Source organism: Nuphar pumila, chromosome 6, assembly GCF_984573655.1.
Source record: "Nuphar pumila chromosome 6, dmNupPumi1.hap1.1, whole genome shotgun sequence".
NCBI lineage: Eukaryota > Viridiplantae > Streptophyta > Magnoliopsida > Nymphaeales > Nymphaeaceae > Nuphar > Nuphar pumila.
This window is the reverse complement of record NC_143254.1, coordinates 114,419,407-114,491,495: the sequence shown is the minus strand read 5'-3', so window position 1 is coordinate 114,491,495 and position 72,089 is coordinate 114,419,407. Positions and strand designations below refer to the sequence as shown.

Sequence of the window (72,089 nt, the reverse complement as noted above, 5' to 3'; positions counted from 1 at the left end):
TGTAAACAAGGTGGTTTGGAGACCATACGGCAACAAGAAGGATAACAATAAAGAGGTGGTTGTCCATGCTATGGCAGCGGCATGGAGAGATATTTGGTTGCACAACATGAATGAGGTTGAGTGCCAATATGCGAGCCTGAGTGGTTAGGTAACTTGAAAATTATTCTCAGCCTATTCCAAAACCACTTGCGTTCTGCTTACACCATATTCGCAGACAAAGTTCGAAATTGGATAACTAAAGGTGATATCATCCAGGTCCTCTAGGAAGAAGGTTTCCAAACAGGGTACATGGACACATATAGGAAGCAATCTCATGGAATTATATTCCATGATGACAAAGTTGTTAGGAGGATATTCCATGATGACAACCCTATTAAGAGGATTGTCAAACCCTCCACTCCAAAGAAGCCTCGCCAGCAAAAAACACTGTAAGATTTTGAATATTTAGTCAGTTAGTGTTTATATATTTATTCAGTATGTTAATTGAGTGTTTTATTCCTAGACTCCCAAACGCTCGAAGATTTCCAAATGCCAGAAGATTTCGAAGCTTTGTGGAGAATTTAATTTGTTCAAATCAAAGATGAAGGGAATCCTTATTGAATTGAGGCATGTGTGAATGGATATGAGGATGACTCTGATGATGGCTATGAATACCACTCAGAAGACTCGGAAGATGACTGAAAAGGCACCACTCGCTACGTGTTCTAGAGTGAAAAACAAATAAAATAACATTATTGTTTATTTTGTACTTTATGAATATAAACATTTCCATAACTGTTGTGTAGGTATCCATAACTGTTGTGTAGGTATGGTTTTTGAGAATTCCATACAAGGTAGTGATGGAAGCCCTGATAACTGAACCATGGGGGCCTTTTTATATTGATAAATACGGCGAGGGGGACTGATTATGAGGCTGTGGAACCGATGATGCAGCTCTCTATTGCTCAAGGTTTGCTGCCTTCCTGGGTTGAATCTTATGTTGGGCTAAGTGGTGTTAATGAGGACAGGAATTGTTGGAAAGGGGATAGTTCTAAGTTTGTCTCAAGGAGGTTTCTGTGGAATGAGTTAAGATCCAAGGGTTGTGTAGAATCTTGGCAGAAATATATTTGGGTAGCTATTTGTTTACTTAGAGCTAAATGGACTGTACTAGCATTACTTTTATAGCAAGTTCCTTCATCTCCGTTGATGAGATCAATATCCACTCTCGACTGAGATGGCTCATTTTGTGGCTTCGTGCGTCTTGATGTAGTATTTTTTGTGCTTTTCTTCCACAATCATCTCTTCATGGGGATCATCAAATTGTCTTTTCGTTCTTTCTCTTAGCCTTGCAGAATAGCAAATCAAATTCAACATTTTTGTCTAATTTTTTCTTTTTCAAATATATCACCTATTTTCATCCCATGTAGTGGACTTTGAACTAGTGCTGTATGTGTTCTAAGTCTAGTTTCTTGTACCTTTGGCCTCACTGCACTATGGTTTTCTAGACCCATTTCAAATAGGCAAAAGCTTGCGCATTAGTGTTTCCCTACTGTAAGTAATGCATGAATGACTGACTCCCAGTACGCATAATCATTGATACGATGCTACTATTGCAGTTTCCTGGGAAAAGGACAAACCAAAATAGTCTTTCAAAAGTAAATGAACTGAGCCATTTGAAATAGTAAAATGGAACAATGAAATATAGACAATTTAGTAACAACGTAAATGGAGATTTGGCCTACTGACTGAATAGCTATTTCAATAGCAGTTTACAATATAAACTAATAGAGGTGGAGTGTCGCTGTTCATAAGCGACTGTCACCAAGGTAGTTTATGTCTCAATTTGGTGTACTCTCGATTGGTATTGTACATCCACCATCAGTTTTGCTAGTTGTACTGCTACAATGCAATTTGAGTGGCACTAGTTGTTGGTCCAAAGTAGTGTTATTGAGAGGATCTCACTGTCTTCGCTTGAGGAGTTATAGGATTTATTTTGCAATCTGCTAAAAAGGAGTGCGTGCTCTATTGTACACCAATTTTTAATTAATAACATTTCAATATTAATTAAACAATAAAACATGTTTGATTGGTTAAACAAAACAAAAGGTTATGCAATCACCTGCAAAATCAACTTGAAAGAAACGTTCTGTTTTCTACAAACAACATATGTAACACATACAGAACACCAACGTTGACAGCAGTTTGCAAGGGAGTCGTTCGAGCCACAAAGCGAGATGGGTTAGCAAATTGCAAGGGAGCCGTTGGAGCTGTGGTCTGCAACTTGTAAGGGAGTCGTTCGAGCAGCAAAGGCGAGATGGGCCCGCTAATTGGATGAGAGTCGTTCGAGCTGTGGTTCCACAGCTTGCAAGGGAGTCGTTTGAGAAGATTGAGAGAAGGTCTGAGAGAGAAGTGGCGCCAGTAAAGAGGGAAATGAGAGGAAATGAACGGAGGTCGAAAAGAGGTGCATTGCCCTTCTGTTTTTTTTTTTTTTTTGAAGTTAACGATGCTCTGCCGATAGCCTTAGTCAGCCTATACCAGGGCCCCACAAAAGCACGTGGTAGGATGGGTTTCATCATACATTCAATCCTAGCCATTCAGGGGAACCATTTAGCCATTGATTCGATGGTTAGGATTGAATGTACGATGGAACTCATCCTATTTCAAACAAAGCAGGTTATGTGTTCCCCCCCCCAAACAGGGCAGTTAGCTACATCTCATGTTCGGGGGTCCCAAAGAGCACCACGTATGTAAGCATGTGCATCTCGTATCCTCATGTTTGTCAGCATTAATTAGCGTTGGAGTTTGATGCGATTGCAAAGACTTAAGTACCCTTTCCTCCATTGGTGCAAAAAAAATGACGATTCTTGAAAAGGAGTGATTGTAAAGACTTAAGTGTCCCGAAGATGATTATTTAAGACCCAGACTCTGCACTGCAGGATTATCCGAGAAAGAAATCTCTCCTGGAGGAGGCCATGAACATCAACCTTCTCACTCTCTCTCTCTCCCTTTTATTTCTGCTTCTGTGCACATCCATTAGAAGATCATACATTGCTCCATCAAGCACCGACTGACCTGCACATTGACTGTTGTGGGGCCTGATTCAAAGTTTTTACCCTTACAGAAGGAGGGTTTGGGGCTCATCCCAGCGTGGGTAGCATCATTCAACTCTCACTCTCTCTCTCTCCCTTCTATTTCTGCTTCTGTGCACATCCATTAGAAGATCATACATTGCTCCATCAAGCACCGACTGACCTGCACATTGACTGTTGTGGAGCCTGATTCAGAGTTTTTACTCTTACAGGAGGAGGGTTTGGGGGCTCATCCCAGCGTGGGTAGCATCATTCAACTAAATGAGTTGTAAATCCTGATTCAGAGTTTTTACCCTTACAGGAGAGGGGTCTGGGGGCTCCTCCCAGCGTGGGTAGCATCATTCAACTTGAAGAGTTGTGGAGTCTGATTTAGAGTTTTTACCCTCTCACTCTCTCTCTCCCTTCTATTTCTGCTTCTGTGCACATCCATCAGAAGATCCTACATTGCTCCATCAAGCACCGACTGACCTGCACATTGACTGTTGTGGGTCCTTACTGATGAGCTGCCTCTAAATTTATTCGACTTTGGGTCCTTACTGCACTTGAAGTTGAGTCGTTGTATTTTTTGTTGTTTGGTGGGTGGTGAGGCCCTCATCTACTCTCTCAAGACTCTTAGCTTGGGCAATCTTTCTTTTGATGATTGTGGTTGTAATGTATTGTTGAAGTTAAAATAGAGAATGAAATGACAATAGAAATCATTGAAAATTTACAGAAATAAACTAGACTCAATAACGAAGACACCACTTTTTACGGATTTGAAATATGACCTCCGATTAGGGAGATATGGCCCTGACAAGTTGGTCCTAATTCGGGTAGCGATTTACAGCGATTTGCTTACTGAATAACACTACAAATCGCTATAGTGATTTGCGGAAGACACTACAAATCGCTATAGCGATTTGCGGAAGAATCTACAAATCGCTATAGCGATTTGCGTAAGAATCTACAAATCGCTATAGCGATTTACGGAAGACACTACAAATCGCTATAGCGATTTACGATTTGTAGTATCTTCCGCAAATCGCTATAGCGATTTGTAGTGTCTTCTGCAAATCACTATAGCGTTTCGTTGGAGACCCGAAAATACTACAAATTGCTGTAGGAAAGCCCGATAATAATACAAATCATTGTTGGAAGGCCCAAAAAAAAATTGGTTCGGAGGGCGCTGCCCCCCGAGCCCCCCGCCAGAGGTGGCCCCCCTGGATCCCCGCCCGCTGACCGCGCAGCGGGATCCGCGCCGGGGGGGAGCCCCCGGACCCCCCTCCTGTAAGGGCAAAAACTCTAAATCAGGCACATAAGTAGAGAGAGAGTGAGAGGGTTGGTGTTCATGGCCTTCTCCAGGAAGAACTCTTTGTTTCTCTTGATTTCTTCTCTAGAGAGAGAGAGGGTTTTACAGTGTTTTACGGAGAAGGAAGAAGAAGAAGATGGCGATGGAGCAATGTAGGATCGTCTGTTGGATGTGCACAGAAGTAGAGAGAGAAGGGAGAGAGAGTGAGAGGGTTGATATTCATGGCCTTCTCCAAGAAGAACTCTTTGTTTCCCTTGATTTCTTCTCTAGAGAGAGAGAGAGTTTTACAGTGTTTTACGGAGAAAGAAGAAGAAGACTTTGAAGAGTCAACATTATCCTTGACTTTCTGGATAAAGGACATGTTTGTCTTTTTTTTTAACAGAAAAAGAAGAAGACTTTGAAGAGTCAACATCATCCTCGACTTTCTGGATGGAGGACATGTTTGTCATTTTTTTGAACTCTTTGTTTTTTCTTTTTTGAATGAAGGGCATTTTTGTCATTTTCTCAAACCATCACTTTATGAGAAGAATAGCAAGAAAGAGTACTTAAGTCTTTGCAACAACACCAGAGTCCGATGCAAAGTTATGTCAACATACACGGGAATACAAGCCCCATGTGCTTGTATACGTGGTGCTCATTCAAAGCCCCGAACACAGACGTGGGATTCAGTGAATCATCGGGGGCGAACATACACCACCCTCGATGGGATCAACACCTAACCAAAAGAAATATATATATACTTTGTCTGAATACCTAATCAAAAGTAACATATGTAAAAAAAGTAAAAAAAAAAAATCTTGCAAAGCATAGTGCAGTTCAACCATATGTTGGGGTCACCCTCACCCATGTGTGAAACTGACACCATGCCGTCCGTGGGGACCCCTATAACCAGGCTCGCTTTGTCCATCAACCAACATGGCTAACCCCTTCCATGTTCCCTTCTTCCACCAGTACACTGCCTTTCAGATTTACCACGTACTACTTCCCAACCTTGCTATTCATGCAACTCCAATCAACCGAAAGAAAACCAAAAATTACTAGAGATGAAAAAGAAAGGGAAACGAAAAGACCTGTATCGCACACCACACCTGGTTAGGTGAGTCAGTTTAAAGTGGTTTCAAGTTGAAGGACATCAACAATTTAATATTCAGAGTAGATGTCTATTTCCGCAAGGTCGAAGCAGCAGGTGGGCAAGTGACAGCCTCGAGGTTCTATGCCATCCGGTGTGGCACTACACCCGTAATCGGTTTCCGCATGCAATATACGAAAAAAAAAAATCAAGTATGATAAATAAATCTAGCATTTGCTACTACTAATAAAGGGGCCAAAAACTTGGTGCTCATCTTCTCAACAACATCAAATTAAGCAATGGATGAAAGATAAAAATAAAAAGTAATGGAGATTGGTGGCTTTTTTCTTTTTTGTATTTCCTTTTTTGATCCAAAAATTTCAACACTTGCTGTGTTTGTGCCAACAGAGAAGCATGACGATGCACCTGCGAACAATGTAGAACCTCGATCTCTGCTCTTTTGCCACGGCCAAGCACCCCGTCACAGACCGCGACTCGGCTCGCTCCCACCGGCTCCGAGGCCTCCTCTGCCGTGAGATGCAGTGCCCCATCGATCGATATATAATACACTGCACCAGCCAATCCAACCGATCGATCTAACCCTGCAACTCCAAATGGTCTTCCTCTTCTTCTTCCTTCATAGAAAAACGATCGATTGATTAAATGGGAGAAGGAGAAAAATGAGGCGAATTAGGAAGGATCTCGTAAGAGTCTGTGGGTGTTAATCCTTCTTTCTTCAAAGGGACACATGCACCGCCCTTCCTTCCTTCGTTGTTGTTCTTCTTCTTCTTTCTCTTCTCTTTTGAAAGAAGAAGGGAGGAGAGGAGGAGATCCTCCTACGTGGCCTTTACTAACTTGGGGTTGGGTTGATTAAGAACTCCCCAAGACTGCGGGATCAGGTCTAACGAAAAGCGTTCAAAGTTCCTTGGAATCGTACATCGCTAAAAATGAACGGCATCTGACAACGCCCAAGATACGAGGTCTCTCCACTCGGATGGGCCCCACAAATCTTTCCGATGCCATTCATTCTCTAGATGAAGGGACAAGTCGCTGTTTGTTCAACGAAGCAATGTTGTAAAGGGCCTTGTTTCTGTTTGAAATCTGGCGCTGGGATGAGCGTTTATACCATATTGACAAATACCGCGAGATTTATGAAAATCTGGCGAAAATATCGCGAGAAATTGCCTCAAAGTTTGAAACGGCAATTTCTTGCGAGATTTTCAAAATGTCATGAGATTTATGAAAAAAACATAAATACCATGATTTAAACGTGATATTTATGTTTTAAACGGCTATTTATTGCAAGAAAAATCATGTATTTTTATTTTTAAATAATTTTTATTAATATTTTCTTATAAAAAATAAATTTTATATTTTTATTGCCAAGATTTTGCCAAAAAAATATGAGATTTATGATTTTTTTTTCAATTTCTCACGAGTTTTTTGAAAAATGAGAAATTGCCGATAAAAACTTTTGTCACTATGGTTTATACATCTCAAGGTAAAATCTTGGTCAAATTACCTTGGTGCTCTTGTTTGGAATCTTGACGTGGGATGGGTGTTTATGCATTTGAGATGGGAAGTGAGGCCCTTTCTTCTTTGTATTTACACTCAATCATGGATTTGGCAGTTTCCACTTCTTGGAGGGCTTGTTTGAAATCGGTAGTTGGGATGAGCGTGTTTATGGAGTTTATGCATTTGAAGAAGAAAAGGCCTTACTTCCCATTCCAAATGCAAAGGTAGTTTGACCAAGATTTTACCTAAAGACCACCAAATGCATAAACGCCCATCCTAACGCCGAGATTCCAAACAGGCCCCAAATGCATAAACTCCATAAACGCTCATCCCATATACATATTCCAAACATACCCTAAAATCAAATGGACAGCCTATTGGAATAGAATCGGCTCGAAACTCCACCAATTAATTGAAAATCGATCTGAATCGGTTTTCTTTCTTTCTTTCTTTCTTTTAGATGATCATTTTTTCTGATTTTTTGTATTTTTAAAAATCATTTTTTAAATACGATTCAAGCCGATTTTATGAATCTTTTTTGAAAAACGATTCGGTTCCAAAAGCGACTCTTACAACAAACATTGTTTCAAAGTAGGAAGAGTTTTGTTTCGGCTCTTGGGTGTCATGTTGGCGATGAATGGTATCCAAAAGTTTCTTGAACTCTTTTCCGTTCAGGACGCTTTATCGGACCTTATATCCATACTTGACTTTCTCTTTGCTGTTCAGTTTCACCTCAGCGTTTTACATGATCCTCTCTCCTTGCATATGAGTGCCAATTGTTGCGTTGCGAGCCCCCAATGTCTGCAATTTCTCTGTTAAGACCCACCCTCAACTAGGATCACTACATTGGGAAATAAAACTAGTCCTTTCATACGTGGACTTCTCCGATACGAAGTAATTGTAAAATTTATTAATTATTTTTAATAATAAATTTCTTTTATAAATTAAAATGTAACATAAAGAAATAAAAATGATTACAATGTTTTGAGCATTACAAAAAGTAAATATAAAAAACCAATTTTGGTGCCTTGTACCAATGAATCCATTGAAGTTTATTTAATGGTACAGTTTTTATGCATACCTGCTAAGGGTCATGTTGTAACGATGATGGAAGCGTATAGGTAATCCATATTATATGACAAAAATGATGTATTTTTTTTTTAAATTTCTATAAATTTCAAAAATCCTCACCATATCCAAAATCACAATTGTCTAACTTTAAAAGAACCACTTTAACCTTCACATACCGGACCTCTTGAGGTTCATGCAATATATCGATACGCTCCTCAGGTATCACACCATCTCACCAAAAGGTAGATTTGCATGATTATTTTTTGCGGATCTCAAAAAGTTTGCATAACTATATTTGTAAAATTCTTGTAACTTAAACATGTCAAAACTTTACAAATATTTCACTAAAATTTGCATATATAGTATGAAGTTCGCATAACCGTATATGTGATTTTCTTAGTGGTTAAAATTTCGCAAACTAACTTTGCATACACAGTGCAAAGTTCTCCCAACCAAATCTCTAAAATTCATGTAACTGAAATCTCACAAAAATTGTGAGATCTGCATGAAAATAATTTATTTATACAACTTCATTTCATTCATTAAAAAGTGAATCACCTCATACATATATTTATTTCATTCATTAAAAAATGAACATGTGCAAAGAAATATATTCATTTTAGTCAATTCTAAAATGAATTTGCTCATACATATATTCACTACATTAATTAAAAAATGAACATGTTATAAATATTCATAGTATATAGCTCCACATTAGAGGAGTTTGATCTTTGGCTTCTTTGTTCATAGACCCTCTCTTCTCTCAAACAAATGATTGAAACAAAATTGTCTTCTCTGCAATCCAACTCTTGAGCCTACAAATCCTCTGAACCCTACAATCTGATTCGAAGCATGCACTTGCTCCTCCAAAGGCTCATTTTCTACCTCCCCGGCATTCTCCTGCACACTCTCTACAATCGAGATCTTCTCCATCGATTGAGGACCATCGACATCATTCACAACCTCTTATCTGTTAGAAAAGTTTTAAAATATAACTATAAAATCTTGGTGATTTATTGTTTCCCACCAAAAGTGCTTTGAAAATGTTTAGTCTCATATCTAAGAGAGAGAAGTTTTTCTTGTGGTTTAATTAGAGGGTTTGTTCTCTATTCTTTACTTTTGTAATCCTTGAAGTCTTTAGGTGGCTTGCATACGTTGTTGTGCATTGTGCAACAACGGACGTGCCATTTGCGCACACACACGTGTGTGCGCAAGGGCGCTTGAGGCGCAATGTGGCATTTTGATGGCGCACTTTGCACTTCACACCTTCGCAGTGACGGGAGGTGCAAATGTCCGTTTTGACTTTTCGGTTTTGAGTTGTCTGGACATTTGAAAGGCTTTTAATTGCATTTATATAGAGTTTATGGTTCATTGTGGCTGTTGGATGGTTTTGAAGGCCTTTAATCAACAGTCAAAGGTGGGTGACCGTTCAGGAACCTTTTCATCCTAATTTCAAATCGTCAGATTTATGGTCATTAATCTCATTTATCGCAAAACATTTTGGCCTTTTTAAAAGTCTATAAATCTCTTCATTTTTCATCTTTTGAGGCATCCAATTTTTTGACTCTTCAGTTTTCTCCTTTCTTTCTTCCCGGTTTGGCTTGCAGAGTTCAAGTGTGGGAGAGGTCATCTGTTCTTGCGAAGCGGTGACTCTTTTGAGGTTCAAGCCTAGTTGTATCATGGGAACTCAGTCGTAACAAACCCATTTTTGAATCTTCGAAATTCCCGGAGTGGGGCGATTGAAGTTCTAAAGATAGTGGTCTTAAGAACGTGCCTTTAGGCTTGAGATCTCCATTTCCTTAAATCCTTATTTGTCACCTGTTTGCAGTAATAATTTTAGAACTTCAGTATGGCCTCTGGTTCGACATCCAACTCAATCAATTTGCTTAGTCGTGACTTTGAAAAACTTGATCGATTTGATGGGTCAAACTTCAAGCGGTGGCAATCAAAGGTCTCCTTCTTGTTGCCCGAGCTGCATATCGACTATGTCCTCAAAAAGGCCTATCCCACTGTTGTTGCTGGAGAAGTTGAGACATAAGAATAGAAGAAAGAGCGAGAAAAGTAACATACTAACAACTATCGATGCAAAGGGCATATCCTGGACACTTTAGTCGATTCTATCTTTGACTTATATTCACCATTGGAGTCGGTTAGAGAGTTGTGGAATGCTCTCTACATCAAGTACAATGCAAAAGATGCTGGTAACAAAAGGTTTATTATAGATCAGTATGTTAATTTTTCTATTGTTGATGATAAGCTTATACTTGCTCCAATTCATGAGATGCAAATATTGGCCTATAAGATCAAAGGAGAAGGTATGTATCTTGATGATGACTTCCAAGTTGCTGTCATCATTGAGAAACTACCAGATTCCTGGAAAAAATATAGGAATCACCTAAAACATAAAAATGAGAAAATCACTTTAGATGGTCTTTTTAAGGACATCCGAATTGAGAAGGAGACTCATCTTCGTGACAAAAAGAATTCGAGTCCTAAAGAGGGTTATCCTAAAGTGAATTTTGTTAGTAACAAGGGTGACAAAATCATAAAAATCCAGAAAATCAAAAAGAATTTTGTGAAAGAGAAAAAGTCAACTGATAAAAAGAAAATTAGTTGCTATATTTGTAGCAAGTTTGACCATTTTGCTAGAGAGTGCAGAGAAAGAAAGAGGACTGGTCCTAAGCCAAATGAGTCAGAGGAGAGGCTTGTTGTTGTAATCTCCGAAACCTTCATGGTGGCAGCAAATAAGGACTGATACTTGGATACTGGAAGCACTGTTCATGTGGCAAACAACAAAAACTTGTTCAAATCATATAAAGTAGTGGGGGAGGGATATAATATCTTTATGGGAAACTTTTTCTCAACTAAAGTGATGGGAAAAGGGAGTGTAAAAATTAAGTTCACCTCCGGGAAAATCCTAACACTTGAGAATGTCTACTATGCTCCAGAAGTTTGAAAAAATTTAATCTCTGCAGATCTACTGTCACAAAATGGTTTCAAGATTGTTATTGAGTCTGGGATTATAACTGTGACCAAAGGGAAAATTTTTGTAGGAAAAAGGTTTGCCACTGGTGGTATGTTCAAGATGAGCATAAATGAAGCCATTACTTCTATTTTTATGGTTAACTTCTATTTTCTTTGACATTCACGATTAGGACATATAAATTCTCATTGCATTCATAATACGAATAACTTTGGTCATCTTCCTTATCATGTTAGAATAGAACATAATCATAAGTCTGAGACATGCATTCAAACCAAGCTAACTAGACTCCTGTTTCCTAGTGTAAAAAAGAATTATAAATTGCTTGAATTAGTGCATTTTGATGTGTGTACAATGGATAATGTTTTGAGTCATGGCGGCAATAGGTACTTTATTACCTTTATAGATGACTACTCAAAATTCTGTTATGTTTATTTGATGAAACATAAATCTGAAGTATTTTCAAAATTTCTCATTTATTTTGCTGAAGTATAAAATAGGTTTAAAACAAAGATTGTACATTTAAGAACAGATAGAGGAGGTAAATACTTAGGTGAAGAATTTGATAAATTCTGTGAAGATAATGGTATTATCCATCAAACATATGCTCCTAAAACTCCTTAACAAAATGGAGTAGCAGAAAGAAAAAATAAAACACTTGTAAAAATGATGAATGTTATGCTTCTTAATACGGGTTTGCATTCCAACTTATGGGGAGAGGCTATACTTTCTGCTTGTTATATTCTTAACCGAGTTCCTTATTTCAAATATGAAAAATCATCTTATGAATTGTGTTTTGGTAAGAAACCTAATCTTAGTTATTTTCATCTTTGGGATTGTTTAGCATATGTTAAAATTCTAGAAAATAAAAGAAAGAAGGTTGGACCTAAAGCATTTAAATGTGCATTTGTTGGATATGCTGAATATAGTAAAACATATAGATTTTTGGACATTATTAATGATGTTATTGTAGAATCTAGAGATGCATCTTTCATAGAACATAAAAATGCATTTGATTCTCTTCTTGATGGCAATCATATTATAGTAGATGAACATCCTGTTAATGACATGATTGAATATTCTAATGATTGTACTGCTGAATAAGAAACTGAAGTTAGGCACAGTAAACACATTAGAAAACCAACTAATTTTGGTTCTGTCTATTATACCTTTCTAATTGAAAATGATCATGTGTCTTTTCGAGAGGCGATGTCTTCTCAAGATGCTGCCTTTTGGAGAGAAGCTATAAATGATAAAATTGAATCAATTATGTCTAATAATATTTGGAAAATAGTTGATTTACCTGTTGGTTGCAAAACTATTCACTGCAAGTGGATTTTCAAAAAGAAATAAAAAGTTGATGGTACAATCGATAAATTTAAAGCTCGTTTGGTTGCAAAAGAATTTAAACAAAAAGAAGGTATTGCTTTTTTTTATACTTTTGCTCCTGTAATCAGGATTTATACTATTAGAATTCTAATTGCCATGGTTGCCATATATAAGCTTCAAATCCATCAAATGGACGTGAAAACAACATTTTTGAATGGAGAATTAAATGAAGAGATATATATGGAGCAACCTGAAGAGTTTGTAGTGCTAGGGCAAGAGTGCAAAGTTTGCAAACTTGAGAAATCATTATATGGATTAAAGCAAGCCCCTAAGCAGTGGCATGAAAAATTTGATAGTTCTTTGATAAATAATGGTTTTAAAATACATGATGCTGATAAGTGTGTCTACATTAAAGTAGATTGTAACTCAATTATTATTATCTGTTTATATGTTGATGATATGCTTATTTTAGGTTTTAATAGTGAATGCATAAATCAAATACAAAGATTTTTATCTTCCATGTTTTGTATGAAAGATTTGGGTGTTGCAGATGTTATTTTAGGAATCAAAATTGTAAGAAATGATAACGGCTTTGCATTATGTCAATCACATTATATTGAGAAAATTCTTATAAAGTATGGATATATTAATAGTTCACTGGTATACACGTCATATGATCCAAATATGAAATTGACTCCAAATGTTGGTGCAAGTGTTCAACAATTAAAATATGTCAGTGTTGTAGGTAGTCTTATGTATGCAATGAATTGCACAAGGCTTTATATAGCCTATGCAATGAGTAAGGTGTGTAGATATATTAATAATCCTGGTTATCAACATTGGAATGCAGTGAACATGATTCTTAAATATCTTAAGCATACTTTAAACTACAAAATCCACTATATCGAGTTTCCTGTTATTATTGAAGAGTATAGTGATGCAAGTTGGAATACCAATTTTAAAGATTCGAAGTCTACGAGTGGTTGGGTTTTTACCCTTGGTGGAGGAGCAGTTGCATGGGGTCTAAGAAATAGACCTATATAACTCATTCTACAATGGAATCTGAGTTTATTGCTTTGGCATCTGCTTGTAGAGAAGCTGAATGACTTAAGAATATGCTAGTGGATATTCCACTAGGTGAGAAGCCTATACCTGCTATTTCAATATTTTGTGATAGCCAATCAGCTATATGTAAAGCAGGTAATATGAAATACAATAGGAAGTCTAGACATATTAGTCTAAGACACAGTTTTATAAGACAAATGATTGATGACAATATTATATCATTGAAATATGTGAAGTCATGTCAAAATTTGGCAAACCCATTTACGAAAGGCCTTTCGAGAAATGTCATAAATAAAACATTGAGGGGAATGAGAATTAAGCCAATTAAGTAGATACCCAACCTAGAGCGTTGGAGATCCCACATGCCTAGGTTCAATGGGAAACGAATGAGTGAATGACAAATATTGAGCATATTTATATGAGCTCATTATTGATGTTTGCTCATGAGCTGTAACTAATGTGAGGGTTAAGTTAATAGCTCTTAATGAGTTTGTAGGCCTTAAGGCTAGGGTGTGTGTTACAGTACACCTAAACAAACTCACCTATGTGAGTGTAGAAGTGTGAACCACTTCTTATGAGATTTGACAATTCTCTAAAGCACTCATGAATCTAGGGAAGCACAAGGCTCAAAATGTGCCAACATGAAATCCACACAATTAAACTTTTGGAAACCTATGTATGATTGAAAACTCGTTAATAATATAAGGAGCTAAGTTCAAGGTAAGTCCACTTAGCACCTTGGTTAATTTAGATTTTCTTTCAATAAGTGGGGGTTCAAGTCATGTAGACACTCTCACTGATGCATAAGTTTCTATGCAAGCCAAGTACATTTTAAAACTAGTGGGGGATTGTTAGAAAAGTTTTAAAATATAATTATAAAATTTTAGTGATTTATTGTTTCCCACAAAAGTGCTTTGAAAATGTTTAGTCCCATATCTAAGAGAGAGAAATTTTTCTGGTGGTTTAAATAGAGGGTTTGTTCTCTATTCTTTGTTTTGGTAATCCTTGAAGTCTTTAGGTGGCTTGCGGTCGTTGCTGCGCATCGTGCAACAATGGATGCGCCGTTTGCACACATGCGCGTGCGCGCTCAAGGACGCTTGAGGGGTAATATGGCATTTTGATGGTGCACTTTGCACTTCGCACGTTCGCAATGGCTTGAGGTGCATATGAGATGCAAATGTTGACTTTTCGGTTTTGAGTTGTCTGGCCATTTGAAAGGCTTTTAATTGCATTTATATAGAGTTTATGGTGCATTGTGGCTGTTGGACGGTTTTGAAGGCATTTAATCAACAATCAAAGGTGGGTGATCGTTCAAGGACCTTTTCATCCTAATTTCAAATCGTCAGATTTATGGCCATTAATCTCATTTATCGCAAAACATTTTGGCCTTTCTAAAAGTCTATAAATCTCTTCGTTTTTCATCTTTTGAGGCATCCGAATTTCTGACTCTCCAATTTTCTGCTTTCTTTCTTCCCGGTTTGGCTTGCAGAGTTCAAGTGTAGGAGAGGTCATCTGTTCTTGCGAAGCAGTGACTCTTTTGAGGTTCAAGCCTAGTTGTATCATGGGGACTCAGTCGTAACAAACCCCTTTTCGCATCTTCAAAATTTTCGGAGTGGGGCAATTGAAGTTCTAAAGATAGCGATCTTAAGAACGTGCCTATAGGCTTGAGATCTGCATTTCCTTAAATCCTTATTCGTCACCTGTTTGCAGTAACATTATCTTCTCTAAAATCTTTTCCTCTTTAATCATGACATCATCATCTTGTTGTTTCAGTCGTTAATGATATGCTTATCATCATTTTTTAAATATAAAAACAAACCTTAAAATGTAAACCGTCACTTTTTAAATATCGAAGCATCACATTTAATGCTAGTAGAGACATTTGCAAAAATATGATAATGTTTGCATTTAAGTCTTCAAAAAAATTGTGAATCTAAGTTACTTAATGGATGTGATCTATGTGTTGTTTTTAGATGTTGTTTTTAGTGGGAACCAACATTTGAATTGCTAGAATCTGAAAAAAAAACACAATGCAAGGGTCGATTCCTACTAAACCAACCATGTTGAACACATCTATGAGATTAGATCGAGTCAAAACAACTTGCATTGTGACTTTCCAATGAGATTGTAGTACCTACAATCGACTGTAATATATATATATATATATATATATATATATATATATATATATATATATATATATATATATATTTAAAGAGTGCAATTAAGGTACATGTATTCTCAAATTTGTACTGATCTGGAAGTGAAGCGGCATCCACTTGTTAAAATTGTTAGAAACTACAGTATATCAGTTCTTGGAATGTCTTGGACTTGCATATTGAACCTGACAGAATTTGGCAATACATCAAAATGATGCATTTCTCATTGGCAATAGTTGTTCGATTCTCTGATTTGCACAGACTTACTAGAAAAAACAATTATTTTCTTCTACGATGAGCCAAAGCCAGAAGTTTCTGACTAAATTAGTCTAGCTGGTTACTTATCATGTGTTCTTGGCCAAACTTTTGGCAACCAAGAACCATCTATTTCCCTTGATAACAATCCTCAAACATTCATTTTGTGATGGAAGATATTGTATGCTGTGAAACTCCTGGCACTCCTTTTTGGTGGTTACACTTCCAGCTTCATCTGTCTATCAGATATATATGGTTTCTGTTCTTTAATGCCTTGTGAGAATTTTTATGCTCTAAAAAGCTGGGAATCCTGGCAAAGGCTAAAATCGTTTCTGCATACAATCTGGATAGTTGTAGACAAATCCCTGGCAGCTCTTAACAAGGGAAACAAATTTGTCCCTGGGTCCCAACCTAGTTAAAATTGGAGTCTTGGTTGAATGGGAATTAGAGGTGCTTGTATTTCACATTTTGTCTAAGCATGTTAGTAGAGTGAAGCTCAGGGAGAAAAAAAAAGACTTCATAATGAGCAGACGAATTTTAAAAAGGGATATAAATGTCCCGGGCCGAGTTTGGAATGGGGCATGAGCAGTGTAGAGCTCTACTGAGTGGAAAATGCATCGAGCGTAAGAACACGCGGTATGCGTCAGCTTGATCGGTGACGTGCGGTGGTAGCATGACATGCGATAGGCAACGATATCGTCGTTAGTGCATCGTTGTATGATGGTACAGACGCGAAGCGTTGTTTGGCTAAGCAGTGTCAGCGGACCAGAGGGTGTTGCTTTTGGAAAGTTGCTTAAGAACCTCTCAACTTGCGGATTTCCCACGCGAGACGATTGGACGCATGGGGGTGCGTGTGGGTTAGGAGTAATTCCCCCAGGAGTCACACTAGGTGATTCCAACCGAGTAAAGATACTCGGGGCTAGGCAAGAGAGAGCCTATGAGCCAGCGAATGAGTTTGAGTGGTGCTTTTTGCTATGGCATGAAATCATCAACTGGTCTTCGAACTGGGGGTCGCTAGACCTTGTTCCTTCAGTGGCGAGGTTTCAATTGGCTTGCACATGGAGTTGTGATGTGCTCCATGGCATTCCAAGCTAAGGCAGGTTGGTGCCCTTCTCGGAAGTGCTTAGTTTGTATGAGACGACTATGCACAAAGTGACATTGAGAACATAGAACGCATTTGAAGATGCGCTTGAAGAGCTTTTGCTAGGCAGCTGTGCGCGGGGTAGCGTACAGGGTCAATATTCTGATTCAGCACATTGAAGGTGTTGGTGAGTGGCTTGTGGCCGTTAGTATGACCATATTGACTAGTCTAGCGTGTTACAGGTTGCGAGCTATTCTATGCCCGTGGCAAAAATGGCTATGAGATAGCGATTAGAAGGCTTGTGGCGATAAGGAGGACCGTTGCGCCGCATGGGCTTATGGTGCAAAAATTAGTCCGTAACAATAAATGCATTTGCAAAAAATGACATGGAAAGGATAACAATTTTCTGCTGATAAAGCAGTTTTTGTTGGATGGAGAAAAGATGATTTTGTATCAGTAAAACATCTTTATGAAATAATGAGAAAAATAATTTTTTAGGGGGAAATGCTTTGGGAACTGCAAAATTTCAGTGCTTTGTCTATATGGATTGTAAAGTACTGTTTGTTTTAAGAATTTTCACAGACTTCCAAATGTCAAAAAGGAAAAGTAACATCGTGTTCTTCTGGAGTTCCAAGTACTTTCATTACCCAATACTGTGGAAACTGTTATACCGTAAGCTAGAAAGTAGCGCTATCATAATCGAAGGGGTCTGGGGTTTGCATCGCGCAGGTGTTATTCCCGGGCTAGATTGGAAAAAAAAATACATGACCTCTGTAAAGGTGTTGATGCTGCCGACAATAGGTTACTGTGGGTTCTGCATGTATTTTAAGGGTGTGTTTGATTGCTTGTCCAAAAGGTCATGTACAGAACAGTACAACATGACAGATAGAACACATTTTTTTTTGACAGACAAAGCTGGGGTTAGGCAGACCCCTACCAGTTATACAACGACATACCATTTGGATTTGAACTTGCCAGAAGCCCCCTTTGGTTCTGTAACAACTTTTCTTTGTTCAGGGTTTGTTTCCACTCAAATAGAAAATCATAGTTTTTCTATTTAAAAATAAATAAAGTGCAAGTAAATAAAACATAAATAAACCCTAAACTGCAAGAAAATAAATTATAAATAAACCAAAAGACCTTAAGCTACAAAAAAATCATAAATAAATAATAAAATTAAATATAAAAAACCTTAATCAAAGAAAATAAAAAACTAATTAAATTTTTTTATTCAAAGCCCTAATCAAAGCAATTTATTATTTTTTATATTTAATTCAAACAACCCTAATTTGAAACCATAATTCAAAAATCCTAATACAAACCTTAATTGGAAAATCCCTAATTCAAACCCTAATTGGAGAGACAGAGAGAAGAAAAAGAAGAATAAGGGGAAGAAAGAGAGAAATGAAGATGAAGAAGATACCATCGGGGCTCCGCTTGTCTGGCAGTAGTAGTTAGTGCACGTCACTTTGTGTTGAAATGTTGCAAGTTCAAATCCCAGTGGTATGATTGTATAATTATTAGGGGTCTGCCTAACCTTGACTTTCTCTCTTGAAAAAAAATATGGATGAGAGAGAGAGAGCATGCCACACAGGGTGGGTGAGAGAGAGTGAGAGTGGTGTTGTCATCCGGCCGCCTTCCCACAAGGGTGGGTGAGAGAGAGAGCAAGGGTGGGCAAATGAGGGGGAGTCGGGGTGTGACACCCAAAAATTTTGCTCATTTTTTTTAAATCATAGCTGAAGATTTTAAATTTTAAAAGCTCTTTTTTTTAACTATAGGTCTCAAATAGGGATCACAAATATTAAACACTTTGTACACTCAGGCAAAAACACATTTTTCTTTCATTCAACAACAACAACAACAACAACTACGCCTTCATCCCAAAACAATTGGGGTCAGCGATATGAACCAAAAAAGAAATTCATTTTGGGTCTTCCACATGAATCCTTTTCCTCCAATCATTTCTATCCAACGCCATGTCCTCGGTGAGGTTCAAAGCATTCATATCCTTTCCTATCATCTCCATCCAAGTCTTCCTAGGCCTACCCTGACCTCTTTTAACTAATATATTTTCCCATTTCTCCAACCTACTAACTGGAGCATCATTAGGCCTTCGCCGAATATGTCCAAACCACCGTAAACATTTTTCTTTCATTCATCCCCAAAAAATTTACACTTCATTATTTATACAATCAAGGTTCAAAAACCAAAACATTTCCGAGAGGCAATCCTAGGTTTGGCCTTCAGTATCCATGAGTCTCCTCTGTCTGTTGCATCCTCTTCCGCCTGCCATTGGGTGCCTGAAACACATCAATTAAAAGAGTAAGACAATTCATGTCTCAGTATGGTCCCATCACTCAAAACAATCACTAGATAGTACTGTAATATAAGTATGATTGAAAAACCCATTTGGCAAAAACCCAAGTTTTAAAACACTAAGAGCTGACCCTTCACTCATAGGTGTTGACCTTCAGGTGTACTCAGACCCTAGGAAAAACTCAAAGGTCTCGTCGACCCTCAACAAGGTAAAACCAACTCCAACTGAACTTGGGAACATCCAGAAGTCGCCGCTATAGATATGTTTATAACGACGAGATGTGTGCAGGGGCAGGCCCGATCCGGCTCGTCGTTATTGATGCCGTAGTAGAGTAATAACAGTGCAATATTTTTGTCGCCGCTATTACCTATCAATTAGTGGGGACAAAACTCTTGCCGTTATTGCTTGATCAATTGCGGCGAGTATTCTTCTCACCTTAAAAGGGTTGCCGCTATTGTCCTCATCCTATTATAGTTATTATTTGTTGTCCTCACAGGTTTAGAACCCATAGTAAAAAACTGCCATATTTTTATTTTTTTGATGTTTTTTTGCACATTGAGTTAGTAAGAAGCCAATAATTAGATCATCTTATTCCAACATGTGCACGGGAGAAAAAATGCCTTTAATGGTGGTTGTGCACAATAAAGAGCAGAGGGTCTTCAATGGCGGCCAATCACTACTACGAAAGCATCTTTTTTGGATGCACTTGTGAGATAAGATAGTTCTCCTCCTTGGTTGCTAAGACTCTTAAGGATGTCTTATCCTCAATGAATATCTCCTTTGCCATGACTTGGACCGAAAACTCAACATTCGTGGCCATCATTGAGTTTGCTGCAGAGATCTTGAAACTGAGCTGTCCCCAAAGGCGTAATAAAAATGTCAGCTATTTGATATTTAGATGAGTTATATTTTATACAGCTCTTTCTTATAAATTTTATCCTTGACAAAATGCAAATCAATCTCCATATGTTTACACCGATTGTGATAAACCGGATGGTAAGCAAGATACCAAGCTCCGATATGGCTACACCGTATAACTGAAATGCCATCAAGAGTGATCCACAACTCCTGAGTAAGGAACTTCATCCACAACTTCAGATGTATTAGCCAGAGCTATATATTCTGCCTCGATACTGACTTTGAGACAGTTGATTGCTTTTTGAAACTCAGGATATAAGATTGTGACCATAATAGAGTATACTCCTATTGATTTGTGATCATTGGGCACCCAATCAACATTTATATACACAAAAATGTTTTTGAAATTTGAAGGTTTAATAACCATCTCATATCATATGATAGAGTATTCTTCAAGTCCTGAAATATCCTTTTTACAGCTGACCAATGCACATTAGTGAAAGCATGAATTGACAAACACTACAGATTGCAAAGAAAATATTAGGACGGGTCATGGTGGCATATTGAAGTGTATCCACAATACTATATGACATAGGGTTGAATCATCAAAATTTATTTTGCTCATAGCAGAGAAAGGTGGAGATAAAGCCATGGGTGAGTTGACTGGGGGAGCTCCATCCACAGACACTGACCAACAAATCAAATATGTATTTTCTTTGAGATGATGAGTCTCTGACTAGTGAACTTTGTTTCTATCTCGAAAAAGAAGTGAAATGGTCCAAGATCATTCATAGTAAATTTTGACCTCATTTTTCTAAATGAGAGAATTTATAAAAGGCCAATAATTATAAATAACTATGATATCATCCACATATATCAAAATATATACAGTTTTATGAGCTGATCTATAAACAAATAATGAAGTATTTTCAATATTATTTCTCATGCTTTTCAGTAAAATTGTAATTTTTACTATTAATATTAAGGTGGTCGGGTACCTAGCCCGTTTTGGATCGGGTTCGAGCTACAAAATGCAACCCGGGCACATGTGAAAAAATACACAAGGCTCGATAAGCTCAACCCGTTAACTAGGTCGGGCCTGGACCGAGCCTAACCTGAACTTGATTATAAGGCTCTGTTTGGGGTCCTATGTTGGAGGGAGTTACAAAGAGTCGGGCTCAGAAAAACAATTCCAAATTTCAAAAATCAATTTTTTAAAGTTCAAATTTTCCTGAGAAATCACTTTCCAATGCAAATTTCTGATTTCCAATGAAATTCAATGATTTTCTCAAGAATTCAATTTTAAAGTACTTTTTCAATCAATTTTCAAGCATATTTCAATTTTCCAAAGCAAACATCATATTTTCACAAACTTGCATTATTTTCAAAATTTCATAGCACAAGCCTGATTCTTTGTGCATTCTAGGAAAAAAAGAACATAATTTAGCTATTTGAGTCGAGTTAAAGCACATAATTGGTTCTTGGTTCAATTACCCCTAGTAAAGGCGCCAGGAACGGTTGAACCTCGTACCGACAGACGGATCCCATTCCACGGAATTTTTCCGCAAATTTTCAAAACGGAGGCGAGTTAATTTTCAAAAACCATTTTCAAAACTTTGGTCGAGTTTGACTCGCGAAATTTGTTTCTCTCTCACAAGGGAGGGGAAAAATTTTGCGATGATAACAGATGACAGTTTGCAGAACCATGCTGATGTTCCCATATGTGGATGATTCTGTAGCAAAAGTGACACTACCTTTTATCATAAATCTAACAACTCAGTAAGCTGGCAAAGGCAGAAGGTAACTTTGTTGATAATATTGCAAATTTTCTTCTTCAATTGGAAGGAATCGATCTTACAATACTCAGGAGAAGTGTTTTCTTTCCCCTCAATTTGAGCTAAATTGCAAAAACTATGGCTGAAGTGAATTATCATTGTGATCGCATGATCTATTTACTAAAGTTTAAATATGATGAGCTAATATCCTACTATGGCATCCACGCAGTTGGGGTACAACCAGTCATTTAAAGATTAAGCAAAGACCAGCTCGTTTCAGTTCGTATTTCTTAAAGACATGAGGGGTTCAAGTGAATCTACAGAGTCAAGTGAATTAGCTTAAAAAAAAAAGATTGAGATCTATATAGCTGCATCCACCAAAGCTGCCTGTAAACAAGTGAGTTATGTAAATCAGACGCTTTCTTGCTCATGCACTTTGGTTGATGTGGTAGTTAATCACATGCACTGTAGGCCCTAGATGAACTGGAATCCATATCAAATGTGGAAGGCAGACACCCTTTGGCTCTGCTTGCCGATGAACTGAGATTTGTCCCTGTGTTGAGAGAGAATGTACAATATTCAGCCCTGTGTTGTCTTGCTGGTATCCAGAAGCTAAGGCAAATTTTTCACTTCTTGTGCATGAGTTTCATGGAGAAAAGCTAGCGGAGTAACTTTGATTACTGTTTAATGCATATTTTTCTTATTCTTGCTAGTCATTGTACCAGGTTATACTTGCCACAAGAACTTTTGTTTTGGATCCTTCCTCTCTTCTCAGCTCGTAATAGTTTGGTGGATTTGTCCCATTGGTTTGTACAAATCTGCTTTTATGTGCAATAAGTCCTGAAAGTCTTCATTGTGTCATGTAACCACAATGGTGGTTTTAGAACTAACAAAATAATATTGGTACTTTAACAGGGACAAAAAAACCTGCAGGGAATTGTCAGGCTTCCATGTATCACTACCAAACCAAAATTTCCTCTCAAATGGGTCATCTTTTCATCGTATTTGGTTGATTTTTTTTTACATACTTTACTGTAGGATTGTTTAAAAGTCTGTAGCGCCAACATTGTCATTGGTGCATGTAATGTTGCTTTGTGGCCCTACAAATTTATAGTAAATTCATCTGGGTTAGGTGCTTTTGTCCAAAATTGCAACACATGAATCACAACATTTTCGGTTTGTTGTAATTTGTTTTCTCTGTTCTTATGCTGCATGTCTATACCTGTGCTTAGTGTATTAGCAATGTAAGTTTGTGCAAACTTTCAATGCTGAATTCTTTTACTTGCTTTTCTGACTGCAGGTCACCATCACTATTCACCCCAGCTTCTTTCACTGCAATCCCACCCACTGCTCTCTTACTAAGGCTGCCTCTGCAGCATCAAGCCTCCATCATCTTTAGCAGCACCTTGTCACCTACACATTCCACTATGAATTTTACATTCATAATTGTATATACCTCTGCACCTCACACCTTTCCATTTCAAATTTGCTATGCAAGAATTCAGGCTTTCAACTACTCCTGATTCCTTACCTTGTTTGAGAACCCGTAACATGGTATTTGAGTAGCAATTAATGTAGAGAAAAGATATATTATATTTAATTGCATAATTTACATTTAAATTTTTTAACAAACAAGTAATATTAAATCATTTTTTTGTATGGAAAATAATTTTACATATAATATGGATTACAATTGGATTGAATCTCATGTACAAAAAAATAAGCATACTTTTAAAGCTACTAAGTTTTACCCAATAATTGATGCATTCAGTTTTAATAAAAGTAAACTAACTAAAAAATGCAAACTAAAAGCATAAGTGCCATTAAAAAATGAAATGGGAGATTACTTATCATTTCAATCAACTATTACACCGAAGTATCAACTTCAAGTTTCCTAATAATAATGGGCAAAAACCTACATCTACAAGCTATTGATGAATTGGATTAGATCTGAATTCAACCATATATTTGATTTCAAACACTGATTTTAATCCAAAACACTTTGAATATATAAATCTAAATCGATATCAGAAACAAAGCTTAGGTTCATATCAAAGATTTGAAAAAATTCAATCCATTTTGACCTTATTATTAAGAACCCAAAGAATTTAGATATGAGTCAGATATCCAATTGAACATAAATCCATTCAGTTAGATCTGAAAAAACAATCCGTTTGCCAAAGAATTTAAATGAGTCAGATATCCAATTGAATATAAGTCCATTTAGTTAGATTTGACAAAAAAATTTATCTGATTAATATTCAACCTAAATATAGATTTTATATAGAGATTTTAAGTCCAAATATGACTCCAAATCCAAACAGGATGCATCAATGTTATGGAGTCAATATTGTTTCTTATCCAAATCCAATTCAATGTTTGACCATTGGGATTTGGGTTACTTAGATCTAAATGAATATGAAACAAATAACACGAGAGAGAGGTGAATGTCTTTCGATAACTAACCACCGGAAGTTAACTTCAAAGTAAGGAGTTGTAAATACCTTCTTATTGTAAAAGAAGTTGAAAGTGGGTAAAAGTGAAGATGTGAATCCCATGATTCCTTGCATTCCTTCTTCCAAACATCTTTCATTTTTCTTGGAGTAGCCAAACTCAAATAACTGTCACTGACATCCTCTCATCTACTTTGACACCCTCTTCCCAAACACAGTATTGGGCTTGTTAGGCTCTATTAGGGTCGGGGCCGATAGCCACTCTTAATTAATGTACTAAAAAATAGTTTTTATTGATTAAATTTTTTTAAACACATGATGCCCTTGCATCTTATTTTCAAAAAAAAAAAATCGAATTTATGAGTTGAATCTGCAACATGTGTCATTAAAAAGAACAGGTCCACGAATCTTTGTGGCCTAACCTCCTTGAAAAGGCCAGGTCGTATACCGAAACCCGTCTACGACGCCACGACAGTTGTCAGGTGTCTATCCGGCGTGTAGTCCCGGGAAAGGATCCTCCGGTCTCGACCCCATGAACAGAGCAAGGCGGCATATTATGTGGGAAGTCAATAATATATAAGGGAGCCCCCGAAACCGACGTCCGCCATGGAGGTAGAGAAATGGACCAAAACCAGCCTTTCAGGAACGGCCTCGCCGCTTCCTTCATCTTCTTTCTGCTCTTCTCTCTCGAATGCCTCACCACAGTTCTAAACTACCTCAAGAAGGTGGGTATCTTCTCCCCCCCTATGCCATTTCTGTTTTTGGTTTTGTTTATTTTTTATTCCCTATAGGTTTCTTGTTTTTTTCATCATTTTTTTGTTCGTTCTTGCATCATATGATTTGATATTGGCAGTTTCAGTGTACCTTTTTCGTTTTTTCCTCTCAAGATTCTAGCGAGGTGGTTTTTGTTTATTCTAATACAAGGGCATACAAATGAAGACATGAATTCAAGTGTAAGTAATCGATGGTTGCTGTAAATATGAGATAAGATTTTGTGATTGTTATTGCAATTTTAGAACATGGGTTCTATCAATTTTGGTGCAATTTATGAGGAAATGTTGTCCAATTTTGATCATGATAACATATTGGCATGCTGGGTTGTATTGAAACACAAGATGGAGCAACATATTATATTGGTTATTATAGTTAGTTTAAGTGGTCCCTGGACATGAATGATCATGGGCTATATGTAACTGTCATGAAGGATTCAGCTAAGAACCGATTGCATTGTCGAGATCAAGAGGTGCCAAAGAAATTCAATGGGAACACATTGGTTGGGTTGCTGTTAGGTGTTGGATTTTTTGGCATGACTAGCAACAAACAACCATCTTTTGTTACAAGTAACAATACCACGTTGTTAACATTATGTGTTCTAACAGAAGTTTCTGGTTCATGATACTTTATTACATCATTAATGGAAGAGAAAATAAGCATTTTACAACTAGTATAGGATACTCCATCTAAAAGGATTTATCCAAACTCCTCAGCATTGCTCTGTAAGATCTACTGGAGAGATGGATAAGTTGATCTGCAAACTTTTATACATTGCATGATCCCAACTGGTTGTGCAACAAGCCAATGGTTATCACATGCTCCCAACCTAAGGCATGTCTAGGTTGGGGTCTAAAGGATCTGTTGAGAACTTTTTTGTTAAGGATGTTAGTACATGGGGTGTCAATCGACCAATTATCCTTTGCCTGGTCAGATCTGGTCTCAGATTGTCAACCAAATGCAAAAGATCCGAATTTCATTAGGAACTGGATCTATTTACATGTAAAATCAGAACAGATCAGTATAAAGAGTTCACGTCTACTGGTAAAATGTTCCCCCAATGGATTGTTGATCTATATTCTAATCTGATTATGTAGTATCTGGTTGTTTAGGGTTTTGTGATTCCGACATCTGAAAGGTCATGCTCAATAACCTTGAAGGCAAATAAAATGGTGGTGGTCATAGTTCATACACCAGTAAAAAGGTCTAACCTGACATAACCTATGACATGTCATGACCTTAAATTAAATTTTCCTCTACGTCAGTTTGTTGGTGCGGGTCATTGATCCAGTGAAGCTTTTGGCTGAGTCGGATAGAGGTAGATCCCGAGCAAACCTTGAACCAGAACAAACCAGCCCATTCCAAACCAAAATCTGAGCTGGGCCTGATAAAGACCTGATTACCATAATATAAAGTATCAATGCTTAATGGATAAATATTAGTATGATCATGTAAAACAATGATATAACAATTAAAATGATAATAATAATGATGATGATGGTCACCGTCATCATCCCAATAATAATAATAATAATAATAATAATTATTATTATTATTATTATGATAAAATAATAATATGGTGATGATCACCATCATCCCAATAATAATGATGATGATGATATAACTATTAAAATGATAATAATGATCTAACTATTTTTAGATCACATAATACATAATTGTTATGATTGAAGTCTGGCTCAGTAGTTTTTTAAGATATATGTTATTTTCATAATATTTATTCCAGGTTTTTTCATATTGGCATCCCTAACTTGGCTCGCTAGCATGAAAGTATGATTTTTGAGCTTACATGTAGAATCCATCCGGTGCTTATTATACTTCAGGTGTCAATGCTTTTGAGTCCTTTATTTGAAGTTGAGCACCATCAAATAGATATTCTCCTAGGTTTGCTTAAAAAATGCTATCATCAATTGGTTCAAGGCTTCAAGGCTTCAAGCACTTGGTACTTAGCACACAGTTCTGCTAGTCTAGTGGATAGTGCCACAACTATGATGGACTTTGAGTTCATGTCTTTTCCATTAAATATAGCCATCAAGGTAACTCTCTAGTGTATTCGAGAGAAAAATTAGCTTTATCAGTTTGATTGATCTTTAACATGCATAGTATTACCAAAATAGGGTTTTAATGCATAATGTCTAGTTTTCTGTGCTTTATTTTCAAAATGGGATAATTGATGTCTATATATTTTTAATGTTGTCATTGTTCCTCTTGAGGTCAATAAATATTAATTTAAAATGTATTTTTTATATTAAATGCACTTTAAATTCGTGTATCTAAATGTGCACATGCTCAAATGTTTTATAATAAGCGATTTTTTTCTCTTTTCTTTTTGAGGCTGTTAAAATACTTAGTTAAGCTGCTTTTTTGGGGTTGCTAAAATTCACTTACACAAGTTGTTTCTTTGTTGGAAGTAACATACGTTGTAAATGTGTCCTTTCATTAACTAATGTTTTGTTTATGTTATCTTATTATTCTTATTTTTAATTTTAATTTACATGACTGCTGTTCATTTCTTATTGTTGTTGTTCATTTCAGAGGGGGTTGAGGGATGCTAAGCAAATACAGTTGAAACAAGAAATAAGGCAGCTTTTGAAAGAGGCCAGCTTGTTATCAATGTAAGTGGTTTATGCATTTTGGTTGATGTTACATCACATATATCTGTCTTTCTTTCATGGTGGCTATATGTGATTAATCAGACAACTATACATGGCCATTTTAGGATCACTAAATTCTACAGTATAAGTTTGATGACGGATAGCTTGGATGAGATGATAAATGACTTGGTCTTATTTCATTGGGTTTAGGTTGAATGTGAATGTTTTCAAGTGTTTTTTCTGTTAGTCCCAACTGAAATGCTCTTATTTAATGTACTTGTGACATACATATTTGTCATTTGCATACATAGTTAGAGACGTTATGAACATTCGACTGCACATATATGTTTGATGTTAGTAGTTATGGTCTTTTATTGTCTCTTTACTCATGCCACTGTAACCAAGCTGAACTGAAACAGTATCATGCTTGTCTTGTCTCTATGAGGCTGGTCATGAGATGTGGGTGTGTGAGTGTCTGTGGTGGTGTTGTGCTCTCATGCATGTGTACATGGATGGGAGAGAGCCCAGAGTTGTTTTTAATGAAATGTCTATTCATATATGTGACAGTGCTTTCCTATCTTCAAAATCACCTCAGGCATTTCCTTCCGACCATCTTGAACAACTAACTGAGAACATGTACAGAGATTCACCTAAAAGTTCATTAGATAATTCATTAACATTGTTGTTATTGTTTTTTTTTGGATTGGGAATCTGGGGAATAATCCCTGTGGGATTCGAACCAGAGAGAGCCCACAGGGGTGGCTTGTCTCTATGAGGCTGGTCATGAGATGTGGGTGTGTGAGTGTCTGTGGTGGTGTTGTGCTCTCATGCATGTGTGTGCATGTGTACATGGATGGGAGAGAGCCCAGAGTTGTTTTTAATGAAATGTCTATTCATATATGTGACAATACTTTCCTGTTTTCAAAATCACCTCAGGCATTTCCTTCAGACCATCTTGAACAACTAACTGAGAACATGTACAGAGATTCACCTAAAGTTCATTAGATAATTCATTAACATTGTTGTTATTGTTGTTTTTTTTTGGATAGGGAATCTGGGGAATAACCCTTGTGGGATTCGAACCTGAGGCCCCTTGGTTATGATAGTGTGACCTAACCATCCAGATAGTGGATGTTTTGAGAGAGAGGGAGATGCTTTTATTGAAAAAATGCTTAATAATATGTTTAGCAAACATATATCATGCATCTTCTGTGAAGCAATGTTCCATTTTATATAGAAACTTTTTTTGGACCTTGTCCCTCTCTTATCCTAATAGCAAAGTTGGTCTTGTTGGAATAATTATTGCAACCCATCTGCTACCAATGTTTAGTCCACTAAATATGCCTTAAGAATTCAAATTTGTTTTTCTTGTTAACTCAACATAATAGGTAGTAAAGAATATAAATTCAACACCGACTGAAATTCACTTTTCAAAAAAGAAGAAAAGTGCAGTCTAATGAAATTTGTTATTTTAATCTTAAAATTCATTTTGCTGAGCATTTTATCTAAAACATTAGCTCATGTATTCATATTGTCTTTGGAAACCTTTAAACAATCAATCTATTTACTATGGGGGATGCAATTTTTCATAATCAGCTGACTTCATCAAGAAAGATTACTTTACTGGGCTTTTAGTAAGATGGTGACCTTCACTGAACTTTGATATTGTAAAAATAATATTATAGAAATAAAGCAAAAAATTGAAGAGATACTCTTTCCATGAAAGTAAAAAATTACAAATGCCTAGAATTACTTTGGGTTGGGATTCCTTTTGACTCAAGTGACGTCAATCTCTTTCAATGGTGAAACCATGTCAGTGTTAGGCAGGTAAAATGTGGAGTAAATGGTGTGTGGAATGCAAGGTACTATGCTGATGCTGGTGCTTCAAGATGCTTCTGGTGCTACACTCAAGTGATGGCAACCTCTTTCGATGGTGACACCATGTCAGTGTTAGGTAGGTAAAATGTGGAGGAATGATGTGTAGAATGCGAATTACTATGCTGATGCTGGTGCTTCAAGATGCTCCTGGTGCTATGGTGCTTCTATTATATATATGTATATATTATATATTATATATATGTATGTATATATATATACACACACACACACAGACCCCTGCACCTGTCTTTTTAAATTAAAGGCACGTGCAGCTGTATGCATGTTGTGCCGTGTACCCATACATCCATGTTGTATTGATCTTGAGACTTCTAGTCAGAAAGAAGACCATGGGTTGCAGATTGGTATTTGAGTTTTTTTTTTAATAACGAGGAATCCTTGACAAGAACCAGGTCACTTATGTAATGAAAAAGGGAGGAGCGGCGGAAGCACCAATAAAGCAAATCACTCTTCAAGAGTGATTCCAAGAGCCAAGAACACAAACACTAAAAGTGTATACAAAAACCCACAAAAGGGAGAAATGACCAAAAGTCATAAGTTGGATATTATTGAAGAAGAAAAAGAGGGTAAACAACCCTTACCATACAAAAGGAAAACCTCCTCTATTTATAGAGGAGGGAGCCATGTAGAAGGGACCACAAGGGGCTCCCATGTAGTCGTTGGGAGCCCCAACGGTCATAAATATGACCGTTGGGGCCCCAACGACTACATGTGTGGGGCCCTTGTGGTCTTACAAAAAGGTAAAAAATAAAAGGAAAAAAAGAAAAGAAAAAAGGAAAAAAGAAGAAAGGAAAAATAGAAAAAGGGAAAAAGGTGTTACATGGGGTTTTACCAAAATACCCCTATCGGGTATTTTGAGAATAAAAAAGAAAAGACTGTATATATATACATATATGTATATATATACTTATATATACATATGCATATATATATATATAAGTATATATATATATATATAATTTAACACGCCCCCTCAAACTTTACGGGGAGAAGACCGAAAGTTTGCCAAGAAGAAACATAAATCGTGGAGTTGGGAGCGCCTTGGTGAAGAAGTCAGCCAGTTGATATTCTGAAGTGACGTATGGTAATGTGATGGTTCCTCTGAGGTATTCATCTCGAACATAGTGGCAATCCATCTCGATATGCTTGGTTCGTTCGTGAAACGTATGGTTGCTTGCAATGTAGATCACACTTTTGTTATCACAGCAGAGCTTGGTGGGTGAGGAAATGAGGACACCCATGTCACCAAGGAGCCCTCTGAGCCACACGATTTCTATAGTTGTCATTGTCATAGCCCGATATTCAGCTTCAGTGGATGATAGAGAGACCTTTTGCTGCTTTTTGCACCTCCACGAGATGAGAGATTCACCTAAAAAAATGCAAAGACCAGTAGTTGAGATACGATCATTGGGATTTCCTCCCTAGTCAACATCAGTAAAAACAGTTAATTCAAGAGATGAGGAAGAGGATAAGAAGAGTCCCTTGGAGATGGTATTTTTGATGTATCGCACAATTCGCATTACAGCCGCCATATGAACTGTAGTAGGTGCATGCTGAAACTGGCTTGCAGCATGAACCGCATGAGCTATGTCTGAACGGGTGATGGATAAGTAGGTGAGAGATCCAATTAATTGACGATAAGGAGTTGGATCCTCAAGAAGAACACCATCCTCAAGTCTGAGTTTTGCATTGATAACTTCGGGAGTCTCAACTTTCTTTTCAACAGATATTCCAGATTTGGTACAAATGTCTGCGGCCAATTTCATTTGAGATAAAATGTATCCTCGTGGGGAGTAAGCCACTTCAATTCCTAAAAAATATCTCAAGAATCCAAGGTCAGACATATCAAAAGTTTCTTTTAACATAGACTTCACATCATTTACCCTCTTTTTGTCATCCCCAGTGATGATCATATCATCAACATATAACAAAAGAATAACAATGAAATCACCTGTTTTCTTAACAAAAAGAGCAGTGTCAGTATAGCAAGAAGTAAATCCTAAATTGATTAATACATTACTAAACTTATCATACCAAGCTTTAGGAGCTTGCTTAAGTTCATATAAGGCCTTTTTTAATTTCAAAATTTTACCATTTAAATTCATACCCGGAGGTGGTTCCATATAAACTTCTTCATTTAAATTTCCATTTAAAAAGATATTTTTGACATCTAGTTGAAAAATTGGCCATTTTTAGCAAAGGCTATTGCAATAAGAGCTTGAACATTAGTCATTCGAGCAACAGGGGCAAAGGTTTCATCATAATCTACCCCATACTCTTGGGCATATCCCTTGGCCACTAACCTGGCCTTATATCTTTCTAAAGATCCATCGCACTTAGTTTTAACTTTAAAAACTCATCGACATCCAATGGGTTTCTTACCATTGGGTGGATCAACGATTTCCCAAGTTTGAGCCCTCTTAAGTGCATTAAGTTCCAGTTCCATTGCTTCATTCCAATGAGCATATTGTCTGGCCTCATTATAATGAGTTGGTTCATGAATTGAGTGAAGAGCAAGCAGACATGCTCGAAAATTTGGAGAAAAAGAATCATAAGATACAAATCTATTGGTATTTTTGAAATACGATTTGATCTTCTTTGAGAGGTTTCTTCAGTTGTCTCATTTTAAGAGAATTTTTCAAGGGCACAAGGAGGATTACTTTCATTTCTTCTAGAGTAGACTTGTATTTGCCTTTGTACATTTTCTTGTAAATTTTGGTCATCATTTGGAGGTTCAAATTCGTCTATGAGTGATTCACTAGATTCAACATTATCATCAATGACCTTTTCTTGAGGCAATAAGTCAAATAAAAAGGAATAATCAATATCTTCATTTGGTTTATGTGAAAAACATTTTCTTCTTCTAAGAATGTGACATCTTTTGAAATATAAAGTTTATTATTTGATATGTCAAAGCATCGATAACCTTTTTGTTTTTCGCCATATCCCAAGAAAATGCATTCAATAGCTCTAGAAGAAAGTTTATCATTTTTGTGAGTTAAAACAAAGCATTTACATCCGAAAATTCTTAGTCTTTTATAATTGGGAGACATATTGTAAAGTTTCTCAAATGGAGAAAGATTTTTTAAAGAAGATGAAGGAGTTCTATTGATAAGATACGTTGAGGTTAGAACCGCTTCGGCCCAAAAAGATTTTGGAATATTTTTTGAAATTAATAAGGTTCTTGTGGTTTCTATTATGTGTCTATGCTTTCTTTCAGCAAGTCCATTTTGTTGCGGAGTGTTTGGACAAGAACGTTGATGGCAAATTCCGTTTTCTTTTAAATAGTTTTGAAATTCATTGGACATGTATTCACCTCCCGAGTCGGACCTAAGAATTGATAGATTTCCTAAAAATTGATTTTTAACCATCGCATGGAATTCTTTAAAGAAGGAAAAAACTTCGGATTTGCGACATAAGAAGTAAATCCATGTAAATCGAGTGAAGTCATCAATAAAGACCACATAGTACGAAAATCCTCCTTTGGACAAAATAGGGGAAGGTCCCCATACATCGGAATGAACAAGTTCAAAAGGCCGAGTGGTGAAATAATTTCTATGAGGAAATGGAATAGCATTAGATTTCCCAAAAATGCAATCTTTACAAGTCATGTGATTGTCTTTACAAGTATTGTTCAAAAAAGGGAAAAGAGACATTTTTACAAAATTTGGATGACCAAGTCTCTCATGCAAAATTTCAATACTTTTGTCCTTTACAAGATTGCAAGATGACTTAGATGGAAGAGTAAAAAAATCCATAAAATAGAGATCACCCCTTCTATGGCCTTGCCCAATCAGCTTCCCTGACTGGAGATCCTGCACGGTGCAATCTTTAGGTGAGAAAGAGACTTGGCATCCATGATCGGTGATTTGGGAAACGGAAAAAAGATTTAGATTAATTTTTGAAACGACTCTTTAAGAACAAAGAAGAATTGAGAAATTTTAAAATCAAGTGTTCCAATACTTTCAATTTTTAAAGATGTCCCATCGACCGTTGAAACATAAGAAGATATGGGTTCGGAAAGAACATTAGAAAGCGAGTTTTTATGAGATGTCATGTGAAAAGAAGCACCAGAGTCTAGTATCCACGTACCTGGAGGTGATGGAGAGTAGGCGATGGCGGCTCTGGATGTTGAAGGTGAAGAAGTCTTGAGAAGATGTTGGAGAACTTCGGAGATATGATTAAGAGTTTCTTTGATATCTCCCTCTTTAACACTTTCTTCTTCCTTCTTTGGAGAATTTTCTCCAACCACGGCCACTTTTCTTTTAAGCTTTGGGCAAACCGGTTTAATGTGACCCGGTTCATTACAATAGTGGCAAATCACCCCCTTTCTATATCCATTATTTTTGTTAAAGTGGGGAGGTCTATATGCTTTTACATTAGATCCGGGCCTAGAAACGGCCAAAACTTCATCACTCTTGATACTTAAGCCAAGTCGAGTTTCTTCTTGGCATACTTCGGCAAGGGCGTCTTCAATGGGTAAGGCTTTACTTCTATGGAGAAGGGATGCCCTCACTTGTTCATATTTCGGTCGTAGACCATGAAGAAATTGGAAAAAGTGCTCCTTTTCAATTTGTTCTCTTCTTAACTCAATATCTTCCGGAGCCACCCATTTAGGCTCAAGAAGAACAAGCTCATCCCAAAGAGGGGTTAAAGAGCTAAAGTAGTCACGGACACTCATATCCGCTTGTCTAGTGGATCAAATTTTCTCTTGACAAAAAAATTGTCTAGCAAGATCCTTTTGGGTCTACATACCCTTGAGGAAGAACCATGCCTCATTGGCTTTTCTAAATTTTGCAATATTTGCACAATTTTTTAGGTCCACGTTGTTCATAAACCATGCCAAAATTTTGGCATGATTACTTTCCCAATCCTCAATTTTGGATTGATGATCATTTATAGCTTTGATGCGTTTATCGCAATCTAAAGCTTTTTCAACATCATTTTCAATCTTAGTGAGAACAAGAGAGGGTTCGGGAGTAGTTCCCATAACAAAACCTCAAAGTTTCTTACATCTTAGATGATTTTCCATAGCGGAGGCCCACATAAGATAATTAGATCCATTAAGCTTGAAAGAAAGCTCAACTTTAGAATCACGTTCCATGGGAGCCGAAAGGTCTTCTTTCCTTCTTCAAAAGCTTGAGAGGCACGTGTCCCAAGGCACCAAAAAGGAAGAAGCCGGATCACCAACCTTGCTCTGATACCATGTAATGAAAAAGGGAGGAGCGGCGGAAGCACCAATAAAGCAAATCACTCTTCAAGAGTGATTCCAAGAGCCAAGAACACAAACACTAAAAGTGTATACAAAAACCCACAAAAGGGAGAAATGACCAAAAGTCATAAGTTGTATATTATTGAAGAAGAAAAAGAGGGTAAACAACCCTTACCATACAAGAGGAAAACCTCCTCTATTTATAGAGGAGGGAGCCATGTAGAAGGGACCACAAGGGGCTCCCATGTAGTCGTTGGGAGCCCCAACGGTCATAAATATGACCGTTGGGGCTCCCAACGACTACATGTGTGGGGCCCTTGTGGTCTTACAAAAAGCTAAAAAATAAAAGGAAAAAAAGAAAAGAAAAAAGGAAAAAAGAAGAAAGGAAAAATAGAAAAAGGGAAAAAGGTGTTACATGGGGTTTTACCAAAATACCCCTATCGGGTATTTTGAGAATAAAAAAGAAAAGACTGTATATATATACTTATATATATACGTATGTATATATATAAGTATATGTATATGTATATGTATATATATATATATATTTATATATACATAATTTAACAACTTAGTGGGCCTGCTCCTTGCAAGGTAAACCCCGGGTGGGGTCACCGACACCCAAGCCCTTATGGAGCACACCAGTTAAAGCCACCCACACACCTGGTCAGACTCGAACCTGGGGTATGGATCATTATGATGAGATGTCTGCTCTTGTAGCTTGTTGACCATTATCTGCACTTCTAGGCTGCTTTTATTTCAAGGTTGGACTCTTCATCAAAATGATTTGAAGAATATATGGAATCTCCCTCTAGCCTATCGGCACTTGTAGGTTCTCTTCTTAAAGTGAACTATCTGAGTTTAAGTAGACTCTTTGAGCTTGGTAAGAGAGGTTCAGACCAACCATGGCTTTGTATGGCTTCTCCTTCTAACAAATGCATCCATGTTTCTAGTTCCTTATCTATGTTTCACTTATATGTTGACAATATAAGTCTTATTTTGCAATGAGAAGTAGGGAACCACACCCTTTAATAGATGAATGTGAAGAAGTAATTTCTTTTGATCTCTTCTAAACCTTACAACATATGAACAGGTGGTTGTAACTCTTTTTTCTCTCACCAACATTCATCTTAACATTGCCCATGTAGTTCACCAACGTTCAGTATGGCAACCCATGATTGTTATGTATTGGTAAACATATCCACACACCAGGTCAGGGGTGTCTTTACCTTCTTTGTCTTCCTTTTTTAGAGTTGTCAGCATATTCAGTTGTATATTGGGAGGAGTTGTTTCATGTTGGTCCTTCGGAGTCTCTTTGGTTTTACTGCAAAGTTTGAAACATCGATACATGAGTAGTTTATCTACTATGGTTGAGTATAAAGCCTTTGTGACATTGCCAATTGTTATATGGTTGCAGCAGTTACTGATTTAGGATGGTCTTGGATATTCCTATGCCACTGTATTATGATACACACAGACACACACACTATACACACAAACACATGCACATAAATGCACATACATATAAAAGTTTTTGAACAGTTTGTACATCTATTAACTTGCAAATAATAAAACTTTTTCAAGAAGCTTCTTCCTTCACTTATTTCCTCCTTGGCAAACTCATCAATCTTATTGTAAGTCAAGCCAAACATTCCTGTCTACAAAAACTCACTGACCTACTAATCTTTCTTGGACACTAACCGTACCCCATCACTCTCACCTTTCACACACACACACACACACACACACACACACACACACACACACACACACACACACACTTATATATACAAGGAAATGGACTAGCCTAACAGCATGTTGGAGGGAGGTCCAACAAGCCGTTGGACCTCCTCCAACTAGCTGTTAGGCACAGCCCTAACAGCTAGTTTTGGTAAAAATACAAAAAAATCAGTCATTTAAATAATGACTGAAAATGCATAGAACAAATGAGAAATTCCTATTCTATCCCTATTAAGTCTACTTACACTACTAAGTTAAAAAATCAGTCATTTAAATAATGACTGAAAAATACATATAACAAATGAGAAATTCTTATTCTACCCCTATTAAGTCTGCTTACACTACTAAGAACAAAAACCAATAGGTTACAAAAAAAAGATTTCAAAAAGAAATACCAATAAGTATACCTAAGTATACTTAGGTATATACAACAAATACAAAATGATATTACATTTATCTTAACCCTCCCCTCAAACTTATGGTGGATCACCAAAAGTTTGTAAAAAAACAAGAAAATGATAGGAGGAAAGATCCAAAGTCTTCATTGATAATCTTCACTAAATGCCTTCATCAACTATCTCCATCTTCATGATATGATGTGTCAGAAACAAAATTTTTTTTTCAACCTATATCATCTTCAAGAACCTGCAAAGAGAACAAAACAAAGGTTTCAACTACACAATGGAAAATATCTTAACTAAATAGATTTAAAAGAAAATATTTTAACACAATAGTTAAAAATAGTTATCGGTTATATGTATATAGTTTCAAAAGATATATATTTTGAACAACAATAATATATATATATATATATATATATATATATATATATATATATATATATATATATATATATATATATATATATATATATATATATATATATATATATGGAGAGAGGATGGTTAAGTTCCGTAACAAAACATAAAGATACTATAAACTAAACAATTTTAAAAGTAAGATATGCACCTTAATCAATAATTTAAAATTTTTAGAAATATTAGCAACAATTCAAGCAAGATACAATAGCCACTAAGATAGACATAAGGAATATACTTCAAAATCATTTTTTTTAAGAATTTCTTGTTTAAACAATCATAACCATAAAAACAACATATTTTCTTAAGGAAACATAAATTCTGAACATAGTAGAATTTTGATCACTAAAGTTCAAAAGACAAGCACATGTTAGACATAAAATATCAATAAGATATAAACAATTTTGCAATAATGTCCCAAAGACTTAGTTAAACATTTCAAATAAAGATACAGCTTATTAATTATACTAAGCAAAACACGACAACATGTATATTAAATGTAAGAGATCAAAGGAGCTCACAAAAAGAGGAAGAATTAATTAAATTCATACAAATAAATGCAAGATAATCATCATGGAACAAATGTAAATATCCTTAACATATATCCAATGTGCAATTAAAGCATATTTAATGCACATAATAATGCATGATAACGCAATAGGGTTTATGTACAAGACGCTATGTAGTCAAAAGCGTTAGGCGGTGCCTAGTCGGTGGACCCCTAAAAAGACTAGTCGGAGACTAGGCGGGACTAGTCGGTACCTTAATTAAAAAATATATAAAAATATAAAAAATATAAAAATGAACTGCTAAAATTAGTAACAAACATGTATGCAACATAAAATCAATCACCAATAAGTAAAAGATAAAAAAAACATGTCAAACATTACAATATATATATATATATATATTGCATGGATACTAAATTTCTAGTAATAAGTTAATAAGTTCAATCAACACACTGTCACAAAATCAACAACAAAAAATAGGGACAAAGAAATTACAACAATTACAGAACTAGGGAGAAATTAAAGCAATTAGGGACAAAGCAATTACAACAACCATTGGTGCAATTATAACAATTATAACAAAAAATAAAGAGAGAAGAAGAAGATGAGGCAAAGCAAGGGGGAGAGAGAAAGAGGAGATGAAGAAGAAGAAGAAGAAGAGGAGGCAGATGAAGGGGGAGAGAAGAAGAGGCAAGGGAAGGGGGAGTGAGACTGAGACAGGGACAAAGAGAGAAGAAAAAGAAGAAGATGTAGAGGAAGGGGGAGAGAAAGCGATAAAAAAATTTCAGTGAAAAACCTTTTTTTAGCTTTTAAAAACTTGAGGATCCATAGAATGGCTATCTATACCCATTTTGTGGATCATGATCTGATTCCGAATATGGGTCAGCATACACTTCAAGAGAAAAATAACATGAACTTATCCTCCTCGCATCTGCAACATATTGTAGATCCAAAGTGCACCTTGTTCTCTACATTGGGTCAAAGAGTTACATGAGGTAAAACTGCACCACCAAGATCAGGTTTGCTATCAAATTCATATAGTCCAAATTCATGCATTCATTATTCACACATCTTTTGGGAGTTGTCTGGTTGTAATACCTGCGATTTTTTTTTCAATTATTTAATGAATAAAGAGGAATTTTATGTCTCACTTGTGGGTTGAATTTTTAATTTGAATTTTCATTTGAAATAGAATTTAATTTGAATGTTAATTTGAATTTGAATCTTAAGTTAATCGAATCTCAATTTGATTTGAATTTCATTTGAAATTTAATTTCAATTTGGAGTTGAATTTCGTTTGAGATTTAATTCCAATTTGAGTTTCAATTTAATTTGAATTTGGGGTTTAATTGAATTTGGATTTAATTAAATATGAATTCGGATTTGGATTGGTTGTGGAATTTAACTTAACTAAAATTGGATCTAATTTGGATTTGGATTCAATTAGGATTTTGAAGAAAGAAGAAGAAGAAGAAGAAGAAGATGGGGGAGAAGAAGAAGATGATGAGTCGGGGAGAGAGAAAGAGAGACAGAGAGAGGAGAAGAAAAAGAAAAAGAAGAGAGACAAAGAGAGAGGAGAAGAAGAAGAGGAAGAGGAAGAGGAAGGGGAAGAGAGACAAAGAGAGAGGCGAATAAGAAAAAGAGGTAGAGGAAGGGGAAGCGAGACATAGAGAAGAAGAAGAAGAAGTAGAGGAAAGGGGAGAGAGAAAGTGAGAGAGGAGAAGAAGCAGAGGAAGGGGGAGAGAGAAAGAGAGACAAAGAGAGGAGAAGAAGAAGAAGAAGAAGAAGAAGGGAGAAGCATTCATACCTAAGGCGACGGAGGTGCGGTGAGGGTGACAACATAGGGTTGCGAGGGCTACGCTGTGACTGCGAGAGTGAGCAAGAGAGAAGAAAGATAGAGCAGAGAGAAAACGAGAGAGTAAGAGGGGAAAGGTTTTATAACCCTCCCATCCCCTCTTGTCTTTTCATATTAAAAAGCAAAAAAAAAAAAGAGACTTTCTTACCCTCGTGCCTAGGCATGAAAGCAAGTTAGGTGCCGACTAGGCGCCTAGTAAAAAAAAAGGTCCATTTTTTTTTTGAACCTAGGAATCTGGCCAATTCCTAGGTTCCTTATCTACTAGACCGACTAGGCGACTAGTCAACACTTTTGACTACATAGACAAGAGGCAAACTACCAAGAAAATTTTCTTGGCTCTTGATGCCATATAATGAAATCAAGTAGAAAGCAAACCATAATGTGCATAAGCACAAGAACTAGTCCTACAAGGGACAATACAAATGCCAAAGGTAATAAAAAATCACCTAAGTGCATACAATGACCACAAAGAGCCTAAATATGCACAATCACAAGTCTACTAAGGGACAATACACAAGTCAATCAATGGCGAATACATGAGATCATAAGAGGCACCAAAGAGCATACACAAAAGAAAGCAAAAAACATAAAAAAACAAATAATAATATTTATTGAGATAGAATGCTTAGGAAAGCATTACATCTAATGGGACAAGAGGTCCCTATTTATATACAAGCAAGAGGGCCAAGAAAACCCATATAGTTGTTGGGAAAAGCTCCAACAACTAGAAATATAGTTGTTGGAGATTTTCAACAACTATATTCACTAAAGGACAACTAAATATAGCTCTTGGAGATTTCCAATAGCTATATTGACTAAAAGACAAAACTGCCCTTTACAAAAGTGTAAAGGACAAAAAAAAAGAGGTCAGTTATGCTCCTAAAGGACAGAGCCATTCTCCCTCTAATTGGCAGAGCCTATTACATGCACAAAATTACCACAATACCCCTAAAGGGTATTACCTATTACAAAGGAAAGAAAAACAATTTAAAATTATATAATATGTACATATACACTCATATACAAATATATACACTCATATATATATATATATATATATATATATATATATATATATATATATATATATATATATATATATATAGTAATGATAGGGTGATCCTGGTGCACCTACTCCCTTATCTAAACCGTTGGATTGTATCCAATCTAACAGTTTAGATGAGGTTGGAATTTTGAGGGTCTTCCATATTTAATGGCTTCCAAAAACATAAATCGAGGAAAAAGAGTCACTAAATTTAATGGCTTTGCAGTATTAATTGTTCCTAAAAAATAAATGAGGGTGGTGTGGCAGGTGGAGTAAAGGATTTCAACGTTAAGAATTCTCTCTCTCATTTTATTTGCCACATCCGGCCATGACTTCAAACCATGCATCATGTTAATCATCCATCCATGTGTCCATGTCTATCATCTGTCCATGCATATGTATAATGCACCAATGTATAAATATGAACTAGAGATAGAGAAAGGGCAACATTTTACCAAAAGCGAAAAATGTGAGATGATAGACATGGATGCATGCCATGCATGTATGAATATGTCACCCATCCTTATTCATCCATTCATTATATGCATCGATGCTATTCATCTACATGAATTTCATGCCCAAATATGGACGAGAGGGGGAGAGAGGGTTAGAGAGAGAGATCATTTATTTCATCTTTGGAATTTTTAAACTGCCTCCCTTCTCTCATTTACTTTTCTCAAATCCATTAATTATGAAAAGCTATCCTAATTTCAACCTCATCTAAACCATTGGATTAGAAACAATCCAACGGTTTAGATAAAAGGGAGTAGGTGCTCCAGGAGCACCGTATCATTACTGTTAAATTGTACATATGTTTATATATATATACGTACATATATATGTATGTATGTATGTATATATATATATATATTTGTGTATATACATATATTTGTATATATACAATGTATAATACATATATATTGTATATAAATATATATGTTAGAGGCAGAGTCAAACTGGGTTTGAGCTTGGCTCCCTCTCTCTTTTGAGCCTCTCTTTTCTCTACCTTCTTGTATATATAGGGGTGTTCTGCCCTTTGATTAGTAAGTCTTTTGACACTTCTTTGTTGAATAGATTATATTTTTATTCCCTTTATATGGGTTTGTGACTGTGTTCTTTTAGAACACTTTGTGGTTCACTTTGTGAGTGTTGAAAGTGGATTCCTTGAGGGAACACTTTGGTTCGTGGATTGTAGTCTTGTTGTTTCTTTACAATTATTAATATATATATATAATATGATTTAATACATTTTAACAGTCCATTCCCATTACATATTGTTGTATGCTCAAGTGCAGAAGCCAAATATCATATAACTTCATCAATAATGAAGGAGCAGAACACATATTAAGGACTTATATCTTCCTGTTGTACTTCATCAATGTATCATATAACTGATATTCTTCTCCAATAACAGTGGTGTTATTAATTCTTGTCTTAATATGTTCTATTTATACTAATATCTCATTTATTATAGAATAGAAGATTATGAGGTTCTACCATAGTTTAGTGGTATAGATGAACGGATATGACATCTTCCTGAAGCCTCTCACTTCAAATAATCCATGCAGTGTGTTGGAAGTTGTTAATGTGGAAGTGACATCATTGTTAGTGGCAGAGCTGTAAACTTTGTGTTTAAGACGTGTTTCAATTTATTTCACTGGTGGTCATTATTCTGATCACAAGGGGATTATCATCATATTGTCCTTTATGTTAATTATATCGAAAGTGATGAAACTGTACTTAATTTGGGATGATTTCCCTAGATCCTCATTGCCATCTGTTTTTTTTTTTTGTATCTTGATCTCTTTTCTTTGACAAATCTTAAGGACCAATCGCCATTTCTGTCTGGTATTGTGAAAGCTTTCAACTATTGGAAATTTTTAAATGTCTAAACATGATAATGTATTGGGGTTGCAGGCCATCAACATTTGCACAGGCTGCAAAACTTAGGAGGACTGCAGCAGCAAAGGAGAAGGAGCTTGCACAGTGTATGTTTTGCTGTTCCTGCTCATACTAAGTTATTTTTTTTTCCTGGTGTGTACATGTTCTATTTTCCTAAAATTCTTAGTTTCATTTTTGTGCCATTCATAACCTAAACCTCATTGTTTATTTACCACAGACCAGGAATCACTCATGAAGGAAAGACGGTCACCGGATTTTTACTTGGGCTATATGAAAATTGTGAAGGTATGAAAAGATGCTATCATTTTCTGTCACTAAGTAAACTTTTAATTCTCATGGGTTCCTGTCCATGTAGGGTATAACATATTTTGGATTGATTTGCTGGTTCTGGAGCACCTCTATTGCAGTCATTCCTGGTTACCTTTTGCAACCTTTTGGTAATTGGTTTTGAGATAAAGCAAAGAGTTTGCATGCATTGCTTGACTGAAAAATATCAGATGTGCACTATGTTTTCTTTAATGATCAATTCTATAAATAAGCTGTTTGCTTTATGTTTAGTTTTTGGTATGATTTGTTGCATGTAAGTGAACTACTTGATGCATTTCTTTTTCGCTTTTCCATTCATTTGCTTTTGTGTTTATGTTGTCTTAAAAAAGAAGGAATATTAGTTTGCTGGATCTGCTAAATAAACATTTCACAGGAAAACTAGTGTACCTGCACACTCGTATTGGTGGCTTCCAAGATTGAGATGTGATGTATGGATTTGAAGCTGTTTACCTTTGATTTTGGAAAAGCAAAAGAGTGAACGATAAAGTTTGAGTACAAAAACGACTTGGTGTGCATTTGCAGTTGCTGACTTGCATGATTTCTAATGCCTTCCCCTCTACCTGAAGGGTGGTACTAGGACTTTATTTTATCAATGCTTTTTCCAATCATACTGCTGGCCACCTTGTGTTTTGGAACATACAGAGCCAAGAAAGTAATACAATTGAAATCCACTTCCACATGTTTATATCTAATGCAATGGACAGTTATTATAGAGCTTGTGTTTGAAGTCGTTGAGGTGATTTGCAGGCAAAACTGATATAAAAGTTATAAGCATCTCATTCAGTGCTTGGTTTGGAAATTGAAGATTTTCTTTCCTTTTTCATATGGACATTTCTAGATACGCGTAATCCCATGGTGGATGTACTATTAACATTCCACCAACCAATTTAGAGTTACCCATGGTGAAGAGATAAATCTGTGACTTGAGGTCATTAAAATGGTAGTATTCTAAGTGCTCCCAGTATGTTGGGATTCTTTAAGTTGCTTCAGTATTGAATCACTCCTAAAAATATGGCCCCCAAGCTGAACTAAAAAAACGAATAAATTTTTATGGGTACATGAAAATGGTAACTGTTTGAACTACAAATATGAATATCTAGTTTATTAACTTCATTGCATAAAAAGATGAAGACCAGTAAAGGGAAACAAGTAGTATCAGAAATTAGACGTTGCTACCTTTTCTAGTGCACTGACGTTGGATTCCATTACAAGTGAATCCTGAGACCTGAATGGATTTTGAAGAATCAGAGGATCACTTGCAGATGATAGCTATTGAACATCAGCATGGGGCCATGCAGCAAGAATTGTTCACATAAGGTACTTTAACAGTACAAATTAAATTAAGAATGATAGTTTCAAAAATAAATAAAGTTTCAGTTATCCTTCCTTGCCATCTTCCTGAAAATCTTCATTTGTTTTCCCTTGACATTCATTCTTGCACCGAATGTCACACTGGTGTGGTACCTACATGAAGGGAGTAGGGATTTGTGTGTATATATATATGAGATGATATTTGCTATTGTGGTTTGCAGGTAGAAATACCTAGTTTTATTTATTTATTTCAGTTTTTTGGTTGTTTTTCATGAAACTAACCTTACAGATGTGATCTACATGTTTTTCTTAGTGGGAATCAGCTTTTAGATTATCCGTTTACAACACGTAGGCAGGTTTTTATAAGGCTTCAAAAATCAACAGCTTACAATGTGTGGGTCATAAAATCGTGTTTTATCGTTGAAGAAACATGACCGATTCAAATCCATCTATAAGGTCTTATTGGATCAAAACAACCTACACCATGGAGATCTAGAGGCATTTGTACCTACAAACGTTTGTAACAATGCATTGTATTTGGTATTAATGAAGGTACAAAACTATTGAGTGGAAAACACCTTCTTTTCATATTTTTTGATTTTTTTTTTGTAGATCAAACCCTATGGATGTGATCTACAAGCTTTGTTTAGTAGAAAATCAGTTTTGAATCATGTGATTATGACATGTAAGTAGGATTTTCAAGGGCTTCAAAAATCAATGACCCACAAATGTACCAAATTTTTTACTGAAAAAATAATATTTTTACATAAAAAATCATGATGCAAGGATAGGTCTTCCACAAAAAAAACATGTTGAAGACATCTATATGGTTAGATTGAGCTGATACAGTTTACACCTACAATTTCCAACTCAAATAGTTTTGTACCTTCATTAGTACCATATATATATATATATATATATATATATATATATATATATATATATATATATATATATATATAGAGAGAGAGAGAGAGAGAGAGAGAGAGAGAGAGAGAGTCGATTGGAAATACAATCGACTTAGCAAACACCGCTTTTTTATTCTTTCACATCTAATGCCATACTTATGATCTACATGTTTTATTTAGTGGGAACCAGCTTTTGGATTGCCATAATCCGACCTATATCCAAGTTTTTCCGGCGATCCAAAAATCAACAGCTATGAATGCACCAATTTTTTTCCGACTCATAAAAACATGTTTTTGGTCGAAAAAACATGATCCAAGGGTTGATTCTTACTAAATCCAACATGTTGAACACATCTATGATGTTAGATTGAGTCAAAACAACTCACATCATGAGATTCCTACTCGATTGAAGGTGCAATCAATTGTCACAAATATAAATCCTATATATGTGTGTGTGTATGTTAGAAGATTTTATCATGTCTAATACGCTACAAGATTTCATTTTTGAGATCATGAAAAATCAATGACTTACAATTCATGAAAATATCGGTGGTTTAGAAATGGTGTAAAATGTCATATTTGAGTCAACTTTAATGCATGAAAATGATAAATAGAACATGCTAAACAGAAGCACCGTGTGTGTGTGTGTGTATATATATATATATATATATATATATATAGAGAGAGAGAGAGAGAGAGAGAGTAGCTTTTCAGTTAAACATAGTGCTAATTTGTGTTTATTTCAATGATATTGCACTAATCCTTCTTGTGATGACTTCATTAAATCTACCGTGTTAGTTCTTGAATTTATGCAGTGCTGCATGACAAGGCAATTTGTTTAACATAAACCCTTGTTGGCCTTTCCAGGAAAGTTACTATTTTGGAGTCGCACTGATTCTTCAACTGGCAATGCCATTCGGGTACTACAAACTTAAGATTTGAACTGCATTTACTGTAACATGAATTATTCAACTTATTCAGCTGAAATGGGTACAGGTTGGAATAATTCCATGGTTGGTTTTAACGGATCGAGTTAGCGAATTCGCAGTCCATAAGCTGTCATTAGTTGCCATGTCACATCTGAAGTACTATCAAGCAGGTTAGTAGCTGGATTTACACTCACATCATATCTCAGATGCCTCTGACCATTTGGGAATATTCAGGATCAGATGGCTTTGCTAATTGTGCATTAAACTACAAATGTATTCTTTTGGTTGTTGCAAGTTTTGGTAGGCTTGTTCTAATTTTGGGGGTGATTCTCCCGATGGTGGTTAACCATTTGGACTTTTTGAGAGAAATATCGTTTTCATTTAGTCTTAATGAATGAAGTGCTACCATGTCCGCAATTTTTGACAAATTCGAAAATGAATGGGGTTTGCAAGCCTTATTTAATCATGATGACAACATTATGAGCGTTGATATTTGCTGCAAACGTTTGTATGTACAAACACCTCTAAATTGCATAGGTTCCGGTTGTTTTGATCCAATAAGACCTTGTAGATGGATTAGCATGGTCCAGATGCTAGGAATCAGCATTTGGATAATGTTTTCCCAACTTAAAAAACATGGGTTTAGCTGTCGTGAATATATTGCATATTGTGGGCCATTGATTTTCAAAGAATTCCATAATCATGTCTTACATGTAATGGATGGCCCAAGTTGATCACATGACATTAGGTTCACGAAAAACAAAAAAAAAGAAAAGGAATGAGGCATTTGTACATGCAAAAGACTAGCGAATATTAACTCAAATATTGACATGCTTCTCTTATTTAACCATGATGTGAATTGGCTGATTTGATTAACTGATCTTAAAGTTGCACAAGACTTGGCAAAAATGTCATGTTACAGAAATTAGGAGGTACTTTTTTCGGTGTAAAAGCTGGATTTTCGTGGATTATAAGCTGTATCATGATCACATGGTTACTGACTAGTAGATTTAGGATTGTTAGTTTCTAGCTTCGTTGGAATTGGTAAGCAATGTACAGCCCAATTAAGAACAATAAACTAGGGTCCGGACCCAGGTTCTACCTGATCTACCATGGAAAAAACATACCATGACTTATAAATATCACAAGCCAGCCCAGTCTGCATATGGCAAAACAGTTTCTTTTTATACGGAAAATGATCGTACTTCCAACAAAAATGATGCATTGTGGCTGTATGATTGTACCTTATAATTTTCGTTCATACCCTACAATTTTTGGCAAGGCTTGCAACTTTTGGGCTGTAAAAGGATCTTTTTACTCTTCACACGTAAATTTCCTCTGAAATGTGAACTTTCCTCTCAAATATCAAAATATGTGAATTTTTTCTCACATTTGCAAATGTCTTTCTGCACGCTTTTACATTTGTGAATGTCTTGACCTTCGCACACGAATGTTCTCATGCTTGTGCCCTTTATGCGATTGTTAGTGAAAAGAGTGTTGAAAAAAATTGACACTTCAAAAGCGCGCAAAATTCATGTCATTCATTCATGCCTTTCATTCATCACATCATATTCGACATACATACATATTTCAATTTGAATGACATAAATTTTAACACAAAAATATATGTTATTCAATCATGCACCTTGTACATCGATCGTACTTTACATATTTACAAGATTTAAGCATATAACATAGTTTCAGTATACAAAATAATTATTGAGGTCATATGAAACACGTCTTTCGAACATGTCTCGCATTTATAACCCACCATTTTCTACATTTGCAAATGTAAATCCTGCATCACAAGGTTTTATATTTGAAACCATTGTAAGTGGTCGATGTTCATTACTTATAAATGTCAAACCATACAAATATGTTATCTACCCATTATATATATATCATGATGTCAAACCATTGTAAGTGGAAATCGAAGGATTTGGGTATGGTTAGATGTATCAAAGATGAAACGCAAAGGGTTTTAGTCAAAGATGAGGAGATTAAGGAGAGATGGAAAGATTATTTTGATAAGCTATTTAATGATAGTCATGCTCAAGATCTTGGAGACTTCTCCATTCCTTTTCATGAGATAAATCGTGACTTCATGCGCAAGATTCAAAAGAAAGAAATTGCAGAGGCTTTGAAGAAAATGAAATCAAGAAGGGCAGTTGGCCCAGATGGTATACCTATCGAGGCTTGGAAATGCTTGGGAGAGAAAGGTTTAGAATGGTTGACAAATCTTTTTAACTTGATTTGGCGAACAAATAAGATGCCTAATGAGTGGAGGAAGAGTACTTTGGTGCCTTTATATAAGAATAAGGGTGATATACAAGATTGCACAAACTATCGTGGTATAAAACTCATGAGTCATACTATGAAACTTTGGGAGAGGGTGATTGAGTCTAGGTTGAGGAAGGTTGTCATGATATCGGAGAATCAATTTGGTTTTATGCCTGGAAGATCAACTATGGAAGCTATACATCTTCTTAGACAACTTATTGAAAGATATAGAGAGAGGAACAAAGATTTGCATATGGTTTTTATTGATTTAGAGAAGGCATACGATAGAGTACCTAGGGACGTTCTCTGGTGGACAATGATGAAGAAAGGTGTTTCTCTCAAGTACATTAGTATAATTAAAGATATGTATGAAGGAGCAGTAACCAATGTCCGCACTTGTGGAGGGGTGACAACCAATTTCCCGATAACGGTTGGGTTACATCAAGGATCTGCTTTAAGCCCTTTCCTATTTGCGATAGTGATGGATGAGCTTACGAGATCAATTCAAGAAAATGTACCGTGGTGTATGTTGTTTGCTGATGATATTGTTTTGATTGATGAGTCTAGAGCTGGGGTTAATGCTAAGTTAGAATTATGGAGACAGACATTGGAAGCTAGAGGTTTTAAGTTGAGTAAGAGTAAGACTGAATATATGGAATGTCGGTTTAGTAAGCAACGAAGTAGTGATGGGAGTGTAGTGAAGCTTGGTGAGCAAGATATACCGGTGAATGATTATTTCAAATATTTGGGATCCATCATTCAAAAGTATGGAGAAATTGATGGAGATGTAAATCATAGGATAAAGGTTGGGTGGATGAAATGGAAAAGTGCTACTGGAGTGCTGTGCGATCGTAGAATGCCATTGCGGTTGAAGGGAAAGTTTTATAGGACGACTATTAGACCCGCTTTACTATATGGTACGGAATGTTGGGCTGCCAAGAGACATCATATTCAAAAAATGAGTGTAGCTGAGATGCAGATGCTTAGATGGATGTGTGGAAATACAATAAAAGATAAGATTCGGAACGAAGAGATACGTAAGAAGGTAGGTGTTGCACCCATTGAAAATAAGATGCGAGAGAATCGTTTACGGTGGTTTGGACATATTCGGCGAAGGCCTAATGATGCTCCAGTTAGAAGGTTGGAGAAATGGGAAAATATATTAGTTAAAAGAGGTCGGGGTAGGCCTAGGAAGACTTGGATGGAGATGATAGGAAAGGATATGAATGCTTTGAACCTCACCGAGGACATGGCGTTGGATAGAAATGATTGGAGGAAAAGGATTCATGTGGAAGACCCAAAATGAATTTCTTTTTTGGTTCATATCGCTGACCCCAATTGTTTTGGGATGAAGGCGTAGTTGTTGTTGTTTGTTGTTGTTGTATATATATATATATATATATATATATATATATATATATATATATATATATATATATATATATATATATACCCTAAACAAATACCTTTTAATGTGTGCAAACAACTTTATGGAGTTAATTTCTATTGCATTCCTTTATATATTTTGTCTCATTTCATATATGATCTCATGCATTGCATATAATCATAAACATACATTGCATTTATTTGTACGCATGTTGGTGGTATACGAACACATCACGTTATGTAAGCATTTGTACGTATGCCCCAAATGCATTCTCATAAATCATAACACAACAACATTTGTACGTATGCCTCAACTGCATCATATCAACATTCGTACATATGCTTCGATTGCATACATACGTATTACATCATAATGATATTCATATTTGCAAACCACTCCAATCACATGTACCTCGTGAATATCTCTATTCACTCAATTTTTTCTGAAGATACGAGCTTTATTTATGGTGTTGCACCAAGCAAACTTGCACTAGGGAGCCCAGCTCATTGTAAGCGTGGGTGTATATTAACTCACTAGGATAGTTTGCAAAGGGAGCGAGTCATAATAAAAGCTTGACTTTAGAAAATGAGTGCAACAAATATATACACCCTTAGTACACGCATACAAACAAACATTCACACACATATATCGTGATTGTATACATATCAATACACAGCACAAACATTTGATGTGTATGTCTTGATAGCATAAGCTTGCATAACATATAATTATAGTCTACCATTATCTGCAGCCAATTAACAATATATGTCAGTTTTATCTTTTTATGTTAAGAGTACAATCTGTAAAACAAAACACTTCACAACGTTCTGAATAAACTTGGTTCTATGATTATACATCCTGTTTGCTAAATCCAACTCAAGTTAGTTCGAACCCAAAAAGGACCGATCGGTAACTACTTACGTGCCCCTTACATAATTAGGAACCCGGTAAGCGCAGGAGAATTGTACCCCGAGCCGATAAGAATTTGGGAATTATAACTCTAAAGCTGCAGGATTTCTTGAACTTTTTGAATACGCACGTACTCCGATGTAGGATCGACAACTTGAGGAGGGGCACAACAATGAAGGTGGTTGTGGCATAGACCACGAGGCAATGAGTGCATAGGGCAGTAGTGGCATGGTTCTCAAGGGAGTGTGTGCAGATCATGATCATGAGGCAGTGCATGGCACAAGTTTTGAGACAACATGCGACACAATTCTTGAGATTGTGCAATTTTTGCCTACCCGACCGGGTGGTGGCAGTGATGGTGGTGTGCTCGGAGAGAGAGAGAGAGAGAGGCGGTTGTGTGGCTCCCCTTTCTTCTTCCTCTTTTCCTTCTTCTTTTTTCTTTTATTTTCCCTTTTTCCTCCTTTTCTTCTTCCTTTCTCTTCTTCCTCTTCACGGATGAACCAAATAGCAGAAGAGAGAGATGGAACAGAGGAGAGAGATAGAGATGGTGACAAAGGTGGAGTCCGACGATAGCTGAATAGGGAAGTTCGGCGACTGCATATGGTTGGTGGCGTGCAGTGGGGCATGGTGGTGGTGTCATGCAACCAGCGAAACGAGGGAGAGAGAGGGAGGTTCAATGGTGCTTGTGAAGGGGAAGAGAACGAGAGGGGGAGAGCGGTGGTGGTGATAGGGAGAGGCAGCCAGTGGCAACAGCTGACTCTAGCGGCGGCATGTAACAAGGAGGTGGGTGACTCGTGTGGTGGGGTGGTGCTCGGGTGAACAGGGGAAAACCAAGAGGTAGGGAGAAGAGAGGGTGGTGATGGTGGTTGGCGGTTGGCGTTGGGGTTGTTCGGCAGTAGGTTGGTGGCCAAAGGGAGGGCGGTGGATGGTGCTCATTTTGTGAACAGAGGAGAGAGAGAGAGAGAGGCGGTGAGAGGAGAGAGAAAAGAGAAGGGGATTGTGTGGAAGGGGAGGAAAAGAGAGAGGAGGGGGCTGCCATGTGGCAGCTCTTCATTGGTCATGGGGTCCCCTTCATGGGGAATTACCCCGTGCCCCTCCTCCAAAATACCCCTCTAAAATCCATTTTTTTTAAAATGCCCCTTGTCCCTTTTTGTCTGTCGTAGATTCTCTTTTGGGCTTGGGTTGTTTGGATCTCAATCCAAACAACATATGTACCCAACATGCTTACTGTTAAACGAGCTTTCTGGATTCCCGGTCGATCCAAATCTCGTACGGATCGATCCTCTGGAGTTTGTACCACTCTATGGCCGGTTCAGGCTGGATATCCGATTAGGTTCATTTCAACCTACATCGAACCCGAACTCGATAGGTTTGGGTTGCTCCCAAATCTAAACTTACGTAATCTTAAGTAAATTCTGAATTTATCATTAAAAATTCTCGTGTATTACAATTAGGTTCTTCAGTGTTACCAACATCTGAAGCCCTCTAGGTTGTATCATACACATGAGCTTATACCAAAGAAGCTAGTAGTTCAGTGGTTAAAGAAAATAGATTGATGGTTTCACGTGCTTAGTTTCTTCAATGCGGAAATGATTGTTGTGTCCTTTATAAAATGGCACGATTTCGAAAATGCCTCACAATTTATCAAAATCCTTTCCATTCTCAAAATTTTGATTCTTGATTTTTTTTTGATATGTTTACCCTTTGCGATCCTCCTAACGTTCACATGCGAACCTCCTGATGTTCACACAGCGTATTTGTGCGAACGCCATGAGGTTCAAAACATATTTGTGTGAACGTCAAGAGGTTCACATTCTTTTTGTGCGAACGTCAGGAGGTTCACAACATATTTGTGCGAACGTTCGCAACATATTTATGTGAACATCAGGAGGTTCGCAATATATTTATGCAAACATAAAGCGGTTCACATGCAAATGTTAGGAGGTTTGCAAAAGGTAAAAATGTCCTAAAAAGATGAAAATCAAAATTTTGGGCATGGGGAGGATTTTGGCAAATTATGAGGCATTTTTGAAATTGCACCATTTTACAAGGATAATATGACCTTTTTTTGTTCCTCAATGTCACCACCATCTGAAGCCTTGGTATTTGAGCACTAGTAGCTAGAACTCTTCTTATATACATATTTGTATTAGAAGTTCATTTTCATGAATTGTTAGTTGTAAATGACTGCACTGTTATTCTAAAATGGCATGTTCCTCGAAATGCCTACCAATTTGTTGAAATCTCCACATCCAAAATCTTTGATTCTCAACTTTTTTGAATATTTTTGCCCTTTTGCAAATATGGTATGGCCATCACAAATCTTTTTTTTTTGAATGTCACCCAAAATATGCAAAACTTTGTTAACTATATACTCTTGACGTACATCCATAAATATAGCATGACCTTTCCAAATCATTTTTGCGAATGTCACCCAAAATATGTGAACTTCCTTTAACTAAATACTCTCAAGGTATGTCTACAAATATAGTAAGATCTTCACAAATAATTTGTGCTAATGTCCCCAAATGTGTGAACCTCTTTTAACTAGCATGTCCGCAAATACAATATGACCTTTACAAATAATTTGTGCAAATGTCCTAAAATTGTGTGAACCTCCTGTAACTAAATATAACTAGGATGTGAATGTTCTGACCTTCTCATGCAAATGTCATCACATATTTAATGATTTGCGAACATCCTCTGTATAACAAAACTTCTTACCTTATTTGCGGACATGCCAGACATTCACACATTTGACATGAGATTTGCAAATTGTCTCATGACTTTATTGTGAATCAACTCCTCTATTTATAAATATTTTTACAAGGATTAAATGTGACACTTCATTTCTTCAAAAGGTATGGTTCACCTTTAAGAGCTATTTTCATTTAAAGTAGGGTTTTTTTAGTCCCTAATGTGTTTTTCCTAGCAAAATTTTATGGCTAATCTCCAACTCTATTGCTTTCTCTCTGTCACACAACGGCACCTCATCGATAACTTTTTTAGCATCTAACACATTATTCACAATGATATATTTCGATAAGCACGTCTTTAACAGTTGAATCGGTTATGTTTTGAAACAGTGGCATGCATTAGTTATTTTTTGAAACATTGGCATGAATATGTTGTTTTATAAAAGAACTTCATGGCTCTCAAGTTATCTCTGCATGTTCAACAACTTCTTCTATTTTTTTTTGTTTATTTAACTCATTTTCATGTGTCTCCATTTATAGCTTTGTTTTCTTAATTTGGTATGTCTCTATCCTTGAATTTGGTTGTTTATCTGTTGTGTATCTTGTATTATAAAAATGTCTAGGTAACACTTGCATGATTTTCAAGTTTTTTTTTTTTCATTATCAATAGCATATTCTATTTGTTTTTTGTAATCCTATTTCAATAGTCTATTTTGTGTTTCCTTTGCCTGTTTGTTTACTTTTATCCTCTATTTTGTCTTTTGTAAAAAAATGTTTATTTATTTATTATAAAGAGACTGACATAGAGGCATAAACACCAACACCCATTGAAGGAATAGAGAAACACATTACGTACTAGGTGATTCGTCTTACTATAGAGTATGGAAGAGGCTTGACACATGGATAGAAAGGGAACCTCCTCCATAGCCAAAAGTATAGATTGAAGGCATGTTTCATAAAAAATGCAACATTAGTAAGAGAAAGCTGAGAAATCAGCATTTAAATAAGATGTAACAAACACCTACAATGACAACAAGAAGAGTTGTTGTTGTACAAAGGGTTGATGAGGTAGTGTCCAAAAATCTTGTTTGTCATCCTGAAAGCATCTAAGGAGGGGAATTCATATGTGCAGTCAATGATGAAGTTGAAAAAGCTATTGACTAAGTCTGAGGTTATTGCTAACCTGCATGGCCAACCGGAGGAACCAAGAGACATGGCTACCTGCAATGGTAGTGGTAAGATGGAGAGGGAGAGTGACGACACCGTGAGGGTGAAAAGGGTAGATGAGAAACCTTAGCAAAGCAAAAATGTTAAGGTTGAGGTGGAGGTAATTATGGAGAAGAGAGAAGGTGAAGATGACAAATATGAGGTAGAGATTGATGTTGATGGTCCTCAACAAATGGAGGAGGCAAAGGCTGAGGTTAAGAGTGAGGGTGTGGTGGGTCAGGGGGTAGAGAAGAATCCTCAACAAAATGATGAGGCTGGGGTGGAGAGTGTAGAGGCCGATCCTCAATGGGCTGAACTTGAAGATCATTCCTTAGAAGAGGAAGTGTATACTCCAAGGAAGAGGTCATAATGGCAAACAAGGTCAAGTATTCATGGATATGTACTTTTAATTTGTTAGTGTGTACAATATGTTTGTAATCAATTTTAATGTTATATTTGATCATTGATTAAATTATCATATATGTGTAAAGAATATTTGTAAGACAACTAGTTTGAATATTGCAATTCAATGATTAATTTGTCATATATATGTAAAGCATGTTTTTATGATAACTAGTTTGAATATAGCAATTCAATTATTGATGAAATTATCATATTTTGTGTGAAACATGTTTGTAAGATAGCTAGTTTGAATATTATAATTCAATGATTAATTTGTTATATATATATATATAAAGCATGTTTATAGGATAACTAGTTTGAATATTATAATTCAATCATTGATTGAATTATTATATATATGTGTGTGTAAAACATATTTGTAAGATAACTAGTTTGAATATTGCAATTCAGACATTGATTAAATTGTCATATATGTATGCGTGAAGTATGTCTGTAAAATAACTAATTTGAATATTGTAATTCAATGATTAATTTATTATATATATGTGAAGCATGTTTTTAGGATAACTAGTTTGAATATTACAATTCAATCATTTATTAAATTGCCATATATGTATATGTGAAGCATGTTTGTAAGATAACTAGTTTGAATATTGTAATTTAATGATTAATTTATCATATATATGTAAAGCATGCTTTTAAGATAACTAGTTTGAATATTATAATTTAATGATTAAGTTGTCATATATATGTAAAGCATGCTTTTAAGATAACTAGTTTGAATATTGCAATTCAATTATTGATTAAATTGTCATATATGTGTGTGAAACATGTTTGTAAGATAACTAGTTTGAATATTGCAATTTAATCATTGGTTTTTCATATATTCAATAATTATGTTATGATATATAATTGATTTCATGCAAATTTTATTGTGATTGTAGGATTCGTAGCCACAAAAAGCAAAGGTTCCTACAAGCCTTATGCTTTGGTTTTACTGGTTCCAAGCACATGAGTGGTTTTTAATATAACCAGAGGATGTGAAGGACTGGCTGGAGCAAATGCATTTTCAATAATTCTTAGAGGTTACACCATGAAACATTGGTTATATAGTCTTATAAATTTCATGGTGCAGTTTAGGATTTCGGCAACAAACACATTTAAGTTTTCCGATTTTGAGATGACCATCACCTTGGAGGCGTGTCATGCATCACAAGATTGAAGTGCCATAGGGAGCCAATGAATGCACCTTAGTTTAGAGATTTCAAATACCTATATTGTGTTTTATTGAGAGCATCTAAGGATGCATTCGAAGGTGAAAGACTAAAATTGTCATGGTTGAGGAAGAGCTATGACAACAATAAAGTGAGGATAATGAAGTCTAAGATACCCTATGATGGAGGGAAGGCTGGTCCTAGGGTAAATAAGGAGTTGAGGGCATTCTTGCTCTATTTCTTTGGCACATGTGTATTCATCGACACTAGAGAGAAGTTGATCTATGCATGGTGAAAGATTTATATTGTGTCAATGAATATGCATGGTGAAAGATTTATATTGTGTCAATGAATATGCATAGGAAGCAACTTAATTTGCACACCTGTATGCAAGTCCGAGTCAAGTGAAGTGTAAAAGAAAAAACTTTACCTACATGATTTTTTTGGAGGTACAAATATTGATTTAGAACTTTGATTTGATTTATATTAAAATATAATTTTATTATCTTTATGTACTAATTTGTGCATTACTCTATATATTGATCCTTCTTTCTGGTATGAACATGTGTCTATTGACTTTTTCACACTATATTAAGCTACATAAGCTTTCATATCAACATAATGGACCCCACACACAAACTAGAATTGCCCCTTATGGTCATAAGGTGTTGGAGCGCAGATCTTGGAGAGTTTCTTGAAAATCAGGCTGTAACATACCACTATGCTCTGCACCACTTTTCCTCTAAAGTGGGTCCATTTTTCTGCTCCACCAGTGTCAAAGATCTTCATTTGCACATTCTGACAATAGTCCAATGCACCACTTGTAACGAGCTTAGCTTGTCTGCTAGCTCGCGATCTGTAGGGGTAAAGTTTTAATATGATAGTTAGGGGTGCCAACGGGTCGAGTTTACCCAGACCAAACCTAACCCGAACCAAATCCTATAAGGGCTGAGTATGGTGATAAATAAGAAAACCTGATTAAGAACCGGGTTCGAAACCGAAGGTCCAATTAATACATGGACCTAGGTATAGTTTGTGAAATTTTATACCAGACCTGGGCCCGACCCAAGTTCCGATTAAGACATGCAATTTTTCAATGCAAAATGATAAAAAAAAATATGGTTTTATTGGTTATGGCCTGGTCTGGTTCATGTAGTTCTTATTGGGTTTGGGTATGGTTTCTCTTATGGTGGGTCTGATTAGACTAGGATCTGAACCCGATACCATACCCAAAAATTGGGGCCAAGTCTGGTTTCACATGTGTTCGAACCAAACACAACTCGTTGATACCCCTAATGATAGTAGGAACTCTCTCAAGCAAGTGACACACATGATGTTGATCTCCTCTGGGATCAAATGCCATCTTCTGTTATGTTGCACTTGTTGCAACGAAGTTGAGGTAAGTTTAGCTTGATGGCCCAATCAAATCCAGAGTGTCCTATTGAGTGTGTTCATCACTTGTTCTAGGTGAGAACACATTGTTCATGGAATTATATTGGATGAGAGGCATTGAGTGCTTGCACGCACTTTGATTGGCAACCCTAACATGTCTGCAAAAACATTCCCTACAACTAAGTTCGCGAGTTGTAGCAGAAGAGGGTGAGAGGCTGCATTTGGCTGCTAGTAAGGTCGAGCTAAGGGTAGCTCGGTTTGAGTGCACTACACACCCGGGAGTGCATCGATCCTTGCGAGTTGGTGCTATGGGTCGTTGCTACACACATGGGTGATTCCCTACTGGGCACAAGGGTGTCATCCTCTGGATGAATGGCACTGCAAAAATTTTGGTGGTTGTCATCACGACTGCAGTCATATGATGCAGGATGGTTGAGCTGCCATCCTGGTTTGACGTGCTCCTAGTCCATGGTGCACTATTGTGGCATCGGTGATGGCCCTGCTGAGGGAACAATCATCGATGGTGGCAAATCTGTTAGCAAGGTATTCAACTTTGTAGAACTGTCATACAGGTATTGGGGCCTCCAAAGGCCATTGTTGTAGATGTTGAATCTCTCCATAAGGTCGTCAAAAATCAACCCATGTGGGATTCTCATGTACGAGGTTAAGTCACCATAGCATCGAAGGGCGCCACCTTCAAGGCCAGTGACTGCTTCGACAACACATGCCTCCGAGGGGCACGTTATGGCAGGTAAAGAAGTGCTTGAGTTTAAGGATCTATTAACGCACATTCTCAACAACAAAAGTAGGGAGGCTTCTTACTCATGTCTCGAATGAACTTATACGGTGCCCCCCCCAGAAATCGATTCGATCAGGTGTCCCCTTTGGCCAATATTGAAGTCGATACCTCGGTTAGTCCATGTCTTCGCTTGTAGAGAGCATTCAACTGATCTCCTAGGGCTTCTATAACCCTCTCGATGCGCTCCAAGTGGATGGTTTTGTTGATGCTCTCTTTCCTTCGCTGATACATCCTGGCATGGGTTTGTTTAGCAATCGCCTAAGAGTTTTCAGCATGTCGACAAATATTTTCAAGTTTATCATCATAGAGGGGTTGAAATCCCTTTATGGTATGTAGTTAACTATGATACCAATTTGTTGCACCCTCCGCAAGAGTTGAATTTGATGGCTCAGAACTTGGACATGAAGGTATCTTCGGGCTGGCAACAAACGAGTACTTTAGTTGGAGCCCAACGAAAGCGAGAGGATCGTGCCTGTGGTTTTAGGGCCTGTAGCTAACATGTCTGGGGAGTTGTACCCTCATTGACACAGTGTGGTAAGGGTTTAAGGTCTCTAATGGTGACAGTTTAAGAGGTACGATAAGCTACATGGTCATAGCGGCTAAATTAGGTAGGTCAAAACTAGGTTTGATATGCGAATCGAGAAGGGATTCTAGTCTAGATCTGAAAGGACCTGGTCTGGGGCGTGTAGATGGATCTATGGTCATATGTTGGGGTCTGATATAGTTGCTAGGGGTTAAATAGGTTAGGCTGGATTATTGGAGAGGCTTCAAACGGGCAAACTATACGTTCTACCGAATCGGTAGGATGCAAATTTGCATCTTCAGGTCTTAGAGATAGGTAGGGTCTTGGCTAAGGCTGAGATTCATTCTAGGGGTTAGGTGACTGTCCTAGGAAGGTATGAAATGGCTATGCTCATTCAGGTGAGGTCAAGTAAGGTGCAAATGGCTAGAGAAGGCGAAACAACCCACAAAACAGGACTGCATTGCTTTTATGGATGTTGTCTTATTCTAGACAACTTAGGCCGCTTTAAGGAAGGTTAGGGACCGGTCCTAATATATGATAGAGGTCTAGGAAGTGGTACAAATACCTGAGACATGTTCGTAAGAAAGGTTGATCAACAAAACCATGGTTAACAACGCTTCTACGTCGGTTTTCAAGTTAGGGATCACTCTGTTGTAAAGACAAAGGTATAAGAAGGGCTCGGGCCCTTGGAAGGGATGAAGGACCAGCCAATGGAGGTCTAGTATTCATGTGAATCACAGAGAGGAGAGGAAGAAATATGAGGGAGGAGGGAAAGAAGAAGAAGGGGAGAGAGAGATGTCTAGAGAGAAAGTGCTTTAGGAAATCAATTCAATAATCATTCAATGCTTTAAAGAGGTTCTTTAAAATATATATATATATATATATATATATATATATATATATATATATATATATATATATATATATATATATATATATAGCATGAGAGTCTGGAGTAGAGTCCTAACCCAACAATAAGATTAAATTTATCTATAAGCTACAAAAGAATTCTAGTGTGAAACATGAACTAGACTAAAGAAAGGATTCTAAAGCCCTACCTCTGTCATGACTCCTACTCTAATTAAAAGTTTTAATTAATTAAGAAAAAAACTCTAATTAACTTGAGAAACATCTAGAGAAGAGGGGGTGACCCACCCTATTCCTCCAATTAGACTCCCCCTCCCGTCGTATGGGTCCTGCCGTGTGGCTCTCCTTGGTTATGACGTGGACATTTGTCAAACTCTCATTCTTTTTTGTATGGATATGTGTCTATTGACTTTTTTACACTATATTCAATCATAGAAGCTTTCATATCAACATAATAGACCCACACACAAGCTGCATTGGAGCACGAATCCAGGGGTGTCTCTTGAAAATTGGGCAATAACAGAAGTTTAAGGACATTCACAACAAATATTTATGAATGTTATACAATCATTTGTGGATGTAAGTCTTGACTTTAAGTGAGTTTTTAGTTAAAGGATATTTGTATGACGTCTGCATCGCAAATGTATGAAGCAAACCTGCCGAGCTAGAACTTTTAAATTTTAGTAGGTTTGCATAGGGCTTGTGAACCTCTGAAGATGCATGCATTTGATATGTAAGTCTCTTTTTTGGGGATTCAACTTAGCCAAGTTCGCATATTCTTTTATGCATATTTCATCGGGTCCATGAAATGTTTATATGAATCTTCTTGTTATTGAGATTTATTGGCAATTTGTACCGTGTATGTATCTATTACGCAAACATGAGTAGGTTCTCCTGTGCAATGGGTAAAAATATCTTTAAAAAGTCAAGAATCAAAATTTTCGGCATGGGAGGATTTTAACAAATTTTGAGGCATTTCCAAAATCACACTATTTCACAAGGACAGTAGGATCATTTTTCATAAATTGTATGGGTTTAGGGGCCCCTAAAAGTTTAAAACTTCTAGTGCAGCTAGGGGAAGAAGTAGTTACAAGGAAATTATTTTCTATTTTTACTTGTTTTCTTTAAAAAAAATAGTTTTCTATTTTTTATAGGGTTCGACCTCGAGACCTTTTTGATTGACCTGACGGAGTGATGGTAACATCATGCGATGGGCGCAGCATCGCTTGAGGGCCTGTCCAAATTATTGGTGCATTTTCGTAAATCTGGTTTAGTTGAGAAACCATTAAAATGACTATGGTATCAAGTAATTACGTACGGTTGAAATACATCAGGACGTTTTCAAATGTCTTAATAAAGGCGCATGGCATTTTCGTTAATAATAATTTCTCAAACACTAAAGCGGTTTTCCTTCATTAGAAAACAGGTCAGATTAGAGATTTGGATAAGCATTTTTCAAATAAATGAATTTTGTTACTAACTGGTCTAAGATTTGGATTATGAGACAAAACTATCAACTAAATCCAAATCCTATTAATAAGTGGGCGCTGTCATTTTTATCGTTTAGCAAAGCCGACTAATGGATCCGACCCAAATCCTTTAGCTGGACATTCGAGTGAGGAGGTCTTTATTAGTCCATATTTCTTGCACATGAATAACATCTGCATAACTCAATTACACCTTTAGCCTTCAAAACTTGTCACTAAGTGTGTTTTTTGGCACCCAACATTTAAATATATTTTCAAAATATACTTGTGTTTTTAAAATTTTGATATGGTTAATCAACAACCAAATCATGAAAATACCTTCTTTAGAGGTAAAAGTCTAACCCCCACAGGCCACAGCTGCCTCTTCTCCCAAACATGTACCATAGCTGTGTGTGGTTTTGGCATCAAAATCTAGGGCTGGTAAATTAGCCAAACGAACCCAACATAAACCAGTTTTCAGGGGAGTCGAATCAAGTTCAAGCTCTAGATGTTCTCGTTTTGTGGTGAGTGGAGCCAACTTCGAGCAGATGTGTGTGTCTTGTTCCTCTTGTATAAATTTTGTTTGGTTCTGCTTTTGGGTGACACGAGTAAGACACATTATGACACGTTGATGCATTATTTTATAGGTTTAAATATTGATTTAATTTATTTTAACAGTATCTACTATAAATGCATTTTATATATCAAAATAGCAAAGATTGTTTTTACTAATTAAAAAATTAAAAAATATGTGTCACCCACCATATCTTATTTTTCAAAATCTTTCGTAACTCACCTTTCTGGTTTACCCCTATCCTTGTGACAGATTTAGCTAAAGGATTTATATTTGTTACAATCGATTGTACCTACAATCGAGTTGGAATCTCATGATGCCAGTTGTTTTGAATCAATCTAACCTCATAGATGTGTTCAGTATGCACGATTTAGCAGGAATAGATTCTCAGATTTTGTTTGTTGGAAAGTTTTTTCATAAATAAGTTGCGCAGATTTTTTAAATTACTCAATTAAAACTCTCTCTCTCTCATTGCTCCTATCCTTTGCATTGGTCTTCTAGTTCCATCTTTATATCGTGCTTATTATGCTCTATTTTAACCCCATATTTACTGATTTTCAGATCCTGATCATCATTACGTACGATGATGACAAGATACTAGTTGTTCTTGTAGAAGGTAGAGTGAGCTCTAGAAAAGAAGAGCATAATGCTCAACCAATTTCTTAAGGGATTGTGAATATTTGACTATAGGTTCAATGTCAAACAATGATTTTATGGTTGCAAGGTCAAAACTGGCTGTACACCTCAATGTGCTGCAATAACTCAAAGAGGCCTGCCAATTAGGGCTGGTAAGTGAAGTTAGCTTTCGATTCTCATGGTTTGATGGACAGTCAAGATTTCGATTCTCATGGGCATCGCCATTCTGCACAAGCCAATGGGTAGCATAAGCCTCGGGGCAGGGGTCATAGTTTCGGAGTTTTACGTTGTCAGCACGATGATCGTAAGTATGTCAAACTGAGCCAGCACGACCAGGTGTTGCTGTGGAGGCAGTTTTTTCAGGTTATAAATTTAAAAAAAGGTAAAGTTAGCTTCTCATGGCTCGGCTGGATTCAGCTCACATAACAACAAACAGCTTGTGCAGCGTTAGCGAGCTGATCAAGAACAATGAGTATTCGATATGGTTCGGCTCGTCTAAGCTCATTTCGATGAGTTTATATAGAACCTGTGTACCAGTTGGCCGGCCCCTGCTTGGGGCCTCTAAATTTTGGTTAGAGTAAACTACAAGGGCAAATAGAGCTTTTGTGTCATGTTTTACTTCATTTCTGCTTTCAACATGTAGTGAAACTTTTCTTGCCTCGTTCCCTGTATTAGAAAACATTGAAAAAGTTTGAGTTAATTGGATTTACAACCCTTTTTATCTTCAAGATGTGAAATAAGTGATCTTGACTAATTTGTGCTAATAGAGCTTTGCATTGTTTAAGTAGGAGTCTCTGCTCACACTGCTTCTGATTTGGTGTTGTGACATATGCAAGTGCAAACATTTGCTGAGAATTTGTTGGGGTACATTATGAATACCTTTTTTGTTGTTCACTAGTGAACACCTTTATGCACTTGCTGAGATTTATCTCTTTGATTGTACACCCAATGCCAGTTATTAAAATTAAAAATTAATCAAGTCATATCTAAGAACATCTATGCCACAAGAAAGATTAAGTGGATTAGCTATGCTATGCTTGAAAGAGATATAATGACAAAGCTTGACTATAAAGATATTTTCAAATACCTCCAAACTTTTTAAACTAATTCATGTGCACACCAAAAGTTTGAAAGTTTCACACTTAATCAAATTTTCATAGTTTGAAATTATTATTTTACCTTTATATGTGAGATAAAATTACTAATTTATTCTTATTTTAAAAGTTTGATCATAAAATGATACATGAATTCATGACCTCTTTAATATAAAACAAAATGATAACCACTATACCAAATACACAAATGTTAACAATTAAAACAAAAATATTTATATATCTATGTGTAAATTCTAGTAAACCAATCAACCCACCAATAACCCAACCCACTAATAGTACAATGGGGTCCATGTTTGGTATGCATAAAGTTTAAGTTTCCAACATAGAATTGGTAGCGCTATTCGTGGGTCCAATCATTGTTATGGTTTTAGAGTTGTCAATGGGTCCGGTACCCAACTCATCAAAATCTGCCCAAACCTGATAAAATAATAAATTGTTGGGTTCAGGTTTTGCCAAATGATACGCATAGCAAACAAAGGCCTGAATGTGTTATCAGTGGTTCAAGTGATTATTGTTTCATTGGCTTGCTGGAATTTATACATAATTATATGATTTTTTTTTTTTTTAGAAATTGTTAACAAATAAGTATTTGGTGTATGATGTTAGAGAGGTTACCAATTCAATCATCATTTCATGTTAGTGTTAACCCAAAAACAGCCCATTAATTCATAATTAGAGCAATTCCATTAACTCAAGTAAAAACTTCGATGTGAATTTTGCAAACTTTCAAACTTGTGGTGTGTACATGAATTATACTGAAAATTTGCCTGGATAAACAAAGTCAGATTCAAATTCCAATTTGGATGGTAAAAAGCTCATAGTAGATCCAACTTTTTACATGTAACATGTAGGAGGAGGTTAATACCAAATCCGACTAATAGGATATTGGCCAAGTCTATTCGGATTTTTATTTGGATTTGGATGGTGAAAGGTTCATACCGAATCTGGCTTTTTACATAACAAAACTGTAAATACGATTATAATTAGATATCGTTTTGGCTTACCAAATCCGACTATACTTATACCGAGTCGAATATCAGATAAAATCTGACCGTTGATGTCCCCGCATATGAGAGAGAGAGAGAGTCTCATGAAGTATTGTAGGCTAAAATTCATGAACAGGTGATGGTTTTTTTATCTGCAGGAGATCTTCCTATTGAAGCTCCGCAAGCCGATTGCTTTGTTGGAATATAACGGTTTTGGGCTTTGGTGCAAGGTAGTTTTCTGTGTTCACAAAATGTTTGTTGAAATTCCTCACCGAAATAACTGCTGTGTGCCAATTTTTATAAGGGAAGACTCCTTCCCAATGCAAGAGCTCATGCAAATCGTTCCTTAGAATTGTCATGGGAATTCGTTGCCCTCCAACCGTTTGTTAAAAAAAATGGCCTGTTTGGTCACTCCCTGTCGGTTTTCTTGGAGCTCTGTGTTGGTGGTGCACGAGAGTAAGGAACCACTTGGTAAACTCAGCCATTGTAGCCACTGCGGCATTATCCAAATCATGGCAGTCAAGAAACCAGCGTCGAGCTCCAGGAGAAAAGTCCCAAAAAATCTTCGATTTCCCCGGCGTGCCAAAGTGCCGCCTGATCCGGATATCGACAGGATGCGCAGGAAAAGGCAGCTAGAAGATCCAGGCTCGAACGTTTTGCCGGAGGATGAGGACGACGATTCTTGGAGCCGAGACGAATTGGAGGCGATTGGTTCACTCTTCCAGGGAAGAGTACCTCAGAAACCAGGGAAATTAGGGAGGGAGAGACCTCTCCCTCTGCCCACGCCGTACAGAATTCGACAATTGGGCTACCCGTCGCCCAAAGATCACGTAAGATCTGCTGCTTCGTCGCTCGTTTCCTCTAGATCATCACTTTGCAAAAGACTCTACAAAAATCCGACCTTCCTCATCAAGCTCGCCCGCGAAATCGGAGACCTTCCAACAGAGAAGAATGTGTCTGAGGTCCTTGATAAATGGAATGCGGTCCTTAGAAAAGGCTCATTGTCCATGACGATCAGAGAGTTGGGCCATTTGGGTTTGCCGCAAAGAGCGCTAGAAACGTTTTGCTGGGCCAAACAGCACCCTCAGCTCTTTCCGGACGACAGAATTCTGGGGTCTGTAGTAGAAATATTAGCTAGAAACTCGAAGTTGAAGATGCCGAAAGACATGGAGAATTTCATGGGATCTGCTAGCAGAAGTGTCATTGAAGCCATGGTGAGGGGATTCATCCGATCAGGAAAAGTTACAGTTGCTAGAAAGCTTCTCTTGATTGCCAAAGACGCAGGGCGAACTCTGGATCCTGGCGTTCACACCAAACTGATATCAGTGATAGTGAAAACCCCGGAAAAACACGAGCTTGCTTCTGTATTGCTGGAGGAGCTAGGAAACAGAGATGAGCTGAAACTGAAACAGCAGGATTGTACCGTACTCATGAAGGTTTGTACCAAGCTAGGAAGATTTGAAGCTGCAGAGAGTCTGTTTAACTGGTTCAGGGAGTCTGGACAGAAACCAAGTGTTGTTATGTATACAACACTAATCCACAGCAGGTACAGCAGCAAGAAGTACAGGGAAGCAATGGCTGCTGTCTGGGAAATGGAGGAGTTGAACTATTTGCTAGATCTGCCTGCTTATCGTGTTGTGATCAGGCTATGTGTAGCTCTAGATGATCTTCCCCGGGCGGTTAGATACTTCTCTAGACTTAAGGAAGCAGGGTTTTGTCCGACTTATGATATTTATTGTGATATGATCAAGATTTATGCACAGAATGGAAGGGTAGCTAAGTGCAAGGAAGTATCTAAAGAAGCTGAAATGGAAGGATACAAATTGGATAAAGAAACATCTCTTTTGTTGCAGACAGAAAGGGAAGTTGATCTGGTCCACAGTTCTGCACAGCATGAGAAGCATGGCTACGGCCTTGGTACCAGCTTACATGGACAGCAGTTTTAGGTTTTCTAATTCTCTATCGAGGAGAGTTGCTGAACACAGATCTAGGGATCAGAGCAATCACCTGACAAGGTGATCGTCCCCTCCAGACATGTGTCCCCTTCTTAAAAGTAGCTAATGGCATTGTGGTTTACCTGTTCACATGAATCGCACTGGACTGAAAGGCGAGCAAAATAATGAGTTAAACAGGAAAATGTTTTTCAACGAAATCGCTCTCTGATTAATGAGTTCTTCTATTGTTCACATGAAACTTGCTAGATAAAAGAGATAGTAAATATCTAGCCTAAATCACTTTATTCAGCTAGTGAGTTTTAGTTTTCTGGTCGTGTGGCTTTTAGTTCTAGTAAGGCTCATGATTTTTTCTCTTGAAATCCAAGAGATCGTTACGTGCGCATGACGTTCAGTCACCTAAATTGTTGTTATCTTGTATATCTTTCAATATTTTTGGTTGCTGATGGAACTTTTTATTAATGGCATTTAGCACATTAGTCAACACAAGCGTGGAAGATAAAATCCAGGCCACAATGTTATAATATCTAGTGGCTGCCTTGGATTCTACTGGCCACCTTATTTTTCAATTTGCTGGAAAGTGATGACCACTTTTCATATATGAATGCCATTAAATAGATATGAAACTCTAGTGTTTCTTGCTATTCACCTTCAACAGCTTAAATTTCATGTGACCTCACCCCAGTTAGGTTGATTCATAATCTATCTTTAAGCAACGGGAATTATAATCCATATAAGCCGCTGCCTATTTCTCCTAGGTTGGACTTTTCTGATTGTATTGAAAAGGGTATCATTTCTTGTAAAGAAAAATTTGTAAGAGATTGGGATACACCTTTTAATTTTAATAAGGCCGTTTTTTCCTCTTGAAATCCAACAGATTGTTACGTGCGCATGAACTATAGTTGCCTAAATTACTGTTATCTTGTATACCTTTCATTGTTTTTGGTTGTTGGTGAAGCTTTTTCAGAATGGTATTTAGCATATTAGTCACCACAAACATGGAAGATAAAATCCAGGTGACCACGTTATATGCTTTCATTTATGCCTTGGATTCTGGTAGCCACCATTTTTCCAATTTGCTGGAAAGTGAGTGCCACTTTTCATTCATGAATTTCATTACATAGATATGAAACTCTAACGTTCCTAGCTAATTCAACTTTCTCGGGTTACATAATGGACCAGTTCTTGCACATGCACAAATTATGAATTGTAATTCCTGTTTCTTAAAGCTGGATTTTGGATCAAGCGAACTGGGGTGAGGTGACTTTATCCCATAGTAATTTGGGTGTGTTCAATTGAGGCCTTTAGAGACTTTGTTTGTTTTACCTGTTTTGAGCACAAGATGGTGGACTACTAAAGCTGTATACTTGAAAATTTGATTGAATGACTCAAAAAGATCTCAAGTAGAAATCTTTCCAGCTTGCTGTAAATTACAGGGATGTACCTAAGTATTCAAGGTACAAGAAATGATACTTCGTCAGGTGCCCATGGTCGTAAACATTCTTTCAACAACTCATAGCATGTAACATGGAGACTTTATGGTTACTATCGGGAGGATGTTAATTCTTCCACATGGAGTATTGCAGTTCCATTATACCAACAGTATCCTGTGGCACATACTTTATAATGCATTTTGGAAGCCTTAAACATGATATTACGTCTCTAGCAGTCCTGAGATTATATCATGAAAGTGTTCGTGGCTAGCACCCAAAAACTCTGCTGCCTCAACACACTATGCTGCTAGCCTGCCTCAAGGTGGTGGGAGAACTGGCAACCATCTCGGTCCTAGTGTCTTAGGGCACTTATGGAAGCAAGAAAAACTCTCGTAGGAAAAGAAAATTTTGCCTATGAGAAGTTTTGATATGATAATTTTTCTAAATGAAAAATTTTCACTTGTTTGGGTAGCATGAGAAAAATAAAATGAAAAATCTTAAAAAAATGAGAGGGGTGGTGGTGGTGGTGGTGATGGTGGAAAATCATCGTGGGAGGGGGGTGATGGTGGTGTTAGAGCTTCTCCAATGCGGTTTTCTGGGAGGTAGGTGATGGTGGGTGGCAGTGGTAGTGGTGAGATGGATGGTGAAAAATCATCCTGGGGAGGGAGGTTTTCCGGGAGGTGGGTGGTGGTAGTGGTGAGATGGACAGGTTGGTAATTATGAGATGGTGGTGGTGGTGGGGAGTGAATCACCATTTTTTCATGGTAGGAAACATTCTTCCATCCCCTTGGAGGAATGTTTCCTATCAAGAAGTGTACTTTTTAGAAAAACTCAGAAAAAATCTCTCTAGTTTGAAAGGGTCAGAAAAACCGTACGATTTTCCCACCTTGTACCTCATTTTCTAGATCTTTCTCACTTTCAAACGTAGCCTTTGTCTTTGGAGTAAACTGCAATTGCAGTAACTATTGCAGTTGCAGCTACTGCTACTCAGCAATGATGGCAGCCGCATGTACCTGGGTATTGTGGATTCTTTATTCTCTCGTCTTCTAGCCACATTCTCACTGACTTTCCTTTATGATGGGCTTCCTGTTGTTTAATCTGTAGAACTAACCAATTCATTGCCTCGGCAGAAATCATGGTGTCAATCCCATTAACTAGGCTGAGTCAAGAAATCTGAAAAGTGAAGTCTTCAACTTCCAAGTCATTTAAACCTTCTGTTACATCATTTCAGAACCATGGCATACTGTTTAGCCCATCTTGTTGTGCTTATCAACATTTGTTGGACCAGTGTTTCTATATTTGTGTGTATTATGTTTTTATAGCAATTTATGTATTTATTTATGCTTATTTTTTGAAAATAGTCAAATATCTTGATCAATAGTAGGGGTGGCAATCGGGTCGGGTTGACGGGTTGGCGTGTCAGCATACCTCAACCCGAACCGTTTATTAAACGGGTCGGCTGTGGCAAACACGAACCCGACACATTTAATAAACGGGTAACCCGACACGACCCGCCAACCCATTTAATAAATGGGTTGGGTCGGGTAAACGGGTTTTCAGGTTCGCGGGTCAGGTTGGCGGGTCGGGTTGGCGGGTTGACGGATCGGGTTGGCAGGTAGGCAGGTTGGCGGGTCGGGTTGACGGGTCGGGTTGGCAGGTTGACGGGTCGGGCAGACGGGTTGGCGGGTTGGCATACCCCCAACCCGAACCCGACCTGTTTAATAAACGGGTTACGAGGGTCGACCCGTTTATTAAACGGGTTGGCTTAAGCCCAACCCGAACCCACCTAAGAGGCGGGTTGGCGGGTCGGGTTGGCGGGTCGTGTCAGAAATTGCCACCCCTAATCAATAGTCAGTCAGTCACCTATGTCACATGGATATGGATGCTGGAGCAGGATGCGATGCGGATATGCTTAGTACAATTTGATCATTTTAAAAATTAGGGCATTGGGACATGGCTGTACACATTCAAATGTATGTGTGGGTGGGTGTAAAATAACAATTCCAAATCATTATAATTAGGAACATCAAATAATGAAAGTAAGTTGAAATTGAAATGTGTTACGGACCTTCCCGAGATCTTATCCAGAGAAGCTACCCGAAGATCCAATCCAGAAGAACCACCCAACCTAAAGTCCTTTCTAGGCTGGGATGAGGGACTGTGGAGGTCGACTAGCCTAGAGTCCCATCTAGGCTGGGATGACCCCCTTGTATTTTACAATTTTGCCTTTATGTAATTCTATAAATAGGTGTACATGGCCTACATAATTTTTAATAAAGCTTATTGATATCTTTCTCTAAACTTCGTTCTTGTAAGACCCATGAATTTTTAGGTATTTTAATATGATTCTTAAGATAAAAATATTGATTCTACCTGTTATAATGCCTAGTTGGTAGGATTGATTAAATTTGATTAGTCATTTTAGAATTTTGAAAAAACATAACTTTGAAATAGAATTTTAGAAAAATATAGCTTTAAAATAGAATTTTGAACAAATATATCATTGAAATAGAATTTTGGAAAAATATAGCCTTGAAATAGAATTTTAGAAAAATATAGCCTTGAAATAGAATTTTGGAAAAATGTAGCCTTGAGATAGAATTTTGGAAAATTAAAGACTCAATATCAAATTTTGAGAAAAATAATATCTAATATGAAATTAGTATTAATTAAGGTTGTCAAATGAAATATCTAAGAAATGATAAAGTAATAATTAGTTAAAGTAAATAAGAAAGACAAACTAAGTAGTAATGATGGTTTAAATCTAACAAAATAGAATAATAAAATAATAATTAGTTAAAATAAATAGAAAAGACAACTAAGTAGTAATGACAAGTTTGAATCTAACTAGATGCAAGTACACTTGGGGGAAAATTTTCATAATGATTAGATATTGGATTTTTTTAAATCCAAGTAAGCTGCACTAAATCTCATATGAATCTCTAAATATATCATAGGTGAGACAAATAAAGAAAAAGAGCTAGAATCGCTAGCTTGTATAGATTTTCATATTAAGAAAATTCAACTTGTGATATGAGGGTCAAGGGTTATGCTTGGGAGAAATTTTTTGAGAATTGAGATAATTTATTCTCAACCTTTTATTCTTTATATTTGATCCAAGTCACTCATCTAGGAACTAATCATTATCTTTTCCCTATAAATACCCCATCAATTGGAGAAGTTGAAGCATCCAAGAGTTCATTTCTTTTCTCTCTCTCTTGTTTTTCTCTCCTTTCACATTTTTTAGAGTTTTCTTCTTTTTTTACTTAGGAGTAGTGAAGGGTGCCTCTTAAGAACTCTTGTCTACCCTTTTAGTACTTTGAAAGATAAAAAAAAGAGAAGCGCAAGCCTAAGTTTTTAAGGTAAGTAAATTTATTATTTATGCATCTTGATAATTATTCAATTTTCTTCTCTCTCTCCTCAACTATATAAACATGTGTTTTCATAACACATGTGGATATGGCAAGGGATATGCACATTGTTGTTTCTTTCTATCTTATATTTCTTTCTTAAGGTACACGATTTTTGCCATATTCATGTTTGGAAAAAGAAGATTACCAATTTCAATTATAGTTCCTTACCATGAAAAATTTAGTTGATTTTATAGAGTTTTTACTTCTAAGAATTTAGGCATTCCATGAATTTTAATTTCATCCAAATCTACTTAAGAAAAATCATCTTGGAAGATTTTTGGAAATCAATGTGAATATGAGAATTAAAATCTTAGTTTTATAGAAATTTGTGTGAAGAGGATATGACTTGTTTACGAGAAATGCACTTTTGAAATTAATTTATGTGGATATGAAAAATTTGTATTTTTGGAATTCTCAAAGTTTATATGAAGTGATGAAAAGCAATCGAAGAAAAATCAATTATTGAAAACCCGTACAACCATGATTAAATTTATAGAATGAAAATGTGTCTAAAGTAATTTTAATGATTTTAAAATAAAATTGAAGACATTTGATTGATTGTGATTCAGTAAAAAATTTGATTTTTAAAATTCATATTTACTCAATGAAATTAGATTTGAAGAAATTCGGATAATGGTAATTCATTCAATAAAAACAATTTTTTGAAAATTTGGATTCACTCAAATAAATTTGAAGAAATTCTGATAATTGTGATCATTCAATAAAAATATATTTTTGAAAATTCGGAATCACTCAA

At 36.6% G+C, this 72,089-nt stretch overlaps 2 protein-coding genes across 2 annotated transcripts; both read left to right on the top strand.

Moving 5' to 3' along the window:
• The first annotated feature begins 24,766 nt into the window (after positions 1-24,766).
• On the top strand, positions 24,767-46,546 carry LOC149835789 (protein GET1-like). The gene is made up of 7 exons (XM_090010670.1): positions 24,767-25,011; positions 27,611-27,690; positions 42,662-42,732; positions 42,864-42,931; positions 43,002-43,083; positions 46,060-46,112; positions 46,189-46,546. Exons 1-7 carry the CDS (start codon positions 24,907-24,909, stop codon positions 46,294-46,296), a joined length of 567 nt encoding a protein of 188 aa, XP_089866796.1. The 5' UTR covers positions 24,767-24,906; the 3' UTR covers positions 46,297-46,546.
• An 18,181-nt stretch (positions 46,547-64,727) lies between these two features.
• On the top strand, positions 64,728-66,891 carry EMB975 (Tetratricopeptide repeat (TPR)-like superfamily protein). Its single transcript, XM_090010669.1, has one exon. It carries the CDS (start codon positions 64,930-64,932, stop codon positions 66,478-66,480), a length of 1,551 nt encoding a protein of 516 aa, XP_089866795.1. The 5' UTR covers positions 64,728-64,929; the 3' UTR covers positions 66,481-66,891.
• The last annotated feature ends 5,198 nt before the right edge of the window (positions 66,892-72,089 follow it).

Bases quoted from the DNA above. Each gene is read 5' to 3' on its own strand.
- LOC149835789 (XM_090010670.1), top strand. From the start codon at position 24,907: ATGGACCAAAACCAGCCTTTCAGGAACGGCCTCGCCGCTTCCTTCATC. The intron at 25,012-27,610 runs GTGGGTATCTTC...TGTTCATTTCAG, and splicing joins TTCTAAACTACCTCAAGAAG to AGGGGGTTGAGGGATGCTAA. The intron at 42,932-43,001 runs GTATGAAAAGAT...CTGTCCATGTAG, and splicing joins GCTATATGAAAATTGTGAAG to GGTATAACATATTTTGGATT.
- EMB975 (XM_090010669.1), top strand. From the start codon at position 64,930: ATGGCCTGTTTGGTCACTCCCTGTCGGTTTTCTTGGAGCTCTGTGTTG.